Genomic DNA, 72,089 nt, shown 5'->3' on the forward strand with positions numbered 1-72,089 from the left:
TGGCCATAGGCCCCCAGAACGGAAGGAAGCCTTTGAAGAAGTCTCCAGCTTCCTGACCAGCGGTATCCTCTTTGCTGAAAACACCTCTCGCTACTCTGGTTCTGTGGTAATCAGATGAAGCAGTGTATGTCGGAGGCAACAATCGAGCAATATAACATGATCCTGAAAAGTCGGCAGGCAACCATGTATAAGCTCTGTCTCGACAAATGAAGTAGGTGCCCCTAGCAGTGAGAAAGGCAGGGGAAGAGTTAGCCGGAAACACATAAGTCTCTACGCACTCACTCCTCCCTAGCTGAGCTCTCGGATTTCTCCCATTACCTTGCAGACAGACTTGACCTCGGTGAGGTACGACCCAGATTGGAGTTGAGCTTTTACGCTTGCTTTCTCCTAAACTAAGGCGATACTCTGAAGTATTCCAACTTAAATACACTCGTAATTCGTCTCTAGGGTATGATGGAGTATTATTGACGTCCTTGACCATGTCAATAATTCCCTGGACTAAGGCTTTGTTGGCAGAGTTATATTTAGTGGAACGCGGTGGACGTGGAGGATAGGTTTCAAGGGCATAAGCAAAGATGGTTTGGAGGGCCTGAAATGATCCATTGTAGCTGAAAGGCAAAACCAGATAGGGAATACCTTTATCCATAGTGTGGGGTATCAAGCCACACACCCAGCAGTCTGTAGTGTTAACTACTAGTTGGTGTTGGTGCAAGAGCTGTACAAAAGTGTTGTTGGTGAATTCTGAGCGTCGAGCTTGCTCATGTTCCGGAAACGAGTGGAAAGAGTGTATAGAAGAAACAGTAGAAATGGCAGGATCAAGGGGAGGTACTGTAGTAACTGGCACAAAAATCAAATTTATACTAAAGACGATTCCACCCACCAATGTTGCTAAAATAATCAAGAATGTAATGGCACATTGCATCAAAAAGCATTTGCTATGAAGAATTCTGTAAAGTCTGTTTCTGCGAACATAAATCACATTTTCTCGTTGCAGCGCAGGAAGCTCCATCTTCTACAATCCGCTCGCGACCACTGATGATGTGTACGTAGGTGAAAATGCCTCTATCAGCCCTGGGAGTTCCCAGAACCAACAGAAAGATCGACCTTGTGTCAGACCCCTGCAGATTCAACTAGGCACACAGCCACGACCCTACGGCTACCCAGACGGCAAGGCAATTTTAAAAACAAATAAACAATAGCAAACTTCCTGGCTGAAGGCAAAAGTTCAATATATCAAAATCACAATATGCAGTTGCCTGCTTTATTTGTCCATTTTACGGCTTCTTAAGTTATATCTCTGTTTCGCTGTTACTGTCTGATCGGCAAATAGTGTATCACTAGCAGCTGTTGCAGTGTTTAAGTTCGCAGATGGCAAAGTTTCTTCTGATGCTGGAGACAAATGTTCAGTGTTCAAAGGAGTCTTTTCAGGAGGAGAGTCAGGTTTTAGAGTGTCAGTAATCAATTCGGCATCGCTGAAAGAGATGAACTTCGGTGTGCTTTCAGATTCGGAGGCACCAATTCCCTTCTTCACCCAGTCGTCGTAAGGGAGCGGCAAAGGGACACGCTTAACGTGGGATGCGTGTACCCAATGCTTGCGGCCAGCTACACGAACTGCTGTCCTCGTTGCAAGTAGGATTTGGAAGGGCCCCACAAATCTCGGCTGAAGGTTCTTCGTCCTCGCGAAGTTCTTGATGACAACGAAGTCTCCCGGTTTCAGCTGATGCCCTGGACTCTCCGGAGGTTTTGGCAAAGCATCGAAAACCTGTTGATGAATAAGACTCAATTTAGCAGTCAAGTCGTAAAGGTAGTCTATCAACATAGGATATTCTATGGAGCAAAATTCTTTAGGCCTTGGCACACCCCAGATATTTGCCGGGCGACCAAAGACTATTTCGTAAGGGCTAAGCCCTATTCTAGAATGTACCGTTGCTCTCGTTGATAACAAGGCCAAAGGAAGTGCGTCTGGCCAGGCTAAACCTGTGGATGCTTGTATTTTAGCTATTTTCAGCTTGAGGGTACCATTGTAACCCTCCACTAAACCAGCAGACTGGGGATGGTTTGCACTGTGGAATTTCTGTTTCAACCCTAGGCCGGCACACACACTCTGCATAACTTTCCCTATAAACTCACTTCCGTTATCTGACCATACAATCCGTGGCATTCCAAATCTAGGGAAATATTCTTTGAGAAGAATTTTGGCAGTCGATAGGGCAGTGTTGTCCTTTAGTGGATATGCTTCGATCCACCTGGAAAAAGCACAAACTACCACCAGGACATACTTCAAATTATTGCAGCGCTCCATGTGAATGAAGTCTAACTGAATCACTTCAAAGGGGCAGGAAGGAGGAGCGAAATGACCAGCTGGAGTTGGAGTTCCCTTGCCAGGATTATGCATCAAGCACACCATACAATTTTTCACCACTCTCTCTGCACACTTACTGATTCCCTCATTCCTCCAGACCGGAGCCAACATCTTACAGATCCCTTTAGAACTTATATGCGCTACTCCATGCGCCATCGTCACTACTGCAAGCACATACGCATCGGGCAACATCCAACGCTGCTGTTCCGTCAAATCAATCCAACATCCATTCGAGTCCAACTTGCCCGTACTTTCTCTCCATACACGTTTCTCTTCCTCAGTTGCTTCTTTCTGAATCTCTTTCACACTTTCCATAGTATCCTCGCACATTCCAGACTCAGTAATCCATCTTGCAAACGTAGCAACATACATTCTGCTCATCGTGTCTCTAGCTGTCTGTTTAGCAATTTCATCAGCAAAAGCATTCCCACGACCAACATCATCCGTGATTGCTTTATGAGCACTGCACTTCACAATCGCAACTTCAGTCGGCAAGGTTAGAGATTCCAACAAGTCATTAACTAGCTGGCCATGTTGGATCTTAGTCCCATGGGACGTAATGAAACCTCTTTCTCTCCACAACCGGCCAAAACTATGGGCCACGCCAAATGCGTACTGACTATCTGTAAACACATTCACTCTCTTTCCCTCCGCTAAAACACACGCTCTTGTTAGAGCTATTAATTCTGCAGCTTGGGCAGAATTCTGACTCACTCTTGCAGTCTCCACAATCGTCTTCAAAGTCGTTACTGCGTAAGCAGCAGTCACATCACCATTCTCCAATTTAAAACATGATCCGTCCACATACAGCGTACCATCCGGATCGGATAACGGAGTATCCTTCAAGTCAATGCGTCCTTTTGTCTCTTCCTCCGTTTTAAAACAGCAATCATGTGGCTCGGAATCACTCGACTCTTGATCAGTCGGCAACAGTGTTGCTGGATTCAATACATTACATCTTTTGATCTGAATATGATTCGCTAGTAATGTCAGCTCGTAACCAGCTCTAAGGTCTATGACAAACCTATAAACTGGAGGTTTTGTAGGATCAGTTCGTTTCAAAATCGGCAATACAGGGCTGTTGCAGACATTTCCTCTCGTTTCTTCGACCACACCTTTCTTAATCAAATCTTGCACAATCAATAGAAGTGCACGCTCACCTTCACTAGATATTTTGTATTGAGGAATTCTTGGAAATTTCACATTTGCTTTCAAAGTCACTACATATGGTGGTATTTCTAAGAGACCTACATCATTAGGACCAGTCGCCCAAAGAGAATCAGGGAATGAACGCAGCTCTGGCGGGAGTGCATCCATTGACAAGTACATCGGAGAAGTGATATTTTTACCCAATGTAAGCTGTACTCCTTCCGGAGAACAGTACAATGTCGCATATAGTCGTTTTAACAAATCTAAACCAAGCAGATTTTCATTACAACCTGTCGTCAAAATCAGAGGTGCTTTCAAGTGACATGGTCCAACAGAAATAGACAAAGGACCAGATATCGGGTTGTAAACAGGGGCGCCTGAAAAACCTACGGAAACATTTGTTGAGCCGGACAAAGGTGCGCCAGGGAGTTTCGCGTGAATGATAGAACTTTTTGCGGCACCAGTATCCAACAGAAATGGTTCGACTACACCTGATGTTGCTACTGCGACATAAGGCCCACTCTGATCCACTGGAACTGATACTACTCCCTCTCTCTGTCCATGGCTGTCCTAGTACCCATTTTGTTGAAATCCCTCATCCACTTCACAATAGTCCTCAACAAGATATTGTTGAGATCTGTTTTGCTGAGTAGATTGTCCATTTCGTTGATCAAAGTGATTGGAAGGACGGTCATTCGTTTGTGGAGGCATAGCACCTCGTCCTCGACCTCTAGAATTTTGCACGAAACCACCACGACCTCTCTGAGCTGCTGCTGCATTATTTTGTGCCAAGATCGGACATTCATTTTTATAGTGACCCTCTTTCTTACAGTACGCACACTGGTTCCACTGATATTGAGGTCTTGATGTACTATAATCTGTCCTTTGGTACGAACCTTGTTGTGTATTACTCTGATTTGTGCGAGGCGGATACGCCTGCTGTAAAAGAACTTTAGTTTTTAAATCTTTCGTTTTCTTTTCTGATTTCTCCTTTTCCTCTTTATCCCTGTTTTCATAGTACTGTGCAGTCGCAAGTATTTGCGCTGTTGTGGATACAGCCCACGCACTTTCTGAGTCTTTTAATTTATTGCATAATTCAGGTAACAAATTATGCACAAATTTATCGACAAATAGTCTTTGTCCTCCTTCTGTACTCATGTCCTGACCACTATGATCTACAAAAGTCTCTTCAAACCTCGTGAAGAAGTCAGAGACACTTTCGTCTTTCTTCTGCCTGCATGCTGACAACTTGTCCCAGTTAACACGCAATGCTGGCATCAAGGTCTTCATTAGATCAATTATTCTACCTGGTAGATTAGCAATTAAGGGTTCAGGTTTTGCACCACCTATTTGCTGACCATCTGCTGCAGTGATAGCTGCCCAATCACCACCTAAGGCAGCTTGATGATCCTCTCTACGAATTTTAGCCCACACTGGTTGCGGAACTACGTTACCAAACAACATATCGATGTCCGCTAGGTTCATTATACAAGCCTCAACTGTTTGTGTTAATTCCTTGTAACATCCAGCAGGATTCTTACGCGGATCTGGCAAGGCCTGTTTCACTGCTAGCACTTCAGCTCGTTTCCATGGAATGTGTATCCACACTCTTTGGAACTGCGCTGGAGCACCTACAATACCAGCATTATCATCACGTGCTACTGCTTCGCGCCAGATTGGAGGAACTTCCCTCATAGGATATTGGCGACTTAGCTTCATTTTTCCCCTTTCTAAATCTCTTGGCGAACGAAGAGATGGATCATTCCTAAAACTTAAAATAAGTTCCATCGCTTCTTTTATATTCTCACCCACTATCATTCCAGCAGCAAACTCTTTCTGAACTTTAATTAAATCTTCCAAATCTGATTCAACATCATCTTCTTCTATTTCCTCACGTAACAACGAGCACATCTCGTCAAAGACATACCGTTGCGTTGGTTCCCCCCACTGCATAAATGTGTCTAGCACATCTCTCGTACTATATCTTCTACTCTTCGAAATCCATCTGAGAGCCGTGGAATCTAAAATTCCCCGTTCTTCAGTACTTGGAAGCTGACTACGTCTCTGAACTGAGTCAGGAGTAGGAGTCTTAATTAAAGTTTTATATAAAGGAGACAGCATATTAGTAACAGAATCAGTGATTCTTCGACGAACAGAAAGTGGAGTTAGCACACTCGCAGACGTGGAGAACGCAGTAGAGGTAGGAATAGATAACGGAACAGTAGGAGTATAGAGAAAAATAGTTTGTGGTATAGTAGGTACAGAAGCTGGCAGTTCAGGAAGAGGAGGAGCTGTAGGAACATTCACATTCATCACAGGAGGTACGAGAACTTGATTCTGAGGGACAGGAGCAGGAACACCAGGTTGTCCAGCAACCGGCAATTGAACATTCGGGACAAGTGGAGCCGTAGCACCTTGTGCGTACGGTGGAGGTGACCGTAACAGATAAGATAACAGAGGATCGTTTTCGGAATCCTCCAGTATCTTAGCCATTTTCGATGGCAAGGCAGGATAGCACTTGTCAATCGCTAAGTTATGCTCTCTAATGGCTATATCTATGGCCTTCTCACACTCGTTAGCCTGCAACTGCTTAGCCGCTTGCTCTAGAGTCAACTCTTCTTGTTCTTTCTGTTCTTTCTTCAACCTTTTCATTTCTCTCTGTTTGGATTCCTTTCGCCAATAACGGAAAGAATCAAACATTGCCGGCCGGGCTTTCTTCCTAAACAATTTCGCTTCTAAATTGTCGAGAATCTCGGGTTCAAAACTACCATGCAGTGGCCAACTAAGGACACCATCCTTCTTACAGTGACGGACCCACACCTCATTATAAGATATAGGACCCACACCAAATTTACAATATAACTCATATAGGGGAGTCCCAATCGGAGGAACCAGATATGAGTCCTCCAATCGTGAATCACTGTTGCAACTAAAACACGACAACATCTTCCGACTTACCATTTTTCAGTCCGGAACACAAAACAAACAAAACACAAAACAAATATGTGCACTCGAACCAAGAACTTAGGCCTACCAAAACGAACTGATGTATCGATACCCAAACTAAACCAAATAGATTATCGTAACTAGAACAACCAGTGATAATCTTACAAAACCAAACCAAACCAAGAACCGATCAAGGATTTTAGCAACCCTCACAAAGTAACCAGCTAGCTATCACTAAATACTTAACTGAGGCACTGAAGACGTCACCAAGGAGAAACCCGTCACGTTTCGCCGTACTAAGGACTGCACCTCGGGTCCAAGACAGGGCGACGGTCAAGGCAACGGCCCACTGCAGCCGTCCTGAACGGGAAACCCTCGTGGAAGAGAACTTCGGGCCACTTTTGCGATATGCCGGGATCGATGAAGTGGGGCGCCTCCCTCAGGAATCTTCACACGAAGCTTCTCGAACTCTTCAGGCTTTTGGACCGGTACCGAATGACGTCGCCCCACATTGGGCGCCAATTGGAGTTCTGGACTTTTTGGTTCCGTCCAGAGGTGTCAGGGAACAACACCCAAAGACCCCGGAGTTCCACCTGCCTTGGTGCACAAATGAACAGAAACACGGGCTTCTCGATGGTGGCGTCAAAGACCAAAGGTTTATTACTGCAGGGACACAGAAGTCACAGATACTACACACGGGCAGAATCTAGGAGCCTGTTCGATTTGTACAAAGAGGGTTGCTCCTTATATACTGAATTTTAAGCTGGGGGCAAATTCTTTACATGTAATACATTCCCAAAACCTTTGTGTCTAAAACAATAAATATTTGGCATTACACAGGAACCGTCGATAATATCTGAGGCCAAACATTACGAAGAGAGGGGTTCCCACTAGTTTGTCACAATTCCCTGTCAATATTGCATTCAGGACCCGGACCGCCTCATCGTAAAGTTCGTTACCTCCCCCTAATAAAGATTCAGAAAGAAAGAAACAGAGCCAGGTGTGGAAGATAGAAAAGTGGGATAAGAGATGTTTGTGGGTTGTAAATGGGCAAGGCTACCGGCTTCGGCCGCCTAATCATGATCAGGACAATGGACACGGAGACCAGTTTGGCAGGACTGGCCTCGGGCAGAGGAGGCAGCCTTTGTCGAGTCATGCAGCTACAGCGTGATCTGGTTTAAGGTGCACGTGTCATGAAAGAGGTGAATCTCCGGCTAAGGTTACGTGTCCTTAATCGAAATGAAGTGATCAGAGGTTATTGCGTATGTGAGGGCAAGAAACACAAAATGGCGGCCATGATCTAAGATGGATGCCATGGGTAGATCAGAAATGTGTTTATAAAAGGAGTGCTCTTGTTCGTAGCGTAGCGAAAACACCAGGATATACTAAATGGATCATTTGCGGTTCGCTGATACCAATATTATGTATTTCCGACAATGTTGAAAACACGGGTTCAAATCGTCACGGAACCTCATCCGCTTCATCGATCCTGTTGTCGAAACAAGTGGCCCGAAGATTTTTCCCGCGAAGATTCCCGCCTCCTGACGGCTGCGACGGACTGCTGCCCTGACTGTAGACCTGTTTTGGCGCCTGGCGTAGACCTTGGTATAGCGAGACGATTGACGGGCCTTCCTGGTGACGCCATCGATCTTTGAGTTAAGTGTTTGTGGGTCGCTCCCAGAGTTCTTGGTTGTTGACACTTTAGCGAGTGTTTTTGTTGTTGACGCTGTGTGAGTGTTTTTGTCGGTGACACTTTGCTAGCGTACTTTGTTGTGTTATTTGACGACTGCAGCCGCCAAAAACCGAGGGTTTTTGCTCTTTGTTGGGACTTGGTAAATCCCGTAACCCTTGAAGTTTGTGAAACTCGACTAGTGTGCAAGATGCCTGGTCGTAGTACTTTGTTCAGTTGTTTCAGACCTTGTGGTGTGGATTCCCGACTGGAGGACTCGTGTCCGATACCTCCGGTTGGAACTCCGACTTATGAACTGTACAGTAAACATGGGCTAGGCCCGATTACCTTTAACGATTACTGGATTCGTTATACAAAGAAGGACGGTGTCCTTAGTTGGCCACCTCATGGTAGCTTTGAGGCCCCGATCCTAGATAACCTAGAGGCTAAATTGTTCGAGAAAAAGTCAAGGCCGGCCATGTTTGATGCCTTTCGGTTGTGGCGTAAAGAAGCCCGACAGAAAGAAATCAGACAGACTAAACGAAATCAGAGAGATAATGTTGCTACTATTGTAAAGAAAGCAGAGCAATTTCAGCATGATAAGGAGGTTAAGGAAAAGGAAGTGTTTGATAGATTACAGCGTATGACTATAGATAAATGCTATCCTACTTTGCCTACGGAGTCGGAAAAGAAGGAAGAGGCAGTTGAGGATCCTTTAATGTCTTATCTTATGAAGTCGCCACCTCCGTATGTACAGGGTACCACAGCCCCTGTGATTCCCCCTGTACCTGTTCCTGCACCTATTCTTCCTTTGCCTGTTCCTCAACCTGCACCCGTTCTTCCAACTGTTCCTGTTTCTTTGGCTGCTGCTATCCCTACTGCTCCTCCGCTTCCACATACTCCTGCTCCTGCTTTGTTAACTCCTGCTGTTGCTTCTGTTTCTACTCCTTCACTTGTTAGTCCTGTGTCCTGTACTTCTCCCTCTACTCGTAGTCGTAATTCTCCTCTTGCGGCTAGCTTCTTTCATTCGCTCGGACCTGTTTTTGGGTCCGCTGGTTCCGATGGTCCTCAGAGACGTAGTCAGCTTCCTGGTAACAGGGAACGCGCTTCGCTATATAATATGGCGATGGGTTGGATGACGCATCCCCTTAGAAATCCACCACGTATTGTACTCGACACATTTTGTCAATTCAATATACCAACCCAAAGATTTGTGTTCGAGGAAATGTGTAAGGTTCTTCGTGATCAGATATCGGCCGACGCACCTGACGAGGTGCTGACCGCTTTGTCTGATCTACAACTTCAGTTCTCGACTGGTCTAATAGTGGATACCAATGTTCGACGTGCTGTTGAACGGTTGCTATCTTTTCGTCCCACTCCTATACCTCAAGCCTTGTTTGTTGAGGATGTTGAAAGACAGCCAGATGAGTCTGGTCAGTTTCCCATGCGGGAAGTTCCACCAGTATGGATGCCAGCCGATCCCAATGCTCAACCTCCGATATTGGCACATTTCCAGAGAGTGTGGATACATCTCCCATGGAAACGATCAGAAGTGTTACAGGTAAAGCAATCTTTGCCTGACCCTCGCAAAAATCCTGCAGGGTACTATAAAGAATTATCGCAGCTCATAGACGCTACGATAATGAATCTTGCCGATATCGACATGTTGTTCGGCAATGTTGTGCCTCAACCGGTATGGGCTAAGATTCGTCAGGAGAATCATCCGAATGAATTAGGTGGTGCTTGGGCTGCCATAGTAGCGGCGGATGCCCGACAAACTGGTGGTGCTAAACCTGAGCAGCTGATTGCTGATCTTCCTCAAAGAATAATAACGTTAATGAAAACTCTTATGCCAGCTATGAGGGTCAATTGGGACAAATTGTCAGCTTGTAAACAGAAAAAGGACGAGAGTGTCTCCGACTTCTTTACGAGGTTTGAGGAGGCATTCATTGATCATAGTGGTCAGGATATGAGCACTGAGGGTGGTCAAAGGTTGTTCGTGGATAAGTTTGTTTCGAACTTATTGCCCGATTTGAGCAATAAATTGAAAAATTCAGAAAGTGCGTGGGCCGTTTCTACTTCAGCTCAGATATTGGCCACTGCACAATATTATGAGAACAGAGAGAAAGAAGAGAACGACCGTGCTGATAAAAAGACGAAAGAGCTTAAAACTAAAGTGTTGCTTCAGCAAGCGTATCCTCCACGTTCGAATCAGAATACTTCGCAACAGAATAGATCGCAGCCGCAATCAAACAGATCACAATCTCGTAATGACTCCTCTTCCCAAAGATCATCGTTAGGGTACAATCAATGTGCTTATTGTAGACAGGAGGGTCATATCAAATTCAATTGTCCTGTTCTAAACGAACGTAATAGTGGTAATTCATCTAGAGGAGGTCGTGGTGGTTCACAGCAGGCACCACGTAGTAGAGGTCGTGGTGCTCAGAATGATCGCTCAGATAACTCATCAAATTCCGATAATTGTTTTGATCAACGTGGATCGTCGCAAGGACGATCTGCGCAGTACAATGTGGACGATTATTACGTCGATCAGGGAACTGACGACAGTAATTACTAGGACAGCCGAAGACAAGGAGAGGGAGTAGTATCAGTTCCGGTTGATCAGAGAGGGCCTTACGTCGCAGTTGCTACATCGGGCGTCGTTGAGCCTTTTCTGTTGGACACTGGTGCAGCGAAAAGTTCCATTAAGCATTCGAAACTCCCTGGCGCACCTTTGTCTGGCTTAACAAATGTTTCCGTTGGATTTTCTGGCGCCCCCGTTAGCAATCCAGTTTCGTGCCCTTTGCCTCTTACAATTGGGCCTCGTGAACTAGAAGCTCCGTTGATTTTGACTATGGGTTGTGGTGAAAATCTTTTGGGCCTGGATTTGCTTAAACGTTTGTATGCAACTTTGTATTGTTCTCCTGCGGGTGTAAAGCTTACGCTGGGAGAGAGGGTTGTCTCTCCCATGTACTTGTCTCTCGATAAGCTTCCACCGGAATTGAGTTCTCTTCCTGCGTCTTTGTGGGCAACAGGTCCCAATGATGTGGGCCTGCTTGATATCTCACCTTATGTTGTTCAGTTGAAATCGAATGTGCGATTGCCACGTATTCCCCAGTATCGTATCTCTCTTGATGGTGAACGAGCGCTGTTAGCGATCATCTATGATTTGATCGAGAAAGATGTTATTGAGGAAACACGGGGAAACGTGTGCAACAGCCCTGTACTGCCCATTCTAAAACGTACTGATCCTTCGAAACCCCCTGTTTATCGTTTTGTTATCGATTTACGGGAGGTGAATAAAATTGTGATTCCTCAGTTCCCCGTTGTGCCTGACATCACGGCATTACTGACTCTGATTCCAGCTTCTGCATCGTGGTTTTCGGTGATTGATTTGAAGAATGCGTTCTTCAGCATTCCCATTGCAGAAGAGAGCAGAGACCTTTTCGGTTTCTCTCTTGGTGGACGCAGCTTCCGGTTTAAACGCGCTCCTCAGGGCTACTGTGAAAGTCCATCGATTTACAGTCAAGCCTTGAAGGGTCAACTGGATGCGTTTAGGTTGCCGGCTGGTGCGGCCTTAATCCAATACGTCGATGACCTATTGGTGGCTGCAGATACTCAGGACATTTGCAAGATCGCTACGGTATCGCTGCTGCAACATCTCTGCGAGTTAAATCACAAGGTGTCACCTTCTAAACTCCAATATTGTTGTCAAGAAGTAACCTATCTAGGTCACTTATTGTCAAAGGAGGGAAGGCGGTTGACCCCAGAGAGAATTGCAGCGATTGCGCGAATGGCTGTGCCAACAACCCAAAGAGATGTGCGTGCCTTTTTAGGTATTACGTCGTACTGCAGGCAATGGATTCCAAATTTTTCATTGCTAACAAAACCATTGGTAGCTCTTACGTGCAAGGATGTTTCGACTCCTTTACCATGGACGGAAGAATGTCAGAAAAGTTTTTCTGAATTACGTGATTCATTGTGTTCGGCTCCTGTGTTAGGTACTCCTGACTATAGCAAGCGGTTTACATTATATGTTCACGAGAGAGAAGGTTGTGCGTTGAGTGTCTTAACGCAACCTTTTGGTGAAAAGCAACGTCCATGTGCATATTTTTCCTCGACCTTGGACCCGGTAGCTAGAGCATTGCCGAGTTGTTTGCGAGCGACGGCGGCAGCCGCGGTCTCCATCCGACAATCAGCAGGATTGGTCATGGATAATATGCTTACGGTGATGGTTCCGCACGCAGTTGACACCCTTTTAAATCGTACGAAAACTCAGCACCTGACCAGTGCGAGATTGTCTGGGTACGAGCTGACGCTGTTGGCAAGCCACATTCAAATAAAACGTTGTAATGTTCTGAACCCGGCAACTTTGTTACCAATTAGCTCAGAGTCAGATGAAATAACAGAACACGATTGTTATTTGAGGACAGAGGAGGAAACAAAAGGTCGAGTGGACCTTAAAAACACCCCATTGGAAGACCCAGATGGAATACTGTATTTGGATGGTTCATGTTTCAAGTTGCCGAATGGCGATGTGACTACTGCATATGCTGTTGTAACGTTGAATACTGTTGTTGAGACTGCACGATTAAATCAGAATTCTGCCCAAGCCGCAGAGCTGATCGCTCTCACTAGAGCATGTGTGTTAGCGAAAGGGAAACGTGTGAACGTGTTTACCGACAGCCAATATGCCTTTGGCGTCGCACATAGTTTTGGACGGTTGTGGAGAGAGAGAGGTTTTCTAACATCGCATGGTACGAAGATTCAGCATGGCCAGCTGGTGAATGATCTTTTGGATGCACTTACGTTGCCTAAGCAAGTGGCGATTGTCAAATGTAGTGCGCATCGTAAGGTGACGGATGATGTTGGTCGTGGTAATGCTTTTGCGGATGAGACTGCTAAGGAGACTGCCCGGAACCTTAGCACTCGAATGTATGTGACGAGTTCGGTTAGGTGGCCTACAGAATCGAGTATGTGTGAGGACACTATCGAGAGTGTGAAAGCAATTCAGAATGAGGCCACCGAGACTGAAAAGGCGAAGTGGAAAGAAAGTACGGGAAAGTTGGATGTGAATGGTTGTTGGATTGATTTATCGGAACAGAAAAGATGGATGTTGCCTGATGCGTATGTGCTGGCTGTTGTGACTATGGCGCATGGGTTAGCACATATTAGCGCGAAAGGTATTTGCAAGTTGCTGTCCCCTGTGTGGAAGAATGATGGTATTACGAAATGTGCTGAACGCTTGGTTAAGAATTGTATGGTATGTATGTTGTACAATCCTGGTAAGGGAACCCCAACTCCTCCTGGTAGTTTTGCTCCCCCTTCATGTCCCTTTGAGGTGATTCAATTGGACTTCATCCATATGGAGCGATGCAATAACCTGAAATACGTTTTAGTTGTGGTTTGCGCATTCTCCCGATGGATCGAGGCCTATCCTCTCAAAGACAATACTGCTTTGTCTACTGCAAAAATCCTACTGAAGGAATATTTCCCTCGGTACGGAATGCCAGGAGTTGTGTGGTCAGATAACGGAAGTGAGTTCGTGGGGAGTGTGATGAAGAGTGTGTGTAAGGGCCTTGGAATTAATCAGAAATTCCATAGTGCCAATCATCCCCAGTCAGCTGGTTTGGTTGAAGGGTACAATGGCACCCTTAAACTAAAACTAGCAAAGATTCAGGCTACGACTGGTCTCTCGTGGCCTGACGCTTTACCCTTAGCATTACTGTCAACAAGGGCAACTGTACACTCCCGAGTAGGGCTCAGCCCCTATGAAATAGTGTTCGGTCGTCCTGCCAATGTTTGGGGGGTCCCTAGACCGGGTGCTTTTTGTGATCTTGAGTATCCAATGTTGATCGATTATCTTCATGACTTGACTGCTAAACTGAGGTTAATTCACCAACAGGTTCACGAAGCATTGCCGACGCAGACGGAGGGTCCAGGCCACCAGCTCCAGCCCGGAGATTGGGTGGTAACGCGAAACTTTTCGCGCAAGAACAATTTGGATCCCAGGTTCACTGGACCCTACCAGGTCCTCCTTGCCACGAGAACTGCAGTTCGTCTTGAGGGGCGGAAGAATTGGGTGCATGCCACCCATACCAAAAAGGTCCCTATCCCGTTGCCAGCAGACTCGTGGGTGAGGAAAGGCATTGCATCAACTGAAACCGAAGGATTGCCGGCGTTTGTACCTTTCAGCGACGCACAACCTGTCGGAGAATCCTCAGTGCAGCAGGAAGACACTGTTGAACATTTGTCAGCAAAAGACTCAAGACCAGAACATTCAGCTGATCAACAGGACGCTGTCTCTTCAGCGGATCCTTTGTTTGACGAACAGACACGTCCTGGGAAAACCCGATACTTTTTGCGATCTAGCACCAGAGACTAATAAAAGATCCTGTTCTGTCCCTTGACAATTGCATTATCCCGTTTTCCACGATCAGTTTGAACACTCATATCACTGTAATTATTTTTTGTATATATTCATTGAGTTCCATTCCTTACACTTTTTGCTTCCACAGCTGAGAAACATTGTTTTCGCATATATATATATTTGTGAAATAAAGACCGTAGGGCCGCGCGCGTACTTCCTTCTGGTTAGTAGGTCTTGACACTAGGTTAAAGACCGTCGGTTCCTGGGAACTCCTAGGGATTGACTACTGCTACACAGAACGAAGTGCGTCAAGAAACGTTGCGGACGGTCGTAGGGAATGGCATTTTCGAAGCTGACGGACTTGGAAGGAGCTCAAGCGCAAAGATTCAAGCTGCAGCAACTCAGTCGTACAAAATGTTTTATGTTCCAAATATTCGTATTGTTTTTGACTGTTTCTGCATTATTGGCGGGTGGGGTGTATTACACGATGTTTTACTTCTTGCCTTCTGCTATACCTACTCCTACCCCTGATCCTAAACTCACTTCCACTGCATCCCTTCATTCTTTTCATATCTTACCTGAACACGAGCAGGCTAGACGTGCAGAATTCCGCAACAATTCCTTTATTCAGCTCCTTCACCAGCATCAGTTAGTGGTTAACACTACTAATTGTTGGGTGTGTGGGTTGATGCCACATACTACGGATAAGGGAATTCCATATCTGGTGTTACCGTATAGTTCCCAAGGGTCTGCTCGAGCATTCCAAACAATCTTTCGAAGCACACTGGGTTTCCACCCCATTCGAGAACCACGTTCCCCCTACTCTGGTCCTACCTCGTACCAGAAACCTTTGTCTATAGCAATAGAGGATTTAGATAGCGATATCTATGATCCCTCGCTTATTCCTGAAGAAGAGGTACAAGCCTATAGGGTCCTAAGTAGAGGTGAATATAGTGTGCTCACTAGTGAAAAACAGCTTAAAAGCTCGCCTCCGATATGGGTCGTACCCCACATTGGTAATTTTTGTCTAATAGGTCGTGGCCGAAGATCGAAAGCCCGACTTGGAGAGAGTGCTTGCACTGAAAATTACATTCTGCCGATGGTCTCGTCCCCTGTGTTCCTGGCTGCCAAGGGTACCTACTTTATCTGTCAGGATCGTGCGTATGCATGGTTGCCCTCTGACTTCATGGGCTCATGTTTTATCGCAAACTTGTTGCCTCCGACGTTTACTGTAGATGCAGATTATCACAAGACTAGAGTTGTGAGAGGCGTAATTAGCGAAGAGGATACTGCCGGTCAAGAGGCAGGAGACTTTTTCAAGGGTTTCCTCCCGTTTTGGGGACCTATGGTTAATAGTAGGAACCTGAGACAGTTGACTCGAGTGGTAGAATCAACAGCTAATATTACTGCCAGTGTCCTTGGTAATATCACCACTGAACTTCAGGCGGATAGACTTATGACGTTACAAAACCGTATGGTTTTAGACGTGATCTTAGCAGATCGAGGTGGGGTATGTAAGGTGATCCATTCGAGCTGCTGTATTTTCATTCCTGATAACGCTCCGACTGTCTATCAAGCCATCTCGAAGTTGCATAAGATCTCCGAATCCATACACGTGGATGTAGGGGATTGGACGCTACTTGGATGGTTTTGGGGCCTGATGTCGACTTGGGGTTGGAAGATTCTGATGATCATCGGAGTCGTTGTGGCGTTCCTGTTCACGTGTTGCCTTTGTGTGCAGTGCGGTCCTGCCTTATGTGGCCTCTGTGCTACAACGTGTATGAGACAGCCACCTGTTACCAAGGGGACTCGGTTGGACAGAGCTATGCTACAGCAACATCTCGATGGTCTGATGAATATCGAATATGATTCCGACTAGTGCTTGCCTACATGAGGGCAAAAGGAGCGTCTGAGGTTCCGTGACAATTGTAAGTGGTGTTTTCGACTCGCACGAATATGGTCGACTCTGGTATCTACGAACCGCAAATGACGAGTTTAGTAAGTGTGCGCAGTTTTGCTGTGCTAACTTAAACCGTTCGTTTGTTATGTGGGTTTTTCATCTGTACCCACGGGTTCCATCTTAGATACGGCATCCATTTTGTCTCTTGCCCTCAAGTAGCCAGCGAACGGACGCTGTCCGCTTCGCGACCCTGGGACTCCCAAGATATTTGCGGAAGACACATGTTCTTTGTAAGTGTCTTTATGACGAGGGGGATGATACTGTAAGGCAGATGGCCCCGCTCGAGGCTCATCTTGCCGTGCCGGTTTATTGTCTCAGCCGTGCATCTCATTAGGCACGTCCCTTTGATGCCTGTACCTCGTGTTTCCCGATACCTCCCCTTTTACATCCTTTCCGATCTCCCCACTGTTTCCATCTTCCTCTGCACATGTCTTCATTCCTATTTCGATCTGTTTTACTGCCGATTGGAATGCACTAATGTTGGGAAGATGGGTTTTTACAGTTGGGAACCGCCAAATGTTTCCGCACTCATGTTCCGGACCTTGTGTGTATCAAAGTGACCAAAACGACCCCTCTGGGGGATGATTGTGGGAACCAGGTTGTAAACCTTTGTGTATCGTGTTGTCCTATGGGTAAATTCTGTATAAAAGGAGCGATCCACAGAACCAATTTGAAGCAGTCTCCCCAAGTTGCACGTGTTGTACTTGTCGTGACTTTTGTGTTCCCTGCAGTAAATAAACCTTGAATCTTTGACGCCGAAGGAAGTGTCCCGTGTCTCTGTCATTCGTACGCCGGAGCAGGTTACCCACGAAGGTTTCAGGTGTTGTGCCCTGGCACCGCTGGGTCTTAAAGAACCCAGTCCTTCAAGAGGCCACCCACAACAAGGGCCATCTGCTCGATCCGATCTTTACGAATGTCATCGCTATGAAATCCTCTTCCCCGATCCCTCTCCCGTGGACGGACCACTTTATGATCCCCTTCACCTGGCAAACAGAGATGGGTAGCACTTCTACCACCAGTGTATGTATGCCCGAAAGACCTTGGTCTAGGCTGTCTGTGGAGAACCTGACGCTGAGACTGGAGGGCTCGCGCCCCCCCCCCCCTGTGGCGGACCCGGTGCTGGCAGAGGCGGACTTTAGTAGATGGATGTCTAATGCTCTCGACTCCGTCCTCCCCATAAGACCGGCAGGCAGGTGGGAGAAGAGAACGAGATCCGCTCCCTGGTACACGCCAGAGTTCAGAGCTCTGAGAAGGGGCTGCAAAAAACTGGAACGTGCCTGGAAAAAGAACTTGGAGGAAGCCAGTAAGACGGAATATCGCGCCGCGATAAGGACTTACAAACTCACCATCCGGCGCAATAAAACTCAGTTCCAACTCCCCCAGAGAAACTTTTTTAGTGGTTTAGGAACTCTTGAGGGTTCCCGAACCGCCTGCTTCCACAGATAACCTGGAAGGAAAATGCAAAGACTTAGCAGACTACTTCCACACAAAAATAGCAAAGATTCTGAATACCTTGCCCCAAATTAGTATGAGAGGAGAGTCCAGTGAGGAAGGAAGGAGATCCTTTGAAAGTCTCGAATCTTTTGGACCAGTATCTGTGAATGAGGTCCTTAAGGTCCTGGTGACCGTCAAGAGTGGTTTCCCCCATGATTTAGTTCCCATGAGGATTCTTAAACAAGTTGCCTCTTCCATCGTCGAACCTGTAACTGAGGTTATTAATGCCTCGTTGGGGTCCGGTGTGGTGCCACCCAACTGGAAGGGAGCAGTAGTAAAAGCTCTCCTAAAAAAGCCCAACCTTGATCCCCTTGACATGGCGAATTATAGGCCCATTTCTCTACTTCCGGGACTCATTAAAATCGTGGAAAAATTGGTAGATTTCCAACTATCCAATTTCCTTGAGTCCAACGGTTTACTGAGAAGCTCACAAACGAGTTTTCGCCCTGGCCAAGGTACCGACACCGCCCTGCTGGCAGTCGTTGAAGAAGCAAGAAGCATTTTGGACTAGGGAGGATCAGTGGCAGTGATCCTCCTGGACCTTGGTGCAGCTTTCGACACTGTGAACCATCAAGTGTTACTTCAGCGGCTGTCAGATGTCGGGGTGCGGGGGAATGAGCTGAAATGGCTGCAGTTATTTCTTAGCGATCGGACTTATCAGGTATGGAAAGGCAATGCACGTTCGGCATCCATTCACCTCCATTGTGGAGTGCCGCAGGGCTCCTCTTTGAGTCCCACATTATTTAATGTGTATATGGCCCCCTTGGAGGATGTGGTGGCTCCATTTAACATCAAAATCGTGAGCTACGCCGACGATACCCAGCTGGTATTTGCCCTCTCCCAGGCCACTGAAAGTCCCCACGTACTGCACTCCTGCCTATCCAAAGTTCACACCTGGATGGGGGAGTCAGCACTAAAGCTGAACGGCTCAAAAACCGAAATCATGCTGTCGGGGCATAAAGGTCCCTCACTTCCCTCGGCTGTCTGGCCTAGTTGCCTGGGCTCGCCTCCGTAATCCAAGGAAGAGATCAAGAGTCTTGGGATTTGGCTGGAGCAAGACCTCTCCTTTAGGACCCAGGCTACTAAAATGGCAGGTGTCTGTTTTGGCCTTCTCCGATCTGTGCGCAAAGTGCTGCCTCTTCTTCCTCCACCATCTCGGAAGCTTTTGATCCAGGGGCTGATCATATCAAGATTGGATTTTAGCAATGCTATTTACCTGGGAGCCCCTGAGGCAACTTTGAATAAACTACAACAAATTCAAAATGCTGCAGCACGAATGCTCAATAATATCCCCATGTCACGGTCGGACAAACCCGCACTGAGGGCACTGCATTGGTTACCGGTACGGGAAAGGGTGAAATTTAAATCTCTCTGTCTTGCACGTAAAATCTTGCAGGGTAAAGGCCCTCCTATCCTGCAGAATCTGGTTACTCCTTACAAGGCTAGCAGAACACTTCGTTCAAACCAAAAACATCTGCTTAAGACCCCTGGGGTTAAAAAGGCCCGCACAGGGGGAAGAAGGTTCTCTGTGAATGTCGCGGTACTTTGGAACTCTCTCCCCTTAAGCTTGCGCTCTGAGACTTGTCTCCTTCGTTTTCGTAAACATCTGAAAACTCACCTTTTCTGTTAACTGCTGACCCTGAACTCACTTTAGCGTTGCCTTGTTCTGATAAGCGCTGGGATGCCCCAGGGTAACTACGCGCTATATAAGACCGTCTTAATAATAATAATAATCCATACTAATATAATAAAGAGAGAGCCCAAACCTTTGAGGCGGGTAATCTCAGGAACCACAGCACCAGTCACAACACCCATTACAGTGTTGGAAAGGGCAGTTGCAGCAGAAGGACATAGGCTATGCAGACGCCCACCACATACATTTAAAAAGTAAAAGAACCGTGCCAGCAAAGTAGTCCCTTGTGGGCGTGTCTGCGTTGTGCTGTGGGCTTGTGCTGGGGGGAGTGACGAATGCTGGGGGCGTGTGGTACGTTCCGTCCTGCGGGCTGGACTGTTCCCATGAGGCACAGGGTCAAGGCTGATTTGCATATGGTCATGTCTGAACTGGGGTGGTGTGGAGTGCAAAAAAACGATGGATTTAGACCCAGATCTCTGTACTGGGGTGAATGTATGACATTGTTCTGCATTCTGTCCATCAACTGTTGTTTTTGCATTTGTCACCCCAAGTGGGATGGGTATGCTCAGACGTGAGTCCCATGCTCTCCACAGCACTGGAGTCAAGCTATCCTGGTTGAGGACAGCTGATAGCCAGAAAATGGTCCTAGAATGCTTGAGTCCGGTTCTGGAGAGACATGGCTTGGCAGTTCAGCCTGGAATGTTCCCATGAGGCACAGGGTCAAGTCTGAGGTGGTGTGGAGTGCTGAAAAAATGGTGGTTTTAGGCCCTGATCGCTGTATTAGGGTGAATGTATGACATTGTTCTGCATTCTGTCCATCATCAGTGGTGCGTGTTGTGACAAATATTTCATTGTTTTTTTTACCCAGGTTCTGTACATTCCAGCTCCGGGTGTTCACCCTGCTCCCTTTAAATACCCCTGCACCCCATAATTAAAACCCACCCTTATTCCTTAAAATACCCCAACACCCTTAAACACTAACCCATCTCAACCCTATAAATATACCCTGTACCCCAAAACCCAAACCTATACCTGAATCCTAAAAATACCTATGTACCCCAAAAACCAAACCTACCCCTGAACCCCAAAATACCCCTGTACCCCAAAACCCAAACCTAGCCCTGAACCCTTAAAATACCCCTGTACCCCAAAACCCAAACCTACCCCTGAACCCTAAAAATACCCCTGCACCCCAAAACCCAAACCTAGCCCTGAACCATAAAAATAACCCTGTACCCAAAAATCCAAACCTACCCCTGAACCCTAAAATACCCCTGTACCCCCAAACCCAAACCTAGCCCTGAACCCTAAAAATACCCCTCTACCCCAAAACCCAAACCTAGCCCTGAACCCTTAAAATACCCCTGTACCCCAAAACCCAAAACTACCCCTGAACCCTAAAAATACCCTTATACCCCCAAATTCAAACCCAGCCCTGAACCCAAAAAATACGCCTGTGCCCCAAAACCCATACCTATCCCTAAACGCTAAAACTACCCCTGTACCCCATAACCCAAAACTATATCTGAACCCTTAAAATACCCAAACACCCCAAAACATATACCTCAGTACCCCAAAACATATACCCCTATACCTAAACTTACCTTATCCAAACATTAAAAAAAACATGCTTTTACCATTCATGCATTTACAACGAATTTCGTTGTAAATGTATGCGTGGTAAAAGCATATAAAATGTAATGCCATGCGTTATAATGGCATTGCGGAGTCATGGTACTTTCATAATGAAAGAATGCGGAGTGATGGTCTGCGGAAAGAAAGTTGCGGAATAATGGGTGTTTACCCTCCCCCGGTAAGTACATTGGTGGCACGGCGGCCCACATCTCCAGCAACATACTCATATTTTTTCACCACCGATTTGAAAAATGCACAGGTCTCTCTTATTGATGAACAACAGAAAAACAGAACTGTTTTTCTGTTGTTCTTGAGCTCCTCGTCCCTGGATTGGTCTCTTGAGGAGACCTCCCTTTCTGTTTTTTACTCTCTTATTGATGGCCAGCACCGACATGCACTTTTAGACACACCTCCCGCCACAAGTTCTAGAATTTCAAACTTTAGATCTGGGGAGCTACGTTCGAATCTCGGCATCAGGTCAACATCCTGTGATTCCAGGCAAATTGCTTTGTCTCCCCTTGCCTACCACAAATGAATGTGTTCTTCTGTAATGTAAATTGTGCTCATGCCATGTTGTCGAGTTTGCGCTATATAATATTGCAAGGAAAAATAATGTTATGTTATGTTATGTTAAAATGGGACTTTTATAGCGCAACGGCTACTCCAAAGGAGTGTCCCGGCGCTTTGTGCTCCAGACCTAAAGAAAGAGCTGGAAAACATAACAGTGAAAAACAGGAACCTAAAATAGGAAGCGGACTATCCGGAGAACAGCCAAGTTTTTAAGTCCTTCCTGAAGACAAGCAAGTTCGAGGTAGTCCGCAAGGACACCGGTAGAGAATTCCAAAGCTGAGGGGCAAGGAATCTAAAGGACCGGCCGCCTAGACGAGCCCTTTTGATACGTGGTACCCGAGCCAGAGCCAATGTTTCCGACCTGAGAGATCGTGTAGGTCGGTAGAAGTCCAACCTCTTCTGGAGATATTTAGCACCATTACCATGCAAGGCCTTATGGGCTAGGGTCATGGCCTTGAACAGTATCCTCTTCCGTACAGGGAGCCAGTGGAGGGAGAGGAGAAGGTTAGAGGCACTAGTGCGACGATGCAGGCCAAAGATCGCTCGAGCAGCAGCGTTCTGGGTCACCTGCAAACGCTGAAGGAGATATTCTGGCAGACCCAGATATAGGACATTTGCATAGTCCAATCTGGATCCTATAAGTGCCTGGACAGTAATCCTCCGATGTTCCTCAGAGAGAAGGGGAAAGAACTTACGCAACATTCTGAGGATCCCGAAGCATGTTCCCGTAAGAGTAGAGACCTGGGATTTGAGCGAAAGCTCATTGTCAATTTTTACTCCCAAGTTCTTAGCCCACTTAGATGACTGAGTTGGAGGGAACATGTCAGCAGGCCACCACCCATGCCAATCTGGTTCCGATGGGCATCCGAAGAATAGTATTTCGGATTTATCCGAGTTGCACTTGAGGCTGTTATGTTGGAACCAATTAAAAACAGCCCCAAGGCACTCACGGATCCTTTCTCCATCGAACTCCTCGCCCTTACCGCAGGTGAACAGAAGCTGGGTGTCGTCAGCATAGGAGACGATCCGGGCCCCACAGGACTCTGCCAATGTCGCCAGAGGGGTCATAAGGATGTTGAATAGAGTGGGGCTCAATACAGAGCCCTGAGGCACTCCGACTCCCAATGGCAGCATTTCGGCAGACCCAGGTGGGACCCAGACCGTCTGCCGGCGGTTGGCTAGGAAGGAACGAAACCAGTTGAGCACCGTCCCCCCCAGACCGATGTCGTGCAGTCTAGTGAGGAGATCCTCATGGGGGACGGTGTTGAACGCCGCCGACAGGTCCAACATAACCAACATCACCCTGCCTCCGGCATCCAGCACCTCCTTCACGATCTCAGAAACTTCCAGGAGCACCGTCTCGGTGCTCAAGTTGGAACGAAAGCCCGACTGGGATTCATGGAGCAACTCGTGTGACTCCAGGAAGTTAGAAAGCACGCTATGTACGTGTTTCTCCAGGATCTTGGTAAGTGCTGGAAGGAGCGAGATTGGCCTATAGTTGGACGGCACTTCTGGGTCAAGATTAGACTTTTTAATGAGAGGGATGACCATGGCCTGTTTCCAGGACTGGGGCAGAAATCCCTGACTCAGGGAAAGATTAAGAATGGGATTGGCTATGGGGTTAACGGCGTCTGCCATTCTCGCTAAGAATTTTGCTGGGCAGGGATCTAGCGGAGAGCCCGATTTAAGGTTCCTCATCAAGGCTAGGGATGCAGCAGCCGAAAGAGGCGGGAAGTCTAACAGAACTGGGCCTGGAGACGACAGGAGAGTTGTCTCAGTCGGCAGAGTTGACGGGTCATCTATAGGTCTCAGAGGAAAAGAGTCCTGAATTTGCCTAATTTTGGTGGTAAAAAAATTAGCAATGGTGTTGGCCCAGGTCTCTGCCGGAGCGTCCTGAGCTGAGATTGACCGCGGGCTGGTGAATTCGCGCACAATCGAAAAAATCTCCTTACAGGAGTTTGCCGCGTCTTCAATCCTTTTGGCAAAATAACATTTCTTGCCCTGAAGTATTAGATCATGATATGACTTCAACATGGTTTTATAGAGTTGTTTAGCCTCAGGCTCATACTGGACTCTCCAAGCCCGCTCAGCGACTTTGCATTGCCTACGATGATAAGCCAATTCCTCCGTAAACCAAGGGGCCGAGACCCGTTGGGCGGCGGACCTGGGTGGCTGTAATGGGGCGAGCTCATTTAATCTAGCAAGGAGCCAGGATTGCAGGCTCTCCAGGTCTTTCTCCAGGTCACCCGTATAGGACATGGGGTGATCCACCAGAGCCTGCGCTAGCAGATTCGGAGTCACCCGATGGAGTGCCCTATAGCTGCCAACCTGCTGTCTCGTGACACTGGCCGGAGAAATCGTAGTAGATGATATTTCGAAATGAACAAGACAATGATCAGACCATAGGACTGGCTGAAGTGTTACAGCCATAATAGGTGAGGTGGAAAAAACCTGGTCAAGTGTGTGGCCTTTATCATGGGTCGGGCCAGAGATATAGGGAGTAAGGCCCAGAGTAGATGCAATATCCAGCAGCTTGATAGCATCCTGGTCTTGGTGATCATCCATATGGAAGTTAAAATCTCCAGCCAGTATGCACCGCTCCGATCTTAGAACAAGGACCGACATAACCTGCTGGAGATCATCAAGAAAGGATCCCACCGAGGGAATGGCTGCCGCATTGTCCAGGTGGGAGGATTCATTGAGCCATGTCTCAGTGAGCATCAGACAGGTAGGACTGGTCGTCGAGAGGAGATCAAAAATCTCTTGAGTGTGTCGGTGCAACGACCTCGTATTAAGGAGTAGACAAAGATGTTTAGTGCTACAATCCTTAATGGAGCTGGGGGAAGGGAGATTGCAAATGGGATGCCATTTACAAGCAGGGCACTTATGTTTACCCCTATATCGGCCAGGAAAGACTGAGTGACAGGACGCAACCCCGTCACGCAAAGAGTAGAGTTCCTGAGCGGAGTAGGAAAGCATGATGGCCAGAAGTACCTGCCACGCCGAACGCCTCCGGGACGCTGACGGGCGCAGACGGGTAAGGAAGTAAGGAAACTCGAGTTCACACACTACTGAATGCGCACTCTTAAGTGCATCAGCAGTGCACTGTGAATCGGAGCGTTTCACAGGCCAATCACAGATAAGAAATGCTATCAAAACGAAATCCTACAAAACAATATACTACTGGCCGGCAGCAATTCATACCTGGACAACGTCGGGACGGGCTGCTAGTAATAATAATATTTGCAACAGAATGACAGAGCATGGTGTTACTCCACAATTGGTAATGATAAGCTCTGACATTCTGAAAATGCTGGAATGTGCTGTATTTACAATAATAAGGTGCGCCCCTGCATTTTCCCTAGTGCTGGTGCTAAATTTAGCTGCCAAGCGCCATCGCAGGCACCCTTGCACCGTAGTTGCATTGTGAAGAATGATTGTCCATGTGCAGGAAGGTGCTCCTTCCTGCACATAAATAATCACTAATGGCGATTTGTAATTACTATATGTGCTGCAGAATGCAACATATATAGAAGTCACAACTCATCACTGTTTAATAATTGCTTATGTGCGGGAAGGCACACCTTCCTGCACATAAACAATCACTAATGGCAATTTGGTCTTTCTATGTGTGCTGCAGAACGGAGTACACACAGAAGCAGCAAATATGAGAAGTTAATAATTTCTCGTCATTAAGCCAGTTTAAGACCAGGTTTTCCCTGGTCTTATTTTTGGCACTGCCCCATATTTTCGCCAGCCTTGTAAATAGGGGGCAGCCTAAAAAAAACAATGGATGTTGCAGCGGAACGCCCACTGCAACACCCATTGCCGCCTTGGCATTAGGCTATGTTAAGTGGTTTAACACCACCTTATAAATAAGGTGAAGGGGTAATCGCCACCAGAACGTCAAAAAAGTGGTGCACCGGTGGCAATAACTCCTTGTAAATATGCCCCTATGAATCAACTTTGGGGCCTATAACAATGAGGTACAAAGACTTATTTACCAAACTTGGGCTCATGACAATAAAGTTAAAAGCCTTATGCATCAAACCTTTGGGACAATATTAATATATTAAAAAACTCATGCCTCATCTTCGTTGCTATAAATGCGTCAGCCTTCAGTCTAATAGCAATACAGTTCAATGCCTTATACCTGCAACTTCTTCCTATAACAATACAGTTCAAAACCTTATGCATCAACTATTAGCCATCTAACAGGGCAGTTAAAAAACGTGTGAATCAGCATTGAGTCTATAACTCAGGCCAAAGTCTTATACATAGACATTTGGGCCTATAGCAATACATTTCAAAGCTTTATATATGACACTTGTAATCTATAAAAGTACAGTACTAATCCTTAACCCCATCCACGCTCATGACGAGCTGTGCTCGTCATGGTGTAGCCTCCTCGCACGCTGATGACGAGCCCAGCTCGTCATGTAACATGGGTTTTTAAAAATCTCAGCATACGGCCGTAATTACAATAGCGCCCATGAGGTTAAGCATTTAACTTCAGCCTACACCGATGCAGTTGAAAGCATTATGCATCAACCTTCAGGCCTATAAGCATACTGATAATAGCCATAAAACTTTGGCGAATAACACTACATTTCAAAGTCTCTTAAATCAACATTCAAGACAATGACACTACAGTTCAAAGCTACATACAACAACGTTTGGGCCTACAACAATATAGCACAACGCCTTATGCATAAAACTTTGGCCTATATCAATACAGTTCAAAGTGTTGGGCATCATGCTTAAGCCTATAACGATACATCTAAAGGTATATATATACCTTCAGGATGGTGACAACACATGTCAAAACCTTATGCATCATCTTCAGGCCTATAACAATACTTTTCAAACTCATGTGCAGCAACCTTTGTGCTTATCATAATATCGTTCAAAGCCATATGCATGAAACATTGGCCTATGAATGAATTGCTGGAAGAGGTTGCTGGAGGTGCCACACAAGTACTGGTGCTCCTCGACCTATCTGCAGCATTTGACACGGTAGACCACAACCTTTTGGTGAACTGCGCTGCAGCTGCGGGAATACTGGGTATGGCGCGGGACTGCTTTCTCTCTTTTAAAACAAAATGCTCCCAGTCAGTCCGTTTTTCTCTCTTTAGGTTCCCCTAAGGTTTAACTACCTGTGGGGTACCTCAGGGGTCTTCTTTGTCCTGGCGAGATCTGGGGACACCCAGGTCTGTGAGACGCTCAACTAAGTCCCTAAAGTTTCTAAATATTAAACACTATTACATCAAAATCATCAATAGTTCTGAAACTGGTTATAACATGAATAATACAAATGCTCCTTCTTGATAATCCAACAAGATTTTTTGTATTCAAAATTGTGCATATACAAATTAATTTGAAAAATTCAATCCTAGGTGATAGAATCGCAAATGAACTAATATTCACATTCTCACAATGTGTATGAGGGTAAATCAAAAAAAAACAACCCAATGCATTTCGGGTCCAAAGGCCACCCTTCTTTAGGGGGAAATAAATTATCATTAAACATATACAATATTCTTCTTTTGGCGTGTCCAATATGTATTCTTTCAGTTTATCTGGCAGGCACTGTAATAAAATATAATACAATGGCATTTGTTTTCCTTCTACAAAACGTACAACTCGTGATTACTATTAGGGTTTGCACATGAGGGATATTTACTGAGGCTGATCTGAAAGGACCCTCATCAAAAACCAAAGAGTGTAACATGTGACCCCCGAGGGAGTAAAAGCGTGACCTTAAACCCACCGAATATGCTGTGTGTGTGATTCACCTCTAGTGCACCAGACAAATGCAGCAAGATCACTCACGTGCTGCTGCCGAAGCCAATATTCTAAAATAAAAGACAACATCATGAATTAAAAGTCCTATGGTTATAAGACTGGCTGAGAAATGGAAATAAATGGGTATCACTGTCTTATTCACTCATTCTTACCCACTGTCAAAAGTGCTTTCACAGAACTCCCCAAACGTTGCTTCCGAGTCGAACTGTCATATGGTTTTCAGGGGCCTCAACGGCAACTACGGGCGTCGTTATACGTTCAAGCTTGTGAGTACCGGGCTCTGTCTATAAAAAGTTAACCCGTAATCCAAAGAGTGTATTCAATGCCCGTTCAGCCTTCTGCCACATTAAATCAAACGCCCAAGTGCCAAGCTGCCGCCTACCTCAAAGTAACAGCGGGATCGTTCGTAACAGCATTTCGTGTTCACGGTTAAAAGTAGGAACGCCCTTTATCATCACAGGATCAGTATAAATACTCTCAACGAGAACTACCGATTTGAACTAACTTTATTGCCGCTTTACGCTACGCACATTTCATTAGGATGCTTGCCTCGAGGCAAGTGTTAAACAAGTCATTGTGGACGATGGCGATGCCTCCTCCGGTCTGGTTGACGCGGTCCCTCCTGATGATCTTGTATCTATCCGGGATGGCGATGGCGATGTCGGGAGCTGAGGAGGCGTTCATCCAAGTTTCAGTGAGGAACGCGACGTCTGGTGATGTTGTGTCGAGCAGGTTCCAGAGTTCGACGGCGTGTCTGTGCACGGAGCGGGTGGAAGAACACTTGGAAGAAGACGGCAAGGAAAGATTCTAGCCAGGACCTGGCCTTATCCGACACCCCTATGTGAGCCAGCCGTAGTAGTAGGGTGCTATGATTGACTGTGTCGAAGGCGGCACTAAGGTCCAGGAGAATTATGGCTGCTGAGCTACCCCTGTCCAGGATCATCCATGCCTCCTCCGTCACTGCCAATAACGTGGTTTCGGTCCCATGTTTGGGCCGGAAACCCATTTGTGAATCGTTGAACAGATGGCTAGCTTCGATGTACTCCATTAATGCAGTGTTGATATGTTTTTGGGTACTATGCTCACCCACGGGAGAAGGGAGATTGGCCAGTAGTTTTTAGGATCTGCCTGGTCAAGGCTAGATTTTTTTAAAAAGGCCTTGACCATAGCCCGTTTCCAGAGAGGGTGGACTGAGCCTGAAATTACAGAGGAATTAAGTAGGCTCAGTTCAGGTGGAAGAATATTGTCCTTTACCATTTCTAGGGTACGTAGCAGGGCTGGGTCATTGGGAGAGCCTGATTTGGCACCAAGTTATTGAATGAAGCAGGAGTGATCAAAGGAAAAAAACTGCAAGGGGGGGTAGGATAAGTCTCAGGGATGAAGGTGGTCGCTATCTGGGGGGAAGCAGGGCAGGTTGGAAAAGAGAAATATATAAGTTGAATCTTTTCTGAAAAGTAATTAGCTAAATAATTACAGCAGGTTTGTGCATTCTGGGGATTATGGGGAGGTTCTCATCGTTTTAAGAGAGTCTTTGCAACCCTATAGATTTCTTTCGGTTTAGAGGCGGCTGTATTAATTTCCTCTGCGTAAAAAATCGATTGGGCAGACTTAATCTCCCATTTGTAAGTCCTGATCGTGTCTCTATAAACGGCTTTACTGGCGGGGGAGAAGTCCAGTCTCCACTTCCTTTCAAGACACCTGCACTTACTTTTAAGTTCCTGCAGGTCAGGGGAATACCAGGGGGCAGTTTTAAAAGACCGCTTTGCCTCCGTCCTCCTCAATCAATCAATCAATCAGTGACACTTATAAAGCGCGCTACATACCCGTAGGGTCTCAAGGCGCTGGGGGGGTGGGGGGGTGCCGCTACTGCTCGAACAGCCAGGTCTTCAGCTTCTTCCTGAAGGAGAGGTGGTCTTGGGTCAGGCGCAGGTCGGACGGGAGGGAGTTCCAGGTCTTGGCGGCCAGGTAGGAGAAGGACCTTCCTCCTGTAGTCGCTCTTCGGATGCGGGGGACGGCGGCGAGGGCGTGGTTGGCTGATCGGAGGTGGCGTTTGGGAGCGTAGAAGTTGACTCGGCTGTTGAGGTAGCTCGGGCCTTGGTCGTGTAGGGCTTTGTGTGCGTGGGTGAGGAGGCGGAAGGTGATTCTCTTGTTGATGGGGGGGGGAGAACCGAATCTAGGGAGCTTGTGATCCACCTGTTAAAGTCCTCATTTGCTAAGGTGGGGTCGGGGTTAATGGGGGATCTGCTCGTATCCAAGGTGGTTTGCCATTCCTGCACCAGTTCCTCTGAAGGGGTAAGTTTGTTTGGTGCAGGAAGTGGGGTTTGGGGATGGTCCAGGTAAAAGGAATGAGCTAGTGATCGGACAACGGGATGGGGGAAGGCATACGGGCTACTAGACCCGAGCAGGTGCTAAAAATTGGGTCCAGAAGATGACCTTTTGTATGGGTAGGGCTGGCATCTCACTGGATGAGTTGTTGGGCCGATAAGCCGGCGATTAGGTGGTAGGCAGGTGGATTAGAGGCTTCATCCAGATGGATATTAAGATCCCCAGGACGGTGACATTGGCGGGCGTAGTCGCTAGGCCGGCGACTAAGGGGGGAAGATTTTCTATAAAGGCCGTCGCTGTTCCCGGTGGGAGGTATACGAGGATCCCGGATAATGTATTAGTGGGGGAAAGATCTAACATGAATGATAGGTTTTCACAACTCGGGATGGGGAGGGTGGGAGATCCGGCATTGGTAAGAGTCCCAAAATATAATGGCCACTTCCCCACCCTTCCCTGTCTTACGGTTTTCATGGACCACATGGTATCCCTGTGGGATGGCCTGAACCAAATCTGGTTCAGACTCATCGGTGAGCCAAGTTTCAGTCAGGAAAACGACATCTGGGTCGAGATCCTGAATAAGAAGATGGACTTCTAGGGAATGCTTCACGAGGGATCTACAATTTAGAAAAAGCATATTATACTTTTCCATGGGAGTTTTATTGGTGGAAATAGGCTTGAATTGGAAGCCGCACCTAGGACAGATGGTTTGAGGGGTGTCCGGATGCCAAGGATGGTCACATAAAGTGGAGCATTCATCCCTGAGTGCATTAAGCTCACTAGCGCTATAACTCCTTCTTTCAGGTGCCCGAGATGTGGTGGTTATGGCCCCTAGCCCCGACCGGCCGCGGACGGGCGCAGAGGAGCTTGCTTTTGGCGCGAGTTCGGGGAGGGGTCAAGGGGCGTGTCTCGCTCTCTCCCCGGTCCGCACTCCACTCAAGCAGCCCTGGGCTGTGGTGGAACGAGGTCGGAACGGGAGGCGTGCGGCAGAGGGGCTTGGTTCTGGAAGGTAAAGAGTTTTCTTTTAAAAGAGATCAAAGTGCAAAGCCACATACGTTGCTTTAGGTCGCGGGCGTGCACCAGCGCTGTCGATGAGGTTTTAACCTTTATTTCAGCTGACTAATAGCTGATTGCTTTTAAACAATTATTTTTGTTTTTTATTCTGTGTTGTGTTATCCTGCGCCCGCTCCACTCATTGACTTGGCAACTTACCTACCTCATCCTGTTCGCTCTCGACCCCGGTCCGCCCCGGCAGTGTGCCGTTTGCGCGGAGGGTCCCTGCACGAGCGCCACTTCCGGTTCTGCACCACTTCCGCCCTGCCTCTCCACCGTGCAGGTGAGCGGTCTAGTGGTTCACGTCACTTAGTATAAATGGCGACCTGGAGGAAGCGCAGCGGACGAGCGCAGCGGGAGTGCAGACTTCGCGCCAAAGTCGCGCATAAGTCAAGCCCGTCTGCGCCCGTCCGAGGCCCGGGGCCATGCATGCTGCCCGTCGCATTACTTACTCCTCACATGAACTCCGCTCCTTACTTCCCTGCGCCCCCCTTGCTCCTCACATAATTGCTATTGCTCAGAAATACGGCATATTTTCCTCCCTCCCTTCTATTATTCCCCAGGCTCCTTTCCCTGTCACCTCTTCCTTTAACTCTGCCGCCCCCACATTTATCAAGCCCAGCTCCTCTGGTACTCGTCCTATCTCATTAGTTTATCTTAACACCCACTCCCTCCCGAAACATCAATTTGATGTATTTTAACTCCTGGAGGGTGGCAATATTGACATCTTGCTCCTCGCAGAAGCCTGGCTCCATGCGGACTCCTATCCTGACATCCTGGCCGCTATACCCTCGGGTTATTATATCCTTCATTCTAACAGGACTTCTGGTAGACCTGGCGGTGGAGTTGCTGCCATCATCCGTTCTAACCTACAATTCACTTCCCTAACAACCACCCCAATACTAAACTCTGACATCCTTACGCTGAAACTCACATCTCCCAAACACTCTTTCATTTGTGTTTTAGTGTATCGTCCCCCCGTTAACATGCCCTCTTTCCCATCCTTGTTTGGCGATTTAATTTTGCAGATGGCCATTAATTCCGCCAGGGTCTTGATCCTTGGCGATCTCAACTATTGGCCACTAGACCCCCATGAATCCTTTCCTTCACTTGAATTCTCCGGTCTGTTACTTGGTCTTAATTTTTCACAACATATCTCTGTTGCAACTCACAACAAGGGCCATACCTTGGACCAGGTATGGACCACCAACCTGGATATCTCCCCCCCTTTGCTTTATCCATGCACCTGGTCCAATCATTTTTTTATTTCTTTTCTCTAAAACTCTCAGTACCTACCCGCCCCCCATTAGCTTCCAACTTTTCGGCACGTAATTGGAAGCACGGCGACATCTCCCTCCTTCATTCGACTCTTGCTTCCACACTCCCCCCTCACCACCCTGACTTGAATTCTCAAGCAGCCACATTGGACCAATGGCTGTCCCAAGCCAGCGACGTGGTCGCTCCAGTTAAAATCATTAAATCTAAACGGCCACACGACGCTCAGCGTTGGTTTACTGACCAATTGAAGGCTGGCAAACTCCTTCTTAGACAGGCTGAGCACCGCTGGAGGCGTAATTATGATCCTTTATTAAAGTCCACTTACATTGATTTATTAAAATCCTATAAAAAATCTATTATGTTGGCCAAATCCTCCCATTATTCCCAGAAAGTCATCAATTCTGCATCTAAAACGAAATAATTTTTTCCATCGTAGCTGAACTCTCCCTACCTGATCGTGTTACACCTCAGCCTCAACCCTCGCAAGCTTTGTGCGACTCCCTTAACTCTTTTTTTATCGATAAAATCTCAACGATAAAAAATAACATCCCCCTTACCACCATGTCTCAGGTCAGTGCCCTCCCATCTCTGAATCCTCATTCCCTGCATGAATTCCCCCCTATCTCCCTGGATACTTTTCTTTCATTACTCCAGGCTGTCGGCTCTGGCTCCCCCAATGACTGCTGCCCTCCCCAAATCCTAAGAGATGCCTTTATGGCCTGTCCCGGCCCTCCTCTTGACCTTCTAAATCGCTCACTCTCTACAGGCTCTGTCCCCGATGCTTTCAAAAGCGCTGTGGTGGTACCTCTTTTAAAAAAACCCGGTTCTGACCCTGCGGTTCTGGGTAACTACCGACCTATCTCCCTCCTCCCCTATTTGGGGAAGGTCTTATAGACTTACGTCGCCCGCTGCCTGAGCACCTTCATCGAGGAAACTCATTTCCTCGATGACCAACAGGCAGGCTTTAGACCGGCCCATTCCACGGAGGCAGTGGTGGTGGCGGTTATGGACACACTGAGACAGGGGGCTGGTAAGAACCTGGCCCAGGCCCTAGTGCTACTTGATCTCTCGGCCGCTTTTGACACGGTCGACCATGACATCTTGGTCGACCGTGTCAGAAATGCGGGCATCTCGGGCCCGGCCCTGTCTTGGATTGTGTCCTTCCTCCAACACCACTCCCAATCGGTAAACTGTCTACCTTCTCTGCTCCCCAAATTTCACTTTCCTGTGGTGTTCCCCAGGGCTCTGCTTTGTCCCCTCTTTTGTTTAATCTTTATATGCAGCCCCTTCTTGTTTCTCTTCGTCACTCCTCTGTTACCACCTTTAACTATGCAGATGATCTGCAACTCATCTTTCCCATCGACCCCTCCCCTCTCTCTTGCTCCAATTTTCAAACCACAATGCTTACCATCTACGAGTGGATGAACTTCAGCCAGCTGAAGCTCAATCCTAGCAAGACAGAGTTGGTTCTGATCGGTGGGCTTCCTCATCCCTGGATTCCCAATTTCTGGCCCCCTGCCCTTGGTCCCCCTCCCTGTCCAGTCAACTCCGTGAAGAGCCTAGGAGTTACTATCTCTAGTGACCTTTTGATGCGGCCGCACATCAACGCTGTTACCTCGGCCTGCTTTTACCATCTTCGCAGAATCAGGAAGATCCGAAGGTTCCTATCATCAGAGGCTCCTACCCTTGTCATCATGGCCCTGGTCACCTCATGTTTAGACTATGCCAACTGTCTATACCTGGGGATTCCCGCATACCATCTCCACCGACTCCAACTGGTGCAAAACCAGGCAGCCAGATAAATTTTTCAGCAGCCCAAACACCAACACGTTACCCCGATGCTGAAAACCCTACACTGGTTCCCGGTTGCGCAGCGTTGCATCTTTAAATTGGGATGCACCATCTTCAAATCTCTTTTTGCCTCTGTCCCTGCCTTTATTTCTCTCTGTCTGCACCCCTATGTTCCCCCTCGACACCTCAGATCCTCTGCTCACAATCTCTTGATCACTCCTAGGTTCAAATGCAAGAACCATGGTGGTGCCTGTTTCTCTTTTCTTGCTCCGTCCACTTGGAACTCCTTTCCTCTCTCAATCCGGCTCACTCCTGACTATCCTACTTTCCGTAAATTCTTGAAAACTTACCTGTTCCGTCTTGCTCATGGCTAGCTGCACCCACTCCCCTGTGTCCTCTGCCCACTGGTCTCCGAGCGCCAAGAAACCAATTAGTGTATGTGCGCCATACTAAATACCTTTAACATAACATAACAAAGTGCAATTCAAAAAAGCGGAAAAGCACACACACATCCGACACCAGGGTACGGCCACACACTCAGCGCTCAAGTAATCTGTAGCGCGGAGCGAGGCTATGAGCATTATGTGGGACAGCTGCATTAGGGGGCGTGTCTCGCTCTCTCCCCGGTCCACCCTCCACTCAAGCAGCCCTGGGCTGTGGTGGAACGAGGTCGGAGCAGGAGGTGTGCGGCCGAGGGGCTTGGTTCTGGGAGGTAAAGAGTTTTCTTTCAAAAGAGATCAAAGTGCAAAGTGCAATTTAAAAATGCAGAAAAGCACACACACGTCCAACACCAGGGTACGGCCACACACTCAGCGCTCAAGTAATCTGTAGCACAGCGCGAGGCTATGAACCTTATGTGGGACAGCTGCATTAGGGGGCGTGTCTCGTTCTCTCCCCAGTCCGCCCTCCACTCAAGCAGCCCTGGGCTGTGGTGGAACGGGGTCGGAATGGGAGGCGTGTGGCAGAGGGGCTTAGTTCTGGGAGGTAAAGAGTTTTCTTTTAAAAGAGATCAAAGTGCAAAGTGCAATTTAAAAATGCGGAAAAGCACACACACGTCCGACACTAGGGTACGGCAACACACTCAGCGCTCAAGTTTGTCTTAGCACATACTTAAGACAGACTTGAGACAGACTTAGTACAAAATCCTAACTTCTGTGAATACCAAAAGTAGTAAGTTCATTCTGTGAATACCAAAATAGTAGTACGTTTAGGATTAAGTCTTAAGTTCATTCTGTGAATCGGGCCCATGGTGAGGGGCTTGGGCATTCCCCTAGTGAGGCAGCTCACTCACTTAGATAAAAGTAGAGAGAAGATTGTTGCAATCGGGTTAAGGATTGGTGTGCAGATCTACAAATACAGAGTCTTCTTTGTCCCCCCATCTGTTCAATCTATATGAACATCCTTTACTGTCCACTCTAAGTAAAATGAAGGAGAGAGTTTTTAATTATGTAGATGATATGCAAATTCTCTTTACAATTTATTGTTCTGCTGACTCCAAAATATTTTTCCACAATACAATGCTGTTCAATGGCAATCATTTCAAACTAAACTCCGATAAGATGGAGATCGTCCTGACTGAGGGCGCACTAAACCTCTGGAAATCCAATTTGTGACCAACTGAAATGGGTACTCCTCCTCAACCAAAGAACTCAGGGGCATATTAACAAGGCGGTGATATAAAATTATCACCGCTTTTACGGGCGCTTTTGGCTGAAAAGCAGCGATAATTTTATTGCCTTATCAGCAAAGACACGCTATTGTGTGTTTTGCTGATTTTGCTCCTGTTTCCAGCACGCCTAACTTCACATCGCTAATGAGATGCAAAGTAGGTGTGTCTGTGGAAACAACATGGGTAAATGCCGTCGCGATATTTACAACGCGGGGAAGCGATTATTTTAATTGTGCTAAGTATGCCTTAACGCAGGAATTTAACGTCTGATAAATTCCTGACTAAGGCACAACTAACATGGGAGGTGGATTCATGTGATACTACCACAGGGTCGTATTATCAAGCATATCGCCGTTTTACATGGAACATCGCTGCAAAACCAGCGATGTTCCATGGAAAAGGGCGATATTGCTGGAATATTCATCGCCATGGCGTTAAACGTTGTTAACACAACCCTAGCCTGGCGAAATATTCCAGCGATAGAAAATAATGCGGTATACAAGGTCAGCGATAATTATCGCTGCCTTTTGCAAATATGTCCCTAAGTAAAAAGTCTTGAAGAACTCAGTAAATGTCTGGGAGTGCTTGTTGACAACTAACTCTCTATGAAGCCTCAAGTTGGGGCAGTGGTATTGTCCTGCTTTCTTCAGCTCAGGATTATTAGGAAGATTTGCAGATTTCTCACCTTTAAAGCCCACATTCAGGTTATCCTTGCTTTATGTACATCTTGCATAGACTATGCTAACTCATTGTATCTGGGTCTTCCAGACTATCTGAATAAGAAACCAATCAGCCTTGATCTACCGATATACTAGGAGGTGTCATATCACCCCCTTAATTAGAAAATTACACTGGTTGTCGGTGAAACAGTGCCTTGCTTTTAAGATGGGATGTTTTATTTTTAAAGCTCTCTATGGAATCTGCCTGATGAGGTCATCCTATCTCAATATTCTGACTATTCCTATTTTAAGAAGAAGAGACAGGGAGGTACTAGGGGGCATATTACCAAGGGCCTTATCGCCGCTTTAGCTGGAATTTTTCCCGCTAAAGCGGCGATCATTTTATTGCCCTATTACCTAGCTGTCGCTAACACCAGTTAGCGACAGCTAGTAGGAGATAGCAATCACCTTGGGGCCCACTTTGCATTTCAGCGATAACTATCGCTAATGACATGCAAAGTGGACGTGCCAAGATGTTAGCGACTGGAAACAGTCGCTAACATCGCTATCTCCTGTTACCTACTTTTGGAAATATTTGCGCTAAGCGCGATTATCTCCAAAAGCTAACGCCTGCCCTGAGCAGTTCTTAGCCATGTTATCCAATGGGAGGTGGATAACATGGCTAAGAGCACTAGCTCGGTAATGCATGAATATCGCTGACTTTTCAGCGATATTCATGCATTTCGGCCGATTTTTATCGCTTAGGAGATAAACTTGATAATAGAAAGGTTTCTAAGCGATAAAAATAGGCTAAGCACAGCAATAAAATTATAGCCGCTAACCAAGCTTAGCGATAATTGTCGCTTATTCTTGCTAATATGCGCCTAGATTCCCTGTTTTGGCCCCTTGGTTTTGGAACTCTCTGCCAGAACCACATCAGAATGACTGTTGATTATGTCTCATTCAGACAACTTTTAAAGACAGGGGGGCAGATTTACAACCCCTTTGCATCACTTTTGCGCCGTTGTTGCGTCACTTTTGTGGCGCAGCGGCGGTGTAAAAGCTGCGACCCATTTGCAACGTGATGCATATAGGGAGATGCGTCACGTTGTAAAGCCATGCGTGATATTATACCTGCGTCAGGTATGATGTAAGCATGGTAGGCGTTCCCAGGCAGGAAAGCCTCGTACAGTGATGCAGTGAAATCTACAAGATTTCACTGCCTGACTTTTAGGACACCCCTGTGTCAAAACCTTACGCCTGCTTGAAGCAGGCATAAGAAGTGACACAGTTTATTAGGTATAGGCCGCAACACGCATTGCTGGAGTTGTGTTGTGCTTGCAACACGACTCCAGCAATGCATGACTTTTCGGTCAACAGATGCGCCACAAATTCTGACACATCTGTCAATCCTTGCGCTATGGTGCGCGGTATTGTAAATACGATGCATCCATGGTGATGCAAGGCTTTTGCATGGTGGCGCAGAGAAAGTGACATATCACTACAGATGCGTCACTTTCTTGTAAATCTGCCCCATGACTTTTGACACAAGCAGGCGAATAGCATTCCGGGCTACAGACCTGCTCCTATAATTAGCGCCAAGAAGCCGACTGCTGTATGAGCGTTGTATAAATAATGTTACCATTATATAACTATGTAAATACATTTCAAAGCCTTATACACCAGCCTTTGGGCTACAACAATACAGTTCAAAGATATATGCATCATGCTTTGGGATGTAATAATACAGTACAAAGTATTATTGATCGACTTTCAGGCTTATAAAAATACAGTCCAATGCAATGTACGTCAACCTTCGAACCTATGAAATTACAGTTTAAAGCCCTATGTTTCAAACCTCGGCCTATAACAATACTAGTAATAGCCCCAATGGATTAAACTTCAGTCTATAGCAGGGGTCTAGAGTCGGTTGATCAGGAGCTACCAGTAGCTGGCCGACACTCTGAGGTGGCTCTCGGCTGTATGGACGCGTCCTGCATTAAACTTATAGCAAACTAGGCTTGTCTTTGAACCCAGGCCTCGACTGCAGCGCCTGCCCACCCTCACCCGCACCTGCTGCTTGCACTGGGTGAATCGAGGTCAACTGTGTCGAGGAGGGTGACGCGTTCGCAAAACCCAGCATGAGCAGTATTAGAGATTACCCAGCAGGAGCTGTGCCACCTACCTTCTATTGTCGCACTGGGCTTGGGTCTATCTTATGCAGCCTGTGCTGTGTGCCTAGACCGAAGAGACAGCCCTGGAACCAGAGCCTTTTATATGACCAGAGAGTGCAGCTCTAGGCTTACTTTTGTGCCGCAGGGGATCCAGCACACAGGACCCAACACTTTGGCCCAAGAGAGCACCTGGCAGAGAGGCCAGTACCAGAGTCTCATATGAGCCTGGGACCGCGGGTCAGCTTTATGCTACAGAAGGTTCCTGGCTCCGGTGTGTAGCCCAGAGTGTCACACTGACTGGAGGCAAGAACAGCCAGGCCCTGCACACTTATCTGGGATCAGCCAGGTGCTGCACACGGATCTGGGAACAGCCAGGCCTTGCACATGGATCTGGGACCTGCCAAGCTCTGCACACTGATCTTGGAACAGCCAGGCCCTGCACATGGATCTGGGATCTGCCAAGCTCTGCAAATGGATCTGGGACCTGCCACACTCTTCACACTGATCTTGGAACAGCCAGGCCCTGCACATGGATCTGGGAACAGCCAGGCCCTACACACGGTTCTGGGAACAGCCAGGCCCTTTACACAGATTTGGGAACAGCCAGGCCCTTCACATGGATCTGGGACCTGCAAAGCTCTGCACATGGATCTGGGACCTGCCAAGCTCTTCACACTGATCGTGGAACAGCCAGGCTCTGCACATGGATCTGTGAACCGCCAGGCCCTCTACACGGATCTGGGAACCGCCAGGCTCTCTACACGGATCTGAGGACAGCCAGGTGCTGCACACAGATCTGGGAACAGCCAGGCCCTGCACACAGACCTGGGAACAGCCAGGCCCTGCACACAGACCAGGGAACAGCCAGGCCCTGCACACAGATCTGGGAGAAGCCAGGCCCTGCACATGGATCTGGGACCTGCCAAGCTCTGCACATTGATCTGGAATCTGTCAAGCTCTGCACACTGATCTTGGAACAGCCAGGTCCTGCACATGGATCTGGGATCTGCCAAGCTCTGCATATTGATCAGGGATCTACCAAGCTCTGCACACTGATCTGGGATCTGCCAAGCTCTGCACATGGATCTGGGAACTGCCAAGCTCTGCACACTGATCTTGGAACAGCCAGGCCCTGCGCATGGATCTGGGAACAGCCAGGCCCGCACACAGATCTGGGAACAGCCAGGCCATGCACATGGATCTGGGACCTGCCATGCTCTGCACACTTATCTTGGAACAGCCAGGCCCTGCACATGGATCTGGGATCTGCCAAGCTCTGCCCATGGATCTGGGACCTGCCAAGCTCTGCACACTGATCTTGGAACAGCCAGGCCCTGCACATGGATCTGGGAACAGCCAGGCCCTGCACACGGATCTGGGAACAGCCATGACCCACAAACGGATCTGGGATCAGCCAGGCGCTGCACACGGTTTAGGGAACAGCCAGGCCCTCACACAGATCTGGGAACAGCCAGGCCTTGCACATGGATCTGGCATCTGCCAAGCTCTGCACACTGATCTTGGAACAGCCAGGCCCTGCAATGGGTCTGGGATCTGCCAAGCTCTGCACATGGATCTGGGACCTGCCAAGATCTGCACACTGATTTTAGAACAGCCAGGCCCTGCACATGGATTCGGGAACGGCCAGGCCCTTCACACGGATCTGGGAACAACCATGACCCACAAACGGATCTGGGAACAGCCAGGCCCTGCACATGGATCTGGGACCTGCCAGGCTCTGCACATGGATCTGGGACCTGTCAAGCTCTTCACACTGATCTTGGAACAGCCAGGCTCTGAACATGGATCTGGGAACAGCAAGGCCCTCTACACGAATCTGGGGACAGCCAGGTACTGCACACAGATCTAGGAACAGCCAGGCCCTGCACACAGACCTGGGAACAGCCAGACCCTTCACACAGATCTGGGATCATCCAGGCCCTGCACATTGGTCTGGGACCTGCCAAGCTCTGCACATGGATCTGGACCTGTCAAGCTCTGCACACTGATCTTGGAACAGCCAGGCTCTGCACATGGGTCTGGGAACAGCCAGGCCCTGCACATGGATTTTGGACCTGCCAAGCTCTGCACATGGATCTGGGACCTGCCAAGCTCTGCACATAGATCTCTAAATCAGCCAGCTCCTGCACACATATCGGGAAACAGCCAGGCCCTGCAGACGTATCTGGGAACCGCCAGGTCCAGCACATGGATCTGGGAACAGCCTGGTCCATCGAGGCATCTGGGAACAGCCAGGCCCTGCACATGGATCTGGGAACAGCCAGGCCTTGCGAACAGATCTGGGAACAGCCAGGCCCCGCACATGGGTCTGGGAACAGCCAGGCCCCACACACAGATCTGGGGACAGCCAGGCCCACACACATATCTGGGAACAGCCAGGCCCTGCACACAGATCTGGGAGAAGCCAGGCCCTGCACATGGATCTGGGACCTGCCAAGCTCTGCACATTGATCTGGAATCTGTCAAGCTCTGCACACTGATCTTGGAACAGCCAGGTCCTGCACATGGATCTGGGATCTGCCAAGCTCTGCATATTGATCAGGGATCTACCAAGCTCTGCACACTGATCTGGGATCTGCCAAGCTCTGCACATGGATCTGGGAACTGCCAAGCTCTGCACACTGATCTTGGAACAGCCAGGCCCTGCGCATGGATCTGGGAACAGCCAGGCCCGCACACAGATCTGGGAACAGCCAGGCCATGCACATGGATCTGGGACCTGCCATGCTCTGCACACTTATCTTGGAACAGCCAGGCCCTGCACATGGATCTGGGATCTGCCAAGCTCTGCCCATGGATCTGGGACCTGCCAAGCTCTGCACACTGATCTTGGAACAGCCAGGCCCTGCACATGGATCTGGGAACAGCCAGGCCCTGCACACGGATCTGGGAACAGCCATGACCCACAAACGGATCTGGGATCAGCCAGGCGCTGCACACGGTTTAGGGAACAGCCAGGCCCTCACACAGATCTGGGAACAGCCAGGCCTTGCACATGGATCTGGCATCTGCCAAGCTCTGCACACTGATCTTGGAACAGCCAGGCCCTGCAATGGGTCTGGGATCTGCCAAGCTCTGCACATGGATCTGGGACCTGCCAAGATCTGCACACTGATTTTAGAACAGCCAGGCCCTGCACATGGATTCGGGAACGGCCAGGCCCTTCACACGGATCTGGGAACAACCATGACCCACAAACGGATCTGGGAACAGCCAGGCCCTGCACATGGATCTGGGACCTGCCAGGCTCTGCACATGGATCTGGGACCTGTCAAGCTCTTCACACTGATCTTGGAACAGCCAGGCTCTGAACATGGATCTGGGAACAGCAAGGCCCTCTACACGAATCTGGGGACAGCCAGGTACTGCACACAGATCTAGGAACAGCCAGGCCCTGCACACAGACCTGGGAACAGCAAGACCCTTCACACAGATCTGGGATCATCCAGGCCCTGCACATTGGTCTGGGACCTGCCAAGCTCTGCACATGGATCTGGACCTGTCAAGCTCTGCACACTGATCTTGGAACAGCCAGGCTCTGCACATGGGTCTGGGAACAGCCAGGCCCTGCACATGGATTTTGGACCTGCCAAGCTCTGCACATGGATCTGGGACCTGCCAAGCTCTGCACATAGATCTCTAAATCAGCCAGCTCCAGCACACATATCGGGAAACAGCCAGGCCCTGCAGACGTATCTGGGAACCGCCAGGTCCAGCACATGGATCTGGGAACAGCCTGGTCCATCGAGGCATCTGGGAACAGCCAGGCCCTGCACATGGATCTGGGAACAGCCAGGCCTTGCACACAGATCTGGGAACAGCCAGGCCCCGCACATGGGTCTGGGAACAGCCAGGCCCCACACACAGATCTGGGGACAGCCAGGCCCACACACATATCTGGGAACAGCCCTGCTCCATACAGGGATCTGGGAACAGCCAGGCCCTGCATATGGATCTGGGAACAGCCAGGCTATGCACCGGGATCTGGGAACGCTATTACCCACACACAGATCTGGGAACAGCCAGACCCTGCAAATGGATCTGGGAACAGCCATGACCCACACATGGATCTGGGAACAGCCAGGCCCTGCATATGGATCTGGGAACAGCCAGGCTAAGCACACGGATCTTGGAACAGCCATGACCCACACAGGGATCTGGGAACAGCCAGGCTCACACACGTATCTGGGAACAGCCCTGCCCCGCACAGGGTTCTGGGAACAGGCAGGCCCTGCACACGGATCTGGGAACAGCCAGGCTAAGCACACTGATCTGGGAACAGCCCTGCCCCCACAGGGAAAGGGAACAGCCAGGCCCTGCTTATGGATCTGGGAATAGCCAGGCTAAGCACACGGATCTGGGAACAGCCATGACCCACACACGGATGTGGGAACAGCCATTACCCACACACAGATCTGGGAGCAGCCAGGCCCTGCACACTGATCTAGGAACAGCCAGGCCCACACATGTATCTGGGAACAGCCCTGCCCTGCACAGGAATCTGGGAACAGCCAGGCCCTGCACACGGATCCGGGAACAGCCAGCCTAAGCACACGGATCTGGGAACAGCCATGACCCACACATGGATCTGGGAACAGCCAGGCCCAGCACTGGGATCTGGGAACAGCCAGGCAATGCACACGGATCTGGGAACAGCCAGGCCCTGCAGAAGGATCTGGGAACAGCCAGGCCCACACACGTATCTGGGAACAGCCCTGCCCCGCACAGGGAAAGGGAACAGCCAGGCCCTGCTTATGGATCTGGGAATAGCCAGGCTAAGCACACAGATCTGGGAACAGCCATGACCCACACATGGATCTGGAAACAGCCAGGCCCTGCACAAGGATCTGGGAACAGCCGGGCCCCTCACACGGATCTGGGAACAGCCAGGCTAAGCACATGGACATGGGAACAGCCATGACCCATACATGGATCTGGGAACAGCCAGGCCCTGCACTGGGATCTGGGAACAGCCCTGCTCAGCACAGGGATCTGGGAACAGCCCTGCTCAGCACAGGGATCTGGGAACAGCCAGGCTAAGCACACGAATCTGGACCACACTTGAATCGACGTCTTTTGTGAGGTACTCATTTTTCTAAAAAAGATGTTGAATGTTAAACATTTGTAAATGGAAGCTATTTAACTGCGAGCAAGCATTCAAGAGACATTAATGGAGGAAATATAAAATAAAGTGTAAAGTTTATGACATAATGAACATAAGGTTAATGCCTCACTTTAAACTTCCCCCATTTAAAAAAAAAATACTTCACCCTCCAAAATCCATAATATATTTCTGTGTAAGTGGGACACTGCTTCACGGAGATGGGCGAACCAATAAATGAACAGAGACTTCGGGCCAAGGGCCAGGCTTGGCTCTAGGAGCCCCTGAGGGATTCCAGGTAAGGAAATGCTTGGCATTTGAAACATGCAACAAACGCCAAGAAAAATACGAGCAGCTCTCACTAAGATGCAAAAAGGGCATTTCTTTAAGATGCAGAGGGTTTCCTCTCAGTGCATCAGATTATATCACTGCCTTCGAGGCGTTTATTAGAAGTGATGGTTTGAAACATGAATTCAGCAACATGGCCTCCCTCCTCCCCCCGACCAGACTGCCATGAATGAGCCAAGAGGCAAGAGAGCTCTCATGTGCAGCCTGTGTGCGGCTCTGGCTGTTGTTAATACTTGGAGCAACTTCACAGTCCAGGGCGGTCATAGTCCATTAAATCAAACACAGGGTTAGTGCTGTGCACGCCCTGAACTCATGCATTTCAGGATGCTGTCATATGCGATGATGATGAAAAAAGAGGCAGATGAAATGTATGCAGATGCCAGGATCACACAGGGGCATATTTACAATTGCGCCACAACTCCGGCATCATGGATGCGCCGCATTTACAATGCGGCGCACCATGGTGCAAAAACGGCACAGATACGTGACGCATCTGTGCCGTAAAAGTGACGCATTGCTGGAGTTGCGTCGCAAGCGCGACGCAGCTCCAGCAAAGCTCTGGGGGCCCAATCTAGTTAATGTTGTGTCAATCCTTATGCCTGCTTCAGGCAGGTGCAGGGATCTGACGCAGCATGGGCCCCAAAGTGACTGAGTAAAATCTTGTAGATTTCACTCAGCCACTTTTAGGAGGCGTTCCTGTGCCGGAACGCCCCCCCCCCCCCCCCCCTGCACAGGAACGCCTACATGTGGAGCATGGCATTACAACGTGACGCATCTCGCAGATGCGTCACATTGTAAGTACCCCGCACCATGGAGCAGGATTTGCGCCGCCGTTGCGTCACAAAGGTGATGCAACAGCGGCGTAAATGAGGCGCAAGGGGCTTGTAAATCTGCCCCACAGTTGGTGAAAGAGGGAAAGGGGAAGCTGGGATTGATCCCATGTTTTAGAGTTGCATTCTGTACACGCCAGCCATTAAATGGGCATCTCTTCCATTATATCAAGCAGCTCTAGCGCTTCATAGGTTGAGATATAGTGGGGTCTACACCCTACTATATCACTGCATTATGAAGGTCTACAGTGAGGCAAATGCACACCTGATCCTACAGGAATGCAGAGAGGCGGCTTTTCCAGTTAGCGTGAGTGTAACATTTCCTTATCTGCAAAGTTCTTTCGAAGGAATCTGCCTAGAAGGGATCCTAAAACCACGCCAATATTACTGATGCTAGGTATGAAATTGAGATTACCCAGGTGGGGCACTAGTGCAGTGTTCGTGGTATATTTAAAAGGGGGAAACAGTGTATATTTATTTTAATATTTTTTTCAGAATGTTCCACGTCATGCATTCATTTACATTTCTTGAGTAATAAATAAAGTTGCAGGAAGCATTTAAGAGGGCAGTCACATTAATGTGAATGAAAAATGAACACCTTTTGGAGGCTGATATAGGGTTGACATGTTGGTGACCTCCTTCAAGTCTGTGGAGGCGTTTTGTTTGTCAGGTGGGTGAATAGGAGTAAAAAGAGGGATGACGTCTGCCAACCCTGTGGGTGAGTTACCAGTTAAGGTCTTAAGATAAGGATGTAGGTCCTGTAATGGGCAGGTGGCAATCTTGCATGCCTGCTTGTTTCAAGGCACAAAAGTCAGTTTATCAGCACACGACAAGGCTTCCTTTCGCTCTGTGCTGTGGCAGCTCTGAGTGGATTTTTACAGATGTTATCCCTTGAAGCGTACAGATGTGATCAGGCTGGGCCTGGGGTTCTCCAAGATCAATGTGTGGGTTGCTGCTTGACCTTTAGTAGCTACAATCATTTTTAATGCTCAGAAGCAGCTCTTATTACAGAAAAGGTTGCAGACCCCTGCTCTATAAAAATACAGTTCAACGACTTATATCTCAACATTCAGGCCTTGACAGTACATTTCAAACCTTATGAATCAACCTTTAAGCAATAACAATGCAGTTCAAGGCCTCCAGCATCAACCTTCGGGACAATAACAATACAGGTCAAGCCTTATGCATCCTCTTCAGGTCTTACGCAGCAACTCTTACGCAGCAACCATCGGGCTTATAAACATTTAGGGGCAGATCTACAAGAAAGTGCCGCTGCACGGCACCGCAAGCCATTTGGCTGGGCCATGCTGCATCACTTTAAGACCACAGGAATGTGACATATTTACAATGATATGACACATTCCTGTGCTCTCCCCTGCGCTGGTGTACAAACAGCTGCCATACGCCAGCACAGGCACCCTTGCACCAAGCAAAGATGCCTGCGTCATGGGGAGATTGCTTTTGTGAAGGAAGGGGCACCTTCCTGCATGAAAACAATCACTACAGACATTTTCCTCTTTCAATGCGTGCTGTAGAATGCAGCACGCATTGAAAGAGGAAAAAATGAAGTGAAGTGAAAATATTTCTCCTCGTTGCGCCTTGCTATGCCACCCCTAGGGTGGCATAGCATACTGACACATTTCCAGGTTTACGATTCCACGTAAATTCAGAAATGTGTCTGGTTCCATGGGTGTTGTGTGGGGACACCCACAGCAACACCCATGAAACACCCCTATCATGCAAAGTGCTGCGTGTAAAGCGGCCAAATTTAAAAGGACATGAAAAGCCATGCACAATCCTTGTAAATATGGTGCAGAGAAATGTGCTGCCGGTGCGTTACAAAAAGTGACGTACTGGCAGTGAAAGGGGCTTGTAAATCTGCCCCATATTTCAAAACCATTGCATCAACTTTGTGCCTAAAACAATATATTTTAAGGCCTTAGGCATCCGCACTCGACCTATAACAACAGAGTTCAAAGCATTATGCATCTATATTAGGGCTTATCTATATATAAATAAAAATGTAAAGGTTCTTCACCGATTGCTTTGAAATTTGGACACAACGTTGGATTGGAATACGCCCGTGTTTTTATGTACACAACATTGGATTCGAATACGCGTGTGTCGAATACATGCGTGTTTTTAATCGAAAGCCCAAACAGACACATACAAATACAAATGTCAAAACATTAACTCTCCGAAAGTTTTTCACTGATTGCTTTGAAATTTTGACACACCGTTGGATTCGATTAGGCGTGTGTTTATATATACACAAAGTTGGATTCGAATACGCGCGTCTCCAATACGCACGTGTTTTTAATCGAAAGGACGAACAGACCCTATTGATTCGGTTGCCGCGCAACAACTAAAAGGGATGCATAGAGACAATAGTATACATATATTAGGATGGACAGTTGGTGTCAGGATGGCAGACCGGGAAGTGGGTGGAGGGAGGGGGGAGGAGTCGGTTCACTTTGCAACATTAAGAAAGGACACATAGAGACAATAGTCTACATATATTAGGATGGACAGTTGGTGTCAGGATGGCAGACCGGGAAGTGGGTGGAGGGAGGGGGGAGGAGTCGGTTCACTTTGCAACATTAAGAAAGGACACATAGAGACAATAGTCTACATATATTAGGATGGACAGTTGGTGTCAGGATGGCAGACCGGGAAGTGGGTGGAGGGAGGCGGGAGGAGTTGGTTCACTTTGCAACATTAGCACATGTTTATAAATACACAACGTTGGATTCGAATATGTGCGTCTCCAATATGCGCGTGTTTTTAATCGAAAGGCCGAAAAGACCCTGTCGATTTGGTTGCTGTGCAACAACTACAAAGGATGCATAGAGACAATAGTCTACATATATTAGGATGGACAGTTGGTGTCAGGATGGCAGACCGGGAAGTGGGTGGAGGAAGGGGGAAGGAGTTTGTTCACTTTGCAACGTTAAGAAAGGACGCATAGAGACAATAGTCTACATATATTAGGATGGACAATTGGTGTCAGGATGGCAGACCGGGAACTATGTGGAGGGAGGGGGAGAGGAGTTGGTTCACTTTGCAACATTAGTGCGTGTTTATATATACACAACGTTGGATTCGAATACGCGCATGTCCAATACGCGCATGTTTTTGGTATCAGGATGGTAGACCGGGAAGTGGGTGGAGGGAGGGGGGAGGAGTTGGTTCACTTTGCAACATTAGCACATGTTTATAAATACACAACTTTGGATTCGAATATGTGCGTCTCCAATATGCGCGTGTTTTTAATCGAAAGGCCGAATAGACCCTATCGATTTGGTTGCTGCGCAACAAATACAAGGGACGCATAGAGACAAAAGTTTACATATATTAGGATGGACAGTTGGTATCAGGATGGCAGACCGGGAAGTGGGTCGCGGGAGGGGGTAAGAGTTGGTTCACTTTGCAACATTAAGTAAGGACGCATAGAGACAATAGTCTGCATATATTAGGATAGACAGTTGGTGTCAGGATGGCAGACCGGGAAGTGGGTGGAGGGAGGGGGGAGGAGTTGGTTCACTTTGCGCGTGTTTATATATACACAACGTTGGATTTGAATATGCACGTGTATAATACGCGCGTGTTTATAATCGAAAGGCCGAACAGACCCTATTGATTTGCTTGCTGCGCAACAACTACAAGGGATGCATACAGACAATAGTCATAAAAACATATTGTATACCCACAAGCATTGTGAAATTAAACATATTAGAAATGTGCACTCACTCTTTTCTTTCTCTTCCATTTAACCAGACTGAGCCACAGCAACGCGTGGCGGGGTACAGCTAGTAAATATTAAAGTTCAACACCTTATGCATAAACCTTAGGGTGTAGAACTGTACTGATCCAAACTTGAAATGATAAAGTATTTTCCTCAGCTTGCCATGCCTGTAGCAATCAGAATTTAGGGGCTTTTTTATGAGAGTGTCACTTTTTTTTTTACGCTCAAGCGGCCTAAGCCTAAGCCTCTATATCATTTGTAAGCTATCAAAGTTATTGTGACTGAAATTGAATTTGATGAACTGTGGGGCTTTTAACTGATATTTTTTTTATCTTATTGTGTATTACCGGGCATTTTGAAAAACTTGCACTCTCATTGGGACACTGGTGGGACCCCTAAGGAAGCGGGTCTGCCATCTTGCTAAAACAGCGTCACTTAGATGCTATAAAAACAGCAGGCTAGAGCACCCGCACAGTGGACACATGCAGCGGGCATGCCAAAGGCAAGCCCATCCGCGCCCGCCAGCGCTCTGGCCGCGCTCAGTGCCAGCCAGGCTGCTGGTGCAACTTTAGCTTAGCAAGATAAAATTAGCTATACACGTGAGGAACTACTAAGCATCGGTAAGCGACCCACCTTTTTCCCCATGACTGACACTATTAAGAATCATAGAGTTAATACAATGCCCACAGACAGGTTAAAATGTGGTCTGTTGAATGGCAGATCCCTTCCAAAACATGTGGAAGAGATGAATCTGTTCCTTGGCATTGGGGGGGGGGGGGGGTTGATGTAATTTTCATCACTGAAAAATGTACTACGGGGGAAACTATCTTTGACCTAGACAGAGCTTGTCCGAATGGGTTCAAAGGCTTTCATAAACCCAGAACTGTCAAGAAACTGGGTGGATTAGGCATTCTCCACAAGGACAACTGGGAATTTATGGCCTTTCCTCTAGACGAGGCAGACGGAATTGAATTACTTGGATTTCAGCTAAAGGGTCATAAGGAAAATATGGCCACAGGGATCCTATGTTACAGGTCACCCAATATCGCAAGCTCTTCCCTTCCCTCTCTTTTAGACATCGCCACCAATATAGGCTCTCTCACACCAACCTTCTTCTATTGGGAGTCTTTAACTTTTGGGCATAATGAGACCTACAACAAAAAGAAGAGGGACACTAGGGTCTAATCAGTGGTGTTGTAGAGTGGGAGCTGGAACGGAACAAGTCATACAGTGCCACCTTTTGATGTTATAACCCAAGCTTGAAAAAATTCTCACCAGGCCACCCTTAATGGTGGAGTGTCGTCACATGAGATTAGTAAGAGGATCCAACCATCGCCCTGACCATCAGCTGATGGTATGGAGGTGGATACCAATGGTGTACTCAAGCTGAAGGTTATTCAAATGTGGTTCTGATGAGGTGCAGTGCAATAATGAGGTGATTTATAAAAATTGAGCAATGGAGCAAAAATATGTTTAATAAGGAATGTTCCAGTGTCAATAGTTAAAACAAGCACGCTCTGTAGTTATGAATTTATGACTACCCCGATGCGTGGTGCAGGAAGGTCAACATGTTTCTGCCATGAGGATCAACTATCCGGCATTCGTCAGGACCTAGTAGGATTGAATTCTACTGTATAGAACCAAAAGATGGTCCGTGATAAATAATAATTGTGTAATAGTGCCACCAAAGATTCATAAAGTCTTACTACCAGGACCTTGGAGCCCCAATGTGTCCATGCGGAGTAGACCACGAATTCTCACCTAGAAGACAAGGGGGAAGAGAATTACCAAACTACTTGTTATTAGCTATAAACCTATCCCCTCACCCAACACACACTCTCAAACACTACAAGAGTTTAATAATCCAACTCCTGTCTAAGGCACAAGCCTAATGTATTCTAAATGATATACCTCTCTTAGCACTCCTACATTTACGCAGGGGCGTGAGAACAAAACAGCGTATCTTATATCATGTACTCACCCAGCTTTCTGTGGGTGAAGACCTCACCTCTACCGGCATCCGCTCGGGTATGGAAGGCCCCGCTCTATATATGCACAAACAGAAAAAGGACAGTTGTAGCTATCCTACATAATGATTACATAGTGCTACTACCACATCTGTTGGAACGTGTGCACAAATATAAATATAAAACCTGGTTTTCTCTTAGTTAGTGACCCCTCAATTCAACTCAAACCAATAATGGCGACTCTTGCTGGCTAAGGAGTACATGTCTCCCTTAGAAAAAAGGCTTTCTTATGATGTTGATCTATATATCTATTTCCTTAGAAAGAGCCTATCAGAAATAGCTTAAAAGGAAAAGAGAGTATAGACATGTCTCCCTTAGATTAAAAGCTCTCTTATAGCGTTGATCTATATATCTATTTCCTTAAAAAAAGACTGTCAGAAACAGCTTAAAAGGAAAAGAGAGTCTAAACAAAGTAGCGTGTGGGCATGCACGGGACTCACCTATCCGTCGGTACCTCTCTCCGGCATCCGAGAGGAAGTGGAGGTAACGGTAGGTGGGCCCGTGTCCGTTTTATACACGCCCCGATTGGTTAATTAATCTTAATTAGCCGCAAAGGTGGGGCGCCTCTGCGTAAACGGAAGCAGCTGGCCGTCAAGAAAACTCACTCCAAAACATCTAGGGCCCGATGTAGGTAAACTCCAATTTACCACTTCTTAAATACCGAATCATACCGATTCGGTATTTAAGAAGTGGTAAATTGGAGGGGGGGGGGGAGATGTGGGTATTTCAGAATCGGTAAATACCGAATCTGTAAGATTCGGTATTTACCGATTCTGTAAATACCGAATCGGTATCCCCCATTGATTCCTATGGGCCTTGAAGCCCATAGGAATCAATGTGCATTACCGAATCGGTATTTACCGATTCGGTAATTATCGATTTCTGCAAGGGTGCAGGGGGTGTCACTTTGACACCCTCTAGCACCCCCAATACTGGCTTGTGTGCCATGTGGCACACAGACATGCCCTAAGGGCATGTCTGTCTGTCACATGGCATAGGTGTGCATGCACACATGTGCATGCACACCTGGATTCGGTATTTTAACACCCAATTAGATTGGGTGTTAAAATACCGAATCTGAAGGGCCTGTGCGACTGAAAGTAGTCCCACCTACATCCCGATTTTTTAAAATCGGTAAACTTACCGATTCGCTATTTTTCCGATTCGGTAATTTTACCGAATCAGTAAAATACCGAATCGGAGAAAAAAAGGTCCCCTACATCTCAAAAGGCCAAATACCGGTCAGAAACGGCCGAATTCGGCCGTTTCCGACCGGTATTGGCCACCTACATCGGGCCCCTAGTGAAGCAAGCTTGGAAACGGGCCTTCAACATCAACAGAGAGGCCTTGTTAGAGAGACGTCCTACAAAACCTCCTTTGGAAAGGCTCACGTTTTTGAGTACGTTTAGCACTCTCTCTAATCGGATCCAAAAGACCATTAGACACCACTGGGGAATATTGAATATCGCCCATACAAGGATCCCCTTACCACTCTTTTAATTCAAAAGAGCGCCGAATATTCGAGACAGTTTGGTACACACTCGACCCAGGCTCATGACATCCTCTGATACCAGCAGACTGTGGGATTTACCTCCAGTCCAGGGTCATTTCCCATGCGGGTCCTGTAGTGTCTGCCCTCAGACATGTAAAACAGACAGTATTGACATAGGCACTGGTAAACCGTGGTTGCTCAAAACACATACGAACTGTAACTCTGAATGATGGATCTACTTGATCACATGTCCTTGTGCACTACAGTATGTAGGCCATACCACCAGAAAAATAACACTAAGGATTAGTGAACATAAGAGCACCATTCGGTGCCAAAAACAATCGAAAAAGATGACTACTCACTTCCTTACAAAAAATCATAAGGCAGATGATCTGAGATGGGTAGTAATTGAACAGCCCTTCATCCCACCCCACATCAGCGATATATCGAGATTCCTTTTTGTTAAAGAACAAAAATGGATTTATAGATTGAGGAGTGATAGTTGTGGGCTGAATGATGACATTCCCTGGACCATGATATGAAAGGGGGCCATAATACACCACACTGTACAATCTCTACCTTGGGCTGTACATGCATGCATGACAGGTTTCATTCATGCTGTGCATCTCAGTGCATATTGGGTGTTCTGTCATCACTGATGGCATTACGTTTGAGACACAACTAATACACTAGACTCCGTATACTTATTCCCTCATGCTGTCACATGCCTTTATGCTCGGGTTTTGCCACTGCTGCACCCTCAAGTCACTTGTATGCCTCAACTTACAACATCCATAATAGGTATAGCTGTAATTATGATTAGCGCTTATAGCAGAGGTTCCTAGCCTTTTGCTTTTTCATACAACCCACTAATACATAGTAACGGTACGAATTAGTGGTTATATGATTATTATTCGCATTAGGTTAAAAACGATTATCCCTCGGTGTTTATTTATACCATCTTTTCGCCTTTAAACGTTTTGGTAATCACATCGGCGAAATCCTTGGGGAGCTTGTAATGTGCGCAATAGTGTAACAGCGCGCATGTTCGCCGGCTGAGACACTGTGTTGCCGGGGCAGCGCATGCGCGCTTCGCTGTTTATACTGGCTAAGTCTGGAGCATGCGCGTTTAACAGGCTGATGTCTCACTAACGAGTGAGTTTTCTTGACGGCCAGCTGCTTCCGTTTACGCAGAGGCGCCCCACCTTTGCGGCTAATTAAGATTAATTAACCAATCGGGGCGTGTATAAAACGGACACGGGCCCACCTACCGTCACCTCCACTTCCTCTCGGATGCCGGAGAGAGGTACCGACGGATAGGTGAGTCCCGTGCATGCCCACACGCTACTTTGTTTAGACTCTCTTTTCCTTTTAAGCTGTTTCTGACAGTCTCTTTTTAAGGAAATAGATATATAGATCAACGCTATAGGGGAGCTTTTAATCTTAGGGAGACATGTTTATACTCTCTTTTCCTTTTAAGCTATTTCTGATAGGCTCTTTCTAAGGAAATAGATATATAGATCAACATCATAAGAAAGCCTTTTTTCTAAGGGAGACATGTACTCCTTAGCCAGCAAGAGTCGCCATTATTGGTTTGAGTTGAATTGAGGGGTCACTAACTAAGAGAAAACCAGGTTTTATATTTATATTTGTGCACACGTTCCAACGGATGTGGTAGTATGTAATCATTATGTGGGATAGCTACAACTGTCCTTTTTCTGTTTGTGCATATATAGAGCGGGGCCTCCCATACCCGAGCGGATGCCGGTAGAGGTGAGGTCTTCACCCACAGAAAGCTGGGTGAGTACATGATATAAGATACGCTGTTTTGTTCTCACACCCCTGCGTAAATGTAGGAGTGCTAAGAGAGGTATATCATTTAGAATACATTAGGCTTGTGCCTTAGACAGGAGTTGGATTATTAAACTCTTGTAGTGTTTGAGAGTGTGTGTTGGGTGAGGGGATAGGTTTATAGCTAATAACAAGTAGTTTGGTAATTCTCTTCCCCCTTGTCTTCTAGGTGAGAATTCGTGGTCTACTCCGCATGGACACATTGGGGCTCCAAGGTCCTGGTAGTAAGACTTTATGAATCTTTGGTGGCACTATTACACAATTATTATTTATCACGGACCATCTTTTGGTTCTATGCAGTAGCATTCAATCCTACTAGGTCCCCACGAATGCCGGTTAGTTGATCCTCATGACAGAAACATGTTGACCTTCCTGCACCACGCATCGGGGTAGTCATAAATTCATAACTACAGAGCGTGCTTGTTTTAACTATTGACACTGGAACATTCCTTATTAAGCATATTTTTGCTCCATTGCTCAATTTTTATAAATCACCTCATTATTACAGTGCACCTCATCAGAACCACCTTTGAATAACCTTCACCTTGAGTACACCATTGGTATCCACCTCCATACCATCAGCTGATGGTCAGGGCGATGGTTGGATCCTCTTACTAATCTCATGTGACGACACTCCACCATTAAGGGTGGCCTGATGAGAATTTTTTCAAGCTTGGGTTATAACATCAAAAGGTGGCACTGTATGACTTGTTCCGTTCCAGCTCCCACTCTACAACACCACTGATTAGACCCTAGTGTCCCTCTTCCTTTTGTTGAGCTGTAGTAGGGGTTCGGGACACAGAGGTCTTTAAATATTCCCCTCTTTGACCCTCATTTAATGCTGTTTTTGGTCATAATGAGACCTAGCCCGGGCATACAAAGACCTGATGAAGACCTGTGAAATTATCGGTCTCCAACAACAGGTTCAGGGCCCAACACACATAGCAGGCCATACTCTTGACCTTATTTTCCCCCCAGAAGGCCTTATTCTAGTTGGGGAAACCATCGCCTTATGCTGGCCTGATTACTTTTCACCTACACGTGGGTAAGAAGCTACCGCCAGAAAAAACGAACACCCATCTTGTAGAAAATAGAGCATGGCAAAAACTCCCAACAATTAAGTCTTTCTCAATGAGGCACACTTCTCTCCTGCAGACTCTGTAGAAGTGAATTATCAGAAGTTCGTAAAAGAGATCCTGAAAACATTAGACAAAATGATACCCCTGATTATTCAGTAACCCAGTAAAAATGTATCAGCCCCCTGGTACGATGTTACTCTGAAAGAAGCCAAACTAAATTAGAAACGAGATAGAAGCGCCATTACCTAATGAAGACAAAATCTATTTGCATTCTGCACTAAATGACTATAAAAAAAGGTTAAGAAAAGCTAAACCCACCATTTGCTGTGAGCTGATCACTGCAGCTTCTAATAAAGCTAAAAGACTTTTGAAATACTCAAGGAATTCACTAATCGCGCCCGTTTCAAGCAAGAAATGTTACCGTCGCAGAAACTATGTAACGACCTGTCAGAATTCTTTGAAAACAAGAGAAAAACAATTTTAGAAGGCATTGACAAACCTAGTGAATTTAATATCCTTACTCTAAACATCAATAGTCCTCCTCAATCTGCCATGGCACACCTTCTGGATCTCACTCCGGTGACTCTGACCAGGCTGGACCCTATTTCTGTCGAGGCATTCAGAATACTGTATAGATCCATTAAGCCAGGATCACCACCAGACCCCCTCCCACCAAAGCAATGGATGAGATGGGAAGATGAACGATCAGGCCCCCTCTTAGTACTGCGTAATCACTCCCTTGAAACTGAGACAGTGCCTGACTGTTGGAAAAGGGCTATAGTGAAACCACTGTTGAAAAAAGCTTTGGATGACCCACCAGACCTAGCTAATTTTAGACCAGCCTCCCTCCTACCCTTCCCAATAAAAACTCTATAACATCATGTCAGTAAACTCTTGTCGCAATACATAGAGGATCACTCATGGCTGGTAGAAGAGCAATTTGGCCTTCGTCCCAGTCATGGAACCGAAACTGCACTGATCTGCGCTACTGACGAAATACGTAGGATAACAGACAGCGGACAACCAGTGGTACTGGTCCTCCTCGATTTGTCCACCTCACTCTTCTCCAGACTTATGTCAGTGGATGTCAGAGGCCCGATATTAAACTGGCCCAAATCCTATTTGACTGACCGCTGTCAAGCTGTATCTGTGCCCCCATTTCTTTCTAATTTCAGAATGACTCCAAGTGGCATCCCCAGGGCTCCTCTCTTAGCCCAATTTTATTAAACATTTATATCAAACTTTTAATCTCCCTTATCAAGTCCCACAAGATGAAGCTTGTCAACTATGCACATGACATCCAGTTGATTTAATCATTAAAGGAAGAGCAAGCTGACATTCTTTGCAATTATCAGGCCTGTATGCTCGATATATCTGAGTAGATGAATGCAAACTCACTCAAGATGAACAGAAGTAAGACTGAGCTCATTTGTTGACCTTCTAGCAAAATTCCTACTTCCTTCCCCCCTAATTTCTGGCCTTTGCCCACGGATACCCAGTTGGGCAACTCAACTGCGGTACAGAACCTGGGGGTAGTTATAGATGAGGGCCTCTCTATGGATAAGCAAGTTAATGCAATTGCTGGGACCTGCTTTGCACTGATATGTGCCATCGGGAAACTACAACCACTGTTTGATCTCCCAGCTAGATCCCTGATTTCTAGAGGTGCCATATTAAGTAGGCTGGACTACTGTTACACCCTCTTAGTAGGAGCTCCGAGCTTTCTACTAAAGAAACTGGAACGCATCCAGATAGTCATAGCGAAACTAACACTAAATAGACCCGGCACTATTCCGCTGCAAAAGCCCTTAGAGATCTTCATTGGCTGCCTATTAAACAGAAGATAATATTCAAATCACTCTGTACTGTGTATAAGGCACTACACAACAAAGGACCAAAACTTTTACAAGCCAGACTAAGAAAATACACCCCTGGCAGACCCAGCCGATCAGCTACATGTAAATATGTACAATAGTACAGATTCAAAAAAGTCCGACAAGTAGGACATGCATTCACTGCAAAAGCAGCTCAGATATGGAACGAACTGCCAGCCCCACTAAGATCTCAAACGGACCTGCTGAAGTTCAGAAAGTCTTTGAAAATCTGGCTCTTTCCTCACTAACAGTCAGGCTAATTTCCACAGACTCATCCCAGTTGATGCCTTCACATAGTAGCCTAGCTAGGGCCAGGATGCCATTTTGGTGACAGTGCGCTTTATAAATACTAAATGCATACATACATACAAACATCATATCTATGAGGTGACACAAAGCCACTCTATATGGCTGTTCATGGCCTCAGAGATATAGAGTAAGACATAGCAGCGCAAGTCGCTGTGTTGCCTTACTCTGCATCAAGGAGGCGTTCCATGGGCGTTGCGGTGGGTTTTCCCACGCACACCCATGGAATTTCATGCTACCTAGACTCACACAATCACGTAAACCTGGGGCAGCATCATTACCTTATGCCCCCCACAGAGCAGGCGTAACAAGGAAAATATGTATTTTTCCTCTCTCCATGTGTGTTGCATTCTGCAGCACACATAGAAAGTGGAAATTTCTCTCTGGATTGTTTCTCTCCAGGAAGAAGCCCCTTGCGCCACAAAAATAAGCCTGCCGGCAATTGAGGCACCTTTGCACGTTGGCGCTAGGCAGCAAATTCTGCACCAGCGCAGGGGGAAAGGATAGGAATGCACTAGATTTCATAAATACTGTGCATTCCTGCCCTTTCACATTGGCGTAGGGCAGCACAGCAAGAAGACTTGAGGAGCTGCCCCACGCCAATTGCTCATAAATGAGGCCCTTAGTTTACTAACCTTCTTCCGCTCTTGTAAGAGGGATAGATCATCCTTCTGAGTGCTAACAGGACCACTTTGAAGAAATCCCCAATGTGGCCCTACAGAGAGAAATGCAAGATGTTAGAGTTTTTGTTTCACACCTAACACTGAGCTCTAAGAATCAAGTGTATTTCTTCTGTCTCTCTCTGTGGTGCAATGAAGCCCTTCAGTGTGAGGGCTTTCTTTTGTAAAAGTTGATTAACATAACAGGTATGATGTCATCAGTTGGTAGAGACCGGAGTTCTTACTCGGGGAGTTATTGCACTCTTTACTCCACAAAACTCTCTACCAATCAGGGAATATATAGGGCATCGTCAAGCCAAACTTTTTTTACAAAAATAACATGCAATGAAACAACACAAAATAACTAAGGGCCACATTATCAAGAAAGGGCAATACATTATCGCTGCTTTTATCGGCAGGAAACTACCAATAAAGCGGCGATAATGGGCTTGATAATAGGCCCTTGTGAAGTCCCATAGAAGCCCAGGTTAACACCAGAACCTGGGCTTCTATGGGAATTGACAAGGGCCTATTATCAAGCCCATTATCACCGCTTTATCGGAAGTTTCCTGCCGATAAAAGCGGCGATAATGTATCACCCTTTCTTGATAATATGGCCCTAAATCCTCAGCTCAGTAGCACAAGACACATAACACTTAACATGCATATATAGTGATATACCCTAACATAATATTAAGACACACTATTACTTAACATTGTGATCTACTATGTAACGTATCATCAACAGATTAATATGCCCCACCGCCTAGTGAGGGGAGGGGTAGGGCTTGTTTTAGCTAGTCCTGCAGTCCTAATTCAATCTCTGTCCCCCCTGCCCCACCACCCACTGAGGCTTGGTTTATCCCTGGACAACCCCACCAGCCTCCATCCCCACTGAGGCTTGCTTTACTAAAATTGCACTCCTCATCCCCGGCCTACCCCCGCCAGCCCCCACCACTGAGGCTTTGTTTACTAAAATTACACTCCCCAACCCCGGCCAACCCCCGCCAGCCCCCACCACTGAGGCTTTGTTTACTTAGATTGCAGTCCACATCCCCGGCCACCCCCGCCAGCCCCCACCACTGAGGCTTTGTTTACTTAGATTGCAGTCCTCATCCCCGGCCTACCCCCGCCAGCCCCCACCACTGAGGCTTTGTTTACTAAGATTACACTCCCCATCCCCAGCCTACCCCCGCCAGCCCCTACCACTGAGGCTTTGTTTACTAAAATTACACTCCCCAACCCCAGCATAGCCCCGCCAGCCCCCACCACTGAGGCTTTGTTTACTAAGATTACACTTCTCATCCCCGGCCACCCCCGCCAGCCCCCACCACTGAGGCTTTGTTTACTAAGATTACACTCCCCAACCCTGGCCTATCCCCCCGCCAGCCCCCACCACTGAGGCTTTGTTTACTAAGATTACACTCCTCATCCCCGGCCATCCCCGCCAGCCCCCACCACTGAGGCTTTGTTTACTAAGATTACACTCCTCAACCCTAGCCTGCCCCCGCCTGCTCCACCACTGAGGCTTTCTTTAATAAGACTGTACTCCCCATCCCAGGCCACCCCCGCCAGCCCCCACCACTGAGGCTTTGTTTACTAAGATTACACTCCTCATCCCTGGCCACCCCCGCCAGCCCCCACCACTGAGGCTTTGTTTACTAAGATTACACTCATCAACCCCAGCCTGCCCCCCGCCTGCTCCACCACTGAGGCTTTCTTTATTAGGACTTTACTCCCCATCCCAGGCCACCCCCGCCAGCCCCCACCACTGAGGCATAGTTTACTAAGATTGCACAGTGCACTCCCCACCCCACGCCGTCCCCGCCAGCCCCCACCACTGAGGCTTTGTTTACTAAGATTACACTCCTCATCCCAGGCCACCCCCGCCAGCCCCCACCACTGAGGCTTTGTTTACTAAGATTACACTCTCCATCCCCGGCCACCCCCTCCAGCCCCCACCACTGAGGCTTTGTTTACTAAGATTACACTCCCTATCCCCAGCCACCCCCGCCAACCCCCACCACTGAGGCTTTGTTTACTAAGATTACACTCCCTATCCCCAGCCACCCCCGCCAGCCCCCACCACTGAGGCTTTGTTTACTAAGATTGCACTCCCCATCCCCAGCCACCCCCGCCAGCCGCCACCACTGAGGCTTTGTTTACTGGGATTGCACTCCCACCCCCGGCCAAGGATGACACACCGCAGACCACAAACATGTGTTTTCCTGATTTCCTGGGACACAGACACATGCTTTTGAGTACTAACGTCACTAACATATGCTGAAGTGTCAAGAAGACGAGAGAAGGCTCTCAGCACAGTTTAAACTGTCACAAGATATAAACACATTGAGGAGACAGGCCTTTTTATTTTTAATGGAAACATATTTATGGCGCGTGTTTCAGTGCACTTAAGAAAAACAAATCAGCCATGTGAGCTACGCTCTCACAGAGGAATACAATTTGAAATGTGTTCCCACCCCAATTAACCGATTCCACCTGCCTCTCCATGTGTGAGATGTGTCCTGCTCTCCCCTTTGATATCATTTATACCCTTTCTGCATGCGTGATTTCACCCGTCCCTCTACTTGTTATGCCGCCGGCCGTTTCCTGCATGTATGATTTCACCTGTCCCCCTCTTACATGTGTTATGTCACTTGCCGTTCCTGCGTATGATTTCACCTACTTGCATATGTTATAGCGTGTGCTTTTTCCTGCATGAGATTTTACGTGTCCCCCTCTTACATGTGTTAGGTCACCTGCCGGTTCCTGCATGTGTGATTTCATCCCTCCCCCTACTAGCATTTAGTATGCATCGGTTATTTCACCTATCCCCCTACCTGCATGGTATGTCAGCTGCTGCTTCCTGCATGTGATTTCACATGTCCCTCTACTTGCATGTGTTATATCACATGCTGTTTCCTACATGGGATTTCACATATCTCCCTACCTGCATGTTATGTCACCTGTCGCTCCCTGCATGTGATTTTATCTGTACTTCTACTTGCATGTGTTATGTCACCCGCCGCTTCAGGCAAGTCTTATGTCACTTCACCCATCCATGCATGTGGGATTTCCCTGTCCTCCATTTTTGAATGTTATGCCACCTGCCCACCTGCATGTGTTATGTCACCTGTCCCTTTCCTGCATGATGTGTTATGTCATCTGCCCGCTTCCTGCATGTGTGATTTCTCCTGTCCACCTATCTACATGTGTTATGTCATCTGTCCGCTTTCTGCATGCGTGATTTCTCCTGTCCACCCACTTGCATGTGTTATGTCATCTGTCCGCTTTCTGCATGTATGATTTCTCCTGTCCACCTACCTGCGTATGTTATGTCATCTGTCCGCTTTCTGCATGTTATTGACCCTGTCCACTGGTTTGCATGTTTTAAGTTACTTGCCCTCTTTCCTGAGTGTGAAATGTCTCTCTACTTCCTCCGTGTGTGATGTCACCAGGCCCTCTTCGAGGAAGTGTGATTCTCCTGCCTCCTTTCGGTGTGTCTAGCGTTGCCTGCCCCTTACAGCATGTGTTGACTCCTATCCTGGCGTTGCCTATCCATGGATTTCATGTCTCCATTGTCACCTGTAGCCTTCTTCTTGTGGGATCTAACCTGCCCCCTTCCTGCGTGTGCCATCTCACATTGCCCTTCCTGCCCACGTGATGTCTGCCGCCGTCCTTCATCCATGTTTCAGGTCACATTTCCCCGGGAAAGAGAGGAGGGGGAGTACTGTGGGGGAGCACAAGAGTAAAATAATAGAGAGCGATGAAGGAAAAGAAGGAGGACGACTGGAAAGGGAGAGAAGTCGTTCAGGGAAAGACCGGAAGGGGATAGGAGGTGAAAGGAGGAGCGGTGAGATAATGATGAAAGAGAGATGGGTCAGAGGAGGAGAAGGTCCGGAAATGGAGAGGGGACGGGGTCATAGTAAACAAGTATTTGCAATGCAATTTGTCCCGCAGTTTGAGCTCTTGGCATTGTAAATGACAATGCCTTTTATTTATGTGTTGTTTTTTTAAAAACATGCATAAAAGGCATTATCATTACAATGCCAATAACTTAAACTCTCGCAAATGGTTTTATTCCCTTTCCCGGAAAACCTCATGGTCCCATCTGCAGTTTGGCCCCTCCCAGGAAGTTCAAAAAAGAAAAAAAAAGATCCAAAAGTAAAAACGGAGGAGGAGAAATTGAGGTTTTTAGGCCTATAAAGCTCTTTTAGAGGCAAAGGGAGAATCATTGTGAGGTGCGGGCTTCCCCTGTTGGCTTCTTCCAACCCCTGCTGATTATTTTTCTCTTCCTCACCCTGTGCAGTTGGCGAGCGAAAGAGGGGCCTGGAAAGGGACAGATGGGGCGCCCCCACACCCGCCATGACTGTAAGTCCCTGCCTCTTGTTTTACTTTCTCTTTTAAGAGTACCACTCCGCAAAAGCTAAGTAAACCAATTAAAAACACTCCATGGCTTTCCTGCCACATCCGGTCTGGCCCCTCCAGGCACAGCACCCTGACCGTACATGGGATGGTCTCCAGCTTATCCATGAGCCACCCAGCCCTGTGGTTCCGCTGTGTCTGCATCAGAACTCAGGAGTTCAGTTACAACCCCCTTTTCCTTGCAACTCATCTCAATGCTGTGTTTTAGCTATGCGATTATGTTTAAATCAGGGGTCTCCAACCCCGTTTGTGATGAGGGCTGGTTATGTTCAAGTAAAATTATCCTGAGCTGTTAACATCATGTGCTTGAATAGTGACCACATCAGACTAGACTGCAATAGGGGCCACCATATGCACAATTACTAGCAGTGATCACACCCGTGAGTCAAGCCTGGTTGCCAGCAGTAACACAAGCTGCTGTATGGCAACACATAACAGCCATAGCTGCAATGCCCCGGCACAAACACTAATAGTTACTTAATAGTTATAAGTAGCCCGATTAAAAGTGTGGACTATTGCAGTGTTCACTCATTTGTGTTTCTTGCCCCCTTTCTCCCAATGCTCGTTGACTCTTGTCCGCCCCACCCCTTAATCTTTTATATCTTTAGTTATAATTGTTCTCATCAAACCTGCCTTCCCTTCCATTCATTTAAATAACTTATTCCCCTCCTACAACCTTCCAGCAATCCTTCCAAAGTCCAACCCACGCGTTTCCTCTTCCTCCTTTCCTCCATATCACTTCTCTCCTCTCTGTCCCCGGGAGAGTGCATTGTTTCACCCCTCTCATCCCCACGTATAGCTTCTATAATCTATGGGTATGTATGTGGGGGCTAACTGAACTAGATCGCTTCCTGTATGGTCTGTTCAGGCGCTCCAGTGACAGGTGGGTATATGGATGGGTTCAGGGCCGGACTGGGAACCGAAACCAGCCCTGTCAAACTGCTCGTCTGGCACCGCCTGGGGTGAGCGGGGGTACAGCCGAACAGTTTGCAAGGGTCGGTTTTGGCCGATTTTGTTACAAGAGGCTGATATTCCCGACCCCAGGTAACAAAAAAGGCCCATGGGGCCCAAAACTGGCCCCCACCAAAGCCGCCCACCGGGGAAATGCCCAGTTCCCGCTACGGCCAGTCCGGCCCTGGGTGGGTTTGTGTCTTACCCTTTGCAATATCCAGGGTCACTAAATCATGCTGCAAGGAAAGACAATTATGATGCACCTCTTTCCATCAAAATCAGCTCTTGGAACAGTGTAGTACATGTAATATTGGATACATACGCAAATCAATAGAATGCACTTTAGCATTGAGCACATGTGACGCCAAGAGCTTTCTTATTCTTTGAAAGTCAGAGCCCCGGTTGGAATTAATACAGCTCTGGGTATACTGTCTGTAATGTGAATAAGAATTTGTATTTGTTGGTTGTGAAATAAACTCAAGGCATACAATAGTTCTGCCTGCCCTGTTTGTATTGCATTTGACGTTTTTCAGTTTTTGTTTATTTCTGCAGACAAAAGCCCTTCGCCAGTCCATTACATGGGGATGCCCACTGTATGTGGCCAACATTTTCACCTCTTAGGCCCTAATTAGGATGTCGGTCGGTAAACCTACGACTACTCGTCGGAGGCTTACCAACTGACATCCTTGGTTTGGATTCCGACCACTGAATTACGATTGCGGCACTCGGAATCCAAACCAGCTGGTCAATCTTGCTGGCTTCCGATAGGCTCAAGGAGTGTGTCAACCAGTTGGAAATTTACCATAATCCTTTACAGACGCCGTTTCCACCTTCGGGATTATGATGTTGGTTTCTGACAGGCTTTCCATGTCGGTCTTTCCAACAAGGAAAGTTTGTCGGAAATCAACTTTGGGGGGCCCAAGCAGTGCCCCCTTCTCACATAGGCCTACAGTTGTGGGCCAGGGGGTTGAGGGGGGGCACCATGAGGTGCCTGCCACACAGTGCAGGGATTTACAGAATCTCCCATTTTTCTATGGGAGCTTGTGCTGCGGCCGGTTTCCGATTCCCTCACAAGCCCCCATAGGGAAATGGGAGTTTGCAACCGCATGCGGTCGCATTGTAATTGCGGTTTGGGACGCCGACCCGAGGTCGGTCTGTTTAGTAACGGCAGGGATGTTGGTCGGAGGCAACTCCAACCGATATCTGAATTAGAGCCTTAGACAGGCTAATTAAAGCAATTAGCAAGTAAAAGGTGACACATTTACATTTGTAAAGTGAAGTGACTGGCTTGGCTTTGTTTTACTAACCTTTGATTCACAGAAGCTAGAAATGTTTTTGGTAAAATGTGGCAACTGTGCAGCAAATTATGGAATATGTGGTAAGTTCATGTTTACAGCATGCAGTCACATTACTCCAGTGTCTGCCTGCCTGTATCCAATTTGACCTTTCATCCTAGACACGTCATTGTACATGAAGTGCTTTCTTTGTTGTATTTTGAGAGGTGCTGCATCTAGCCTAGTGTAACTTGAGTATTATTATTATTATTATTATTATTATTATTATCATCCTCAAGCAGCCACAAATTACGGCATACACGCAGACCTGTCGGGCATTGCCTGATTGCCATAGGCCAACATTTTTGGGTGGCAAAAATATGTTTTAATTTTGTGAATTTGTGCACAATGGAAGGTCTCCTTTCTCTGTAATTATGGTTCATAATTTTTAAATCTTGATAACACAATCCACAAATGTACTTCACACCATGGAACATAATTCAAATCGAACTGCTGTCCTGGACGCAGCTCAACACACACCTGCAGGCGGTGTTACTAAACTTTACAGTTAGTTTAGTGTTTTGCACTTGCCGGTCCACACGAGCACTAGTCACAGTATTGAGACTCCGAAACTCAAGAACAATAACTAATTGTTTGTTTGTCTCTCTATGTTTGTCGTGTCGTTTGCCTCCACAAGTGCATTTTAATTTTTGAAGTCTCTAATCCAGAGCCTAGCAGGGTCTGGCGCCTCCGGTTTTTTGTTCCGTGTGGCCCCCTCTCTCATTGCACTTTCACAGACGACTTTTCACTTTCACGCCCCTTGGTAGGGTGGGCCTTAGTGTGTCCATACCGGCGGGGTTTAATTCACCAGAGGTCCTGACGAATGCCAGGTTAATTACACCGGCATTGGCAGAAACGTGTTGACCACCACTTAATGATATTGGAAACAGACCATTCAATTTAGTTGGTCTTGCTTACCAACACATTTTTTAATATGTCCTAGTTGATCAGTCATTAAATCAATTTTTGATACAATCAAGGCATTTTTAATCCACCACGTCATTCTTTTCACGTAACCCATCACTTAGCTCTCACATCTTCACATTACCCGCTCCGCAGTAAACCTGGCTTTGAAGCACACTGGGGTGACATTCGGTCACTCCCAGTGGGGCCCGATGATGAAGCATGTCACCGACCTGGTCGGTGAGTGAGGGCTTTCTAAACAAACCAAATAGGTGTTGTTTCTCCCTTGTGCTCTAGTACTTGTGTATTTTCTTAACAAGTAATACTCTTTCATTGTTATTTTTCATAATTCCAATCACCATAATTTCACTCAATGCCGCACATTTCCACGCTACAAAATTCAACTCTACACATTTTCATTCCACACCACATAATTCAACAACAAACCAGATCATTCAACTCAACAACACAATTACACAACACACCACATACATTCAATCCACACTGCAGAATTCCAAATTATACCACAAAATGTAACAGTACACCACATAAGTATACTCCACTACATACCAATCCACAATACAAAATACCAGTCTACATAAATAAACTCCATGACACACAATCCCACTCCACATAATTCCAGTACACTCAATACCACACAATTATTATCCACATAATTCCACTGCACACCATGCCACATATTTCCACTACATAAATCCACTCCACACCACACAGTCCACACAGTTTCACCACACACAATTCCACAAATAAAAATTCCAGTGTAGCCCATATAATTCAACTCCACAACACATATATCCACTCTAAACCAAAATACATGGGTAAAAGACATTGTCATTTTTAACGCTGATAGCTCTAACTGTCACAAATGCGATACCTATTTCATTGCAAATGCTTGTTGCAATTTGTGGTTTACATTCTGCTGTCTCTGGAGCGTGAGCTAAAATGTGATGAGGAGCATAGCTTAGTGAGGTCGAGCTGGTGTGACTCTCAAATTTACCAACTAAAAAATAATTGGGCCACAGTGTGGAGGGGTGAGATGACCAAGGTTCAGGAATGGCTATTTCTATGAGGAACAGGGTCAGTACTGATTTGCATTATGTGGACCTCTTCAGAGAGTGGCACAGTGGCTGAAAAACAATGGGTTGGATTGCTACCGCAAGTGATTTCCACTAGTCAGACTATTTGCAAGCAGTCGTCCCATCACCTTTGGGTGTTTGTTTGCCAGTACTATCCCTGGAAACCTGAAAATGGTGCAGCTTTCCAAGCCTATTACTTCCAATTTATTTTTTGGTGAGTTTTATTTAGCGTCCCTGTTCCCCAGCTTCCAGATTGACCGCTCTACCCGCATTGTATTGTATATAACATTTATAAAGTGCAGCAAACATCCTACGGGTACCCTGGCACTGTGGTACAAGACGAAACCCATCAGAAAATAAAGCGGGTAGAAACCGATTGGACAGCACTTAAAGACAAGAGATCATTTTCAAGGGAACAGCCACATTTTAATCCGTTTCCTGAACAGAGATAAGGTGTTGCATTGTCTAATTTCAAGTGGTAGCTCATTCCATAGCCTTTCAGCAGCAAGGCTAAAAGACTCCCTCCCGTTCTAACCTTATCGAATCCAGAGACCTTCGCCAAACAAGCAGAAGAAGAGCGAAGTCTCCGAGTAGGAGTGTACCAAACCAGCTTCTTTTGTAGAGGCTTAGGGTCAGATTCATGCAAAGCCCTGAACACTATACATACAGACTTGAAGCATAGCGCTGGGACGCTTTCGGGCAGCCATGCGCTCTATAAATCTCCAAAATAAATAAATAAAATAAATATTGTATTCTTTGCAGCACTGGCAGCCAATGCTACTCGGCTAAACACAATGAAGCAGAAGAGTCCGTGGTCTGGACAACACCAATTTTGCTGCTGCATTTTGGTTGCGTTGCAGACGCTGAGCCAAATACTTAGGTGACTTCAACAGTAGGGCGTTGCAATAAGCAAGTTTGCTCAAAATAACGCCTCGTACTATTAAGGCTCTTGCTGAGTTAGGATCTTTCTCAGAGCCCTAATCAGACCAAAGCAACATCCCACCGTTTTATTCACTTGCAACTCCAAAGACAGGTTGGCGTTAAATGTGACTCCCAATTTCGCACCATTTTAGTCGGGGCCAAAGGAGTAGAAGTTGCAAGGGGCCAGAAGTTATGAGGAAGGGGCGGTGCAACCTTTTTTACTAATTTCACATCGGGCTGATGGCAGACCCTTGAGGAAAACCATGCCAGATGTTCGAAAAGGCAGATTGAAACAAAAGTAGAGTCACTGCTTGACCCCTGCCGGAAATATAGGATCAAACCCAATCCAGGGCATTGCCAACTAATCCTACCTCCTCTAGGTGGGTCAGCAAAATGTCATGGTTAACCATGTCAAAAGCGGCAGACAGTTCAAGCAAAAGAAGTAATCCGATTGTCCCCTACCTGCCAATAGACGGTGATAGTCCATCACGGTTACCAGAGCAGTCTCTGTCCCATGTTCCGGACAGAAACCTGATTCTACATCCGCGAACTTGTTGTAAAGTTCAAGAAACTGTGACATAGGTTTGCTGACCAGCCGTTCAAGGATCTTCACTGGGTAGGGTAGGAGAGAAATAGGCCAATAACTTCCCGGACAGGTTGGGTCAGAGTAGCCTTCTTCAAAAGGGGCTTAACCACAGCCTGTTTCCAGCCGGATGGTACAACCCCACTGGATAGTGATTGATTGCAGATCTGCCGGATTTTATGTGGAAGGGGATACAACGGGGAGCCAGAAGAGACACCCAAGGCAATCCTACAGAATTCTTCCTCCGAAGAAAGCTCACAGTGATCCAAGAGACTCATATTGGCAATCCCTATGCCAGGCTGGTTTTCTGCAAAAGATACCCTTTTCATACCGGTGTTTGAGGCTACTTACCCATTAATGATAAATTCTTCCCCTGCTGATGAATTAGTTTTAAGATCATTAATGATAGTGCTAATTTTTTCTCCGAAAAAGGTCGTTAAACGATAACATGATCTTGGGTTGGCTGAGTTATATTTTGTATACAATCTTGTCCTTGTCTGCATAAAACTTTCTCTATTTTCTTTCTGCCTGTTTGCATTTCATTTTCAGGGTTTTTAGTTTATCATTATATCACCTACCAGATGGTCTACCACTTTTTTTTTCGGTCTTTCAGAGGGGCGATTTGATTGACTGTTATCATAATTTGATTATAGAAATCCACATAGTTCTCCTCTACTGATCAGGAAATATCAAAATTCCCTTTGGTGGCAAATACTGGTAAATGCATTACTTTTCCCCAAATCCCCTTCCAATCCCTACTCGAGAAACTTCTAGCTTCCCTGGTGGTTGGAGCTCCTTTACTGGGGATAAATGTCAAAAATTTGACCAAATGGTGATCGGTCCAATCCACTGGGAGCACCTTCACATATCCGGTGACCCTTTCCTCACTAAAGATTAGGTCAAGTGTGTGCCCCCCTAAATGTGTAGGCCCTGTCACCCTTTGTAGTAGGCCTAGACTTTCACGAGATAGTAAGAGGTTGTTATATCCTGTATCTACAGTTCCGTTTGACCATAAGTTAAAGTCCCCTACAATGATCAATCTGGAATGGATAAGGGCCATATTACTACCGACGTCAATCAATGCCTGTAAATGAAGTGGACTGACTGCGCCTGGCGGTCTATAACAGACTATACTGTCCAATAGATATCCTTTGGAGTCCTTTAAAGAGAACCCCAAGAGCTCAAACCCTTCCACTACGTCAATATCCATGGAGACAAATTCCCACTTGTCTATTAACAAAACGCCAACCCCTCCACCTCTACCTGTGTCTCTAGGCTTATGAAATATCTTATAGCACTGAGGACATGCCAATCCTAGTTCAAGACCAGAATCAGGAAATGTCCATGTTTCGGTCATAAATAGAACATCTAAGTGATGTGCTTCAGCAATTAATTGAATCTCAAGGGAGTGTTTAGGGAGAGATATGACATTTAGTAGTCTGCAGACCAGAGCCTCCCTTCTGATAAAATCGGATTTTGGGCTGGCGGTTTCTTCAAACCTAGTTAAGCCTACCTCGTCACCGCTGGTCTCGCCTATCTCCTACAGTGACTCACTGGAGTAGCAGGTTTTCCTCGTGTCCCGGGCAGCATAGCTGGCGCTGTGTGAGGTCCGTTCGTTTATGGGCGCAGATAGGCTGGCCTTTGGCGCACCTTTGATACGCTCACTGCGCATGTCTGCTGCACGTCCACGCCAGCATGCTGGTAAAATAGCTGCTTGTCAGAAAAAGACTAGAGCGCTGACCAAGGAAAAATGGCGGGTCCGCTCTTACAGACGAGCACGGCCTGGTCCAGCGTGAGGAAAAAGGCTCACAGGGACTACTAAATAAAATCAGCTAGAAGGTGTCAAGGAAATCTAAAAACAGTAAGTTCTACTAATAACAATTGATTCAGTGCAAAATAAGCAAATAGTGCTAACGAGTTTCTCGCCACTTTTACCATCTACTGGAGTGCTGCTCTTGACGTCCACTGCGCGTCCACGCAAGCGTGCTGGTAAAATAGCTGCTTGCCAGGAAAAGACTAGAGAGCTGACCAAGGAAAAATAGCGGGTTCCCTCTTACAGACGGGCACGGCCGGGTCAAGCGCAAGGAAAAAGGCTCACAGAGGCCACTAAATAAAATCAGCTACAAGGTGTCAAGGAAATCTAAAAACAGTGAGTTCTACTAATAACAATGTATTCAGTGCAAAATACACAAATTGTTTCTCGCCACTCGTACCATCTATTGGGGTGCTGCTCTTGATGTTGGCCACATCCTCCAATTTTTGTGAATTCAAAAAATGAGTACATTTCCACACATTCAAGGAGTACTTTCACAGGTGTAGATTTACTAATTTTTGGAAATCCAGTGTGAGAAAGTAGGTTGCTGTTTGAGGGAGGGGTAAGCCCTTCTCAAACAGTAGCTGCAGTTGCTGTCAGGGTGAACCAAATTTAACCTGTGCTTGGTTCTCTGGTAGCTTGGCACAAAAGCAGTCAGGCTTAACTTAGAGGCTATGGGTAAAGTATTTATGTTGCACTCAGTCATAATCACTTTAGAACAAAGGAACAAAATGTAAGGAATTATTTGACAGTAAAAAGGCATAAATCCAATCAGTAGAACCAGACATATGCAATTTGAAAGATTTAAGATAAGCATAACACCTAGAGCATAAAGAACCACTCACAGTTATCTGCACATATGGGACTGGGTGTACGTCACTAGTTCAGGTCAACTGAGATGGATATTGGACCACATACAGGGGCCATGTTAGTCCTGCTGAAAAACATACCCACTAAAGACATTGCTTCAGTGCAAAGAGAAGGCCAAACATCATGGTTAGTCGTTGCTGTAGTGCGAAGATCCTGTTGGGTATCATGGAAGGTCATTGCTGGAGTTTCGCGTTAGCAGTCACCGTGGGATGTTGATGCTGTGGCGTGAAGTGTAAATCTTGAATTGTCGGTCATTGCTGGCAGTCACGGTAGCAAAAAGAGTCTGAATCACTGGAGCTTCGTGTTGGCGGTAGGTGCAGGAGGCAGACTCTTGACATGAACGGACCTAATATTGGTTGCAAAGAGCCAAAACTTTAGGATTTCTCCTTTTTTTACAGGGGGAGCTCAACTGATGCCCCGCCAAGGGTTCAGAATCTAAGAGGATACTCTTGGGGAACAGGAATTCACTCCAGCAGAGGCCAGCAGGTCTCAGGCAGGTCCAGCTGCAGATCCAGGAACGTCCAGTATGGCAGGGCAGTTGCAGGAGGGCCTCTGGAGCTTGTTGTGTCCCAGGAGCTCAGAACGTGAGGCTAGATAATTGGCCCATGGAGTCACTCAATATATGCTGGAGATTGACTAGTAGCATTTAGTTTACAGGCCCAGAGTATATGTAGTACCACTTTACTAGGGACTTACAAGTACATTAAATATGCCTATTGGGTATAAACCAACCTTGCCATGCTTAGAGGTGAGGGCTCAAGCACTTTAGCACTGGTTAACAGTGGTAAAGTGCAGAGAGTCCTTAAAGCCAACAGAAACGGGTTCAGTAAAACAGGAGGGGTAAAGTCAAAACAAAAAGTTTGTGGGTGAGCCTGAGAGAGAGCCAGATCTAACAAATCATCAATATATATTTTTTATATCCTAATCCAAAAAATTAACAAGTTAAAATCTTTCAGTAAAATGAGAAAGAGAAGAAAAATTGACACAGACCAAACTCAGGACCACAGACCCAACTACTAAACCAAGCATGCATTTGAGGGCTGTCACACACCTAACACCTCTGCTGAATCTACACCCATGCCCCTCGTACCTGGGCGTTAATAGTTCTCCCTGGAAACTCATGACTACATTAATGTACAGCACAATGGACTGGAGTCCTTGCCAAGGGATCACTTATTTTAAATGTACTTTTCACTGCACATACTCTTCTTTGTCTCAGCTACAAGAAGACTTGATGGTAGGGTTATCAAATCGGTGCATATGGACAGGGCTCCATGTTTCTAGTCCTCGCCTTTTACAAATCCTTTTATCAAGTGACTG

Source organism: Lissotriton vulgaris, chromosome 1_2 (genome assembly GCF_964263255.1).
Source record: "Lissotriton vulgaris chromosome 1_2, aLisVul1.2, whole genome shotgun sequence".
In the NCBI taxonomy this organism is placed as follows: domain Eukaryota; kingdom Metazoa; phylum Chordata; class Amphibia; order Caudata; family Salamandridae; genus Lissotriton; species Lissotriton vulgaris.